General features: G+C 42.4%; 4 protein-coding genes and 1 pseudogene across 6 annotated transcripts; 3 read left to right on the top strand and 2 right to left on the bottom strand.

Annotated features, from left to right (window-relative positions):
• The first annotated feature begins 202 nt into the window (after window positions 1–202).
• LOC121578061 (hyaluronidase-2) lies at window positions 203–9,622 on the top strand. 2 transcript variants are annotated; one of them, XM_041892144.2, is made up of 4 exons: window positions 203–354; window positions 3,598–4,573; window positions 7,125–7,214; window positions 7,710–9,622. In XM_041892144.2, exons 2-4 carry the CDS (start codon window positions 3,614–3,616, stop codon window positions 8,100–8,102), a joined length of 1,443 nt encoding a protein of 480 aa, XP_041748078.1. In that variant the 5' UTR covers window positions 203–354; window positions 3,598–3,613; the 3' UTR covers window positions 8,103–9,622. The 2 variants fall into 2 exon arrangements, with proteins under 2 accessions (XP_041748078.1, XP_041748077.1); XM_041892143.2 differs by lacking the exon at window positions 203–354 and adding an exon at window positions 1,728–2,762.
• Window positions 9,623–11,698: 2,076 nt separating this feature from the next.
• On the bottom strand, window positions 11,699–15,849 carry LOC121578060 (zinc finger protein 493). 2 transcript variants are annotated; one of them, XM_041892141.2, is made up of 3 exons: window positions 15,717–15,849; window positions 15,026–15,241; window positions 11,699–14,919 (listed from the first exon to the last, which is right to left on the bottom strand). In XM_041892141.2, the coding sequence occupies exons 2-3, from the start codon at window positions 15,225–15,227 to the stop codon at window positions 12,425–12,427; spliced, it is 2,697 nt and encodes an 898-aa protein (XP_041748075.1). In that variant the 5' UTR covers window positions 15,228–15,241; window positions 15,717–15,849; the 3' UTR covers window positions 11,699–12,424. The 2 variants fall into 2 exon arrangements, with proteins under 2 accessions (XP_041748075.1, XP_041748076.1); XM_041892142.2 differs by lacking the exon at window positions 15,717–15,849 and having other exon boundaries at window positions 15,026–15,696.
• Window positions 15,850–16,240: 391 nt separating this feature from the next.
• abhd14a (abhydrolase domain containing 14A) lies at window positions 16,241–21,635 on the top strand. The gene is made up of 5 exons (XM_041892139.1): window positions 16,241–16,349; window positions 16,805–17,087; window positions 17,412–17,527; window positions 18,133–18,368; window positions 20,593–21,635. Exons 2-5 carry the CDS (start codon window positions 16,825–16,827, stop codon window positions 20,773–20,775), a joined length of 798 nt encoding a protein of 265 aa, XP_041748073.1. The 5' UTR covers window positions 16,241–16,349; window positions 16,805–16,824; the 3' UTR covers window positions 20,776–21,635.
• Window positions 21,636–24,539: 2,904 nt separating this feature from the next.
• On the bottom strand, window positions 24,540–29,222 carry LOC123492047. The gene is made up of 2 exons (XM_045223840.1): window positions 25,778–29,222; window positions 24,540–24,904 (listed from the first exon to the last, which is right to left on the bottom strand). Exons 1-2 carry the CDS (start codon window positions 29,114–29,116, stop codon window positions 24,875–24,877), a joined length of 3,369 nt encoding a protein of 1,122 aa, XP_045079775.1. The 5' UTR covers window positions 29,117–29,222; the 3' UTR covers window positions 24,540–24,874.
• Window positions 29,223–43,584: 14,362 nt separating this feature from the next.
• LOC121578639 lies at window positions 43,585–53,704 on the top strand (annotated as a pseudogene).
• The last annotated feature ends 7,244 nt before the right edge of the window (window positions 53,705–60,948 follow it).

Here is a 60,948-nt window from a genome sequence, read left to right as displayed (position 1 = left end):
AATTAACTCTTGTGAGCATGAGAGGGAAGGAAGTACCTTCTGGTTTGTTTGAGCCCTAAGCCTAACTGACCCTAACCTTGGTGAGAGTGGTGAGTTATATTGTATTGAGTTCATGAACCTGGTGTCTATTTGGCATGGTTGCGTGGGCAGGACAGAGGTGGGGTCTGTCAGAGGTTGAAATAAGATGTGAGGCTGGACCTCTGCATTTAACTACTGGCACACTCAAAGGACTGTCAATGCAGGAGGATCCAGGACACTTTAGCCAACACTATAGGGGGGAAAGAAACTGGTCTGTACTACACATCCAGTCCTCTTCGGTGGATTTGAAAGGAAAAGGACTCTAGCCTCTGTTGGGTAAGTGGGAAAAACTTTAGAGACCGATTCATTCAACAACTGATTATCACACATTTGTCTGCATTCCTATTTATTTATTTTACTCCATTTCTTACTATGCATGTATCCATCATCTAAAATTAATGTGCTCTACTCCTGAATCAATTACCCAGGGTTGATTACCAGCTGCATTTCAGACACAGTTTGTCATAGTCTGCTATGACAGGAGGCACATCACATTGATGCCTTTTGTAAAATGTCTAAACATATCACACATAGGCCTCAGTGTGTTAAGTAATTTTAATTTGATAATATTCCAAATTCCTCTAACATTTATTTTCAGCATTTTCATAGCTGTTTAGTGTGTGTGTAGTCTATGCATGGGAGATTCTTGTCTAAAAGTTGTGTTTTGTTAGCATGCTATCAGTTAGGGAGTGTAGCGTAAAACAAATCCATCCCTAAACTTCCCCTCTAGAGAGTTTCTTCCCTGGATAGCTGTAGCTACTTTAAACTACAAAACACATTCCCACAACATCTTTGTCATTCCGCCCCGCCCCGCCCCTCAAAAACACTCAGTCAAATCCTCTCTGGTTTGCTGAATGCTTTGTTCCTGTCTGGATTGGAGGCAGGCCATGGATTTCACAACAGTGGACCCCAGGCCAGACTTCAAAGCACCACACATCTGTGCCTGTAGCTGCCTAGCTGTGTGTGGGTGGCATACTAAGGCACTGATTGCATTGCGCTAAATGCACTCTACTGTGGTCAATCATTCAATCAAATGTATTTATAAAGCCCCTTTTACATCTGCAGTTGTCACAAAGTGGTTATACAGAAACCCAGCCTAAAATCCCAAAGACAATTAAGCAATGAAGAGGTAGAAGCACGGTGGCGTCATTACTACTGTATGTTACCTCCAGGTGTGTGTTAGTTAGTAGCAACTCCTGATTACTGCCTGCTCCACAGGTCTTAGAGAGGAGGAGAGGGCAAGGCTTTAAACCATGGACATTCAGTGGTGATAGACCAGACTACAGACAGATGCACCTGGCACTGATGTAAAGCAGGCAGGCCCCGTTTACATGATACGTTACTTTTACGTTACTTTTAGGTAACTCTTTTAGGTTACTCCCGAGTGGCGCAGTGGTCTAAGGCACTGCATCGCAGTGCTAGCTGTGCCACTAGAGATCCTGGTTCGAATCCAGGCTCTGCTGTAGCCGGCCGCAACCGGGAGACCAATGGGGCGGCGCACAATTGGCCCAGCGTCGTCCAGGGTAGGGGAGGGAATGGCCGGCAGGGAGGTAGCTCAGTTGGTAGAGCATGGCGTTTGCAACGCCAGGGTTGTGGGTTCGATCCCCACGGGGGTCCAGTATGAAAATAAAAAAAAAGAATAATGTATGCACTAACTGTAAATCGCTCTGGATAAGAGCGTCTGCTAAATGACGTAAATGTAAATGTAGGTATCCCAGGTGACTTAAAATGGTATGGTCTTCTGTGTTCCCTGTACTTAAATTACATCTGCGAACAAGCAAACAGAGTGAGAAAGAGAGCGATACATTCCTGCTGTAGGTCTTATCCTGCGTGGTCAGCAGTCATGAGAGACGCTTTCCCCTTCATAAGTTTGACCCCGCATGGAGTCAGTGGTCGCTCCCAACTTTCACAGGAACAGTAGCTATGTCCTCAGCGGACATCCTGCTTCCTAGGGGGTGAGCTGTGGATTTGTGGATGTAGTTAGACAGCTGTAAGCTTTATTTCAGTTTCCTGAAAGATTATGGTCACATAGCTTTTCAATTCCTGAAAAGTATCAGTAAGGACTACATTAAGATGACTGAATTATAACAAACACACAGTCTAAAAGTAATCTACTTCCAATAACGTTCATTTGCTCGTTTAAAGTGAAAATCCACACTCCTATAACACGTAGTATTTATAGACTAACTAGTCTTTCAGCTGTTCAACTCAAGCAGTGCCAGTGATATCCTACCCCTCAGCTAAATTTGAAGACATTTAAAAGGGGTGATCGTAAGCAAACATCAAACCAAAAACGCTACAAATACATTAGTATGTCTTTAACATACAACAATATATATATTGACGTTAATTAGTCCAATGAAATATATGTATTACTCCTTATCACGACGATGTGGCCTCAACATTGACGTCAATTTCTGAACGTATCCCCCCTTTCCCGTAGAATGGATCGAGCAGTGCCGAACTCTTAGCACATCGCATCGTTTCTCTACTTAGAACTGGGAGCGATGCGTTGTTGGCAAGATGGGATTTTTCACGAAAAATTGATTGATTATAATATGTTATTAGAAAGAAGGTTGGTGGAATATTTCCATCATGAGGGGATATGTATACCAGGATGTGGGCAGAGTCTTCTATTTCGTTTTTTGTTTGAAACCTCTGTCCTGATCTAGTCGTCTGCTACGGTAAGATTCCCTTGGTCAATTAGTGAAACTTGTGTTGCTACAGTAGCAAGTAGTGTAACATTATTGCACAGTTCGCAACTGTATCATTCACTTTTCCGTTCTATTGAGTTTGGCTACAATGTAACGAGGAAATGCAAGGACTGTGAAACTAGCTCGTGATAACTTTGTGCGCGTGTACAACTACAACGCGTGTTCGTACTAGTTTGTGGTGAATTTGGTATGCATATAATGACTTATTTACGAATTAGCGAGTAATGATAATCATTCACATTGTGTTAAACTGGTGAGTATTTTTGAGCGTATTATTAGTTTCGAGGCCAGCAGAAACGCAAAAAACAGGGTAAAATGCAGTCATCAGTATCTTTTTGTCTAGAATGACATGGACAGAAATAATATATTATCTCCCCATGCATTGGCAGCCAGTTTTGTGTCTGTGTCTTTTGTTTGTGTTATTTACTGTAGGCCTAAATGACCTTGCAACAATGTTACTATGAAGAGTAGTACCAAGATACTCTCTTACATTTCATAGATATCCTACAAGCTAGCCATGTCATAATGGTTGGCAATCTCCTACCATATGTGTGCCAATCAGTGTTATAAAAGGACATTAATGCTGATTTGCAGTTGAAAACACACACACTCTTGCTCAAGGCGTATTATTACATAACACAGTTAGAAATAGTTTGTGAGGGCGCCTGGAGACCATGTATATTAAGTAAACATGCCATTTCATTCAGCATATATAGTCTGTACAAAGAAACTGAGGAATTGGAGAAACTAATTTCCTAGGCTGTGATTTTTAAAGACCTACATTGACATTGTGGCTCTCTTCCAGGGCAGAGAAGGTGGCCATGGGGGTAGCGCCTCACTCTCTCCTGGCCCTGATTGGCCAGTTGCTCTGGCTGATACTGCTGCTCCTGGCTCTGCTCACTCCCTGGAATGTCCTCGGAGCTAAAGAGCTGAAGCCCACTAGATGGCCCCTGTTCTCCCAGAAGCCTTTGCTCCTCGCCTGGAATGCCCCGACAGAGGACTGCCGCCCCCGGCACGGTGTGCATTTCCCGCTGGAGCAGTTCCAGATTGTGGCGTCGCCCAACGAGGGCTTTGTCAGACAAAACCTCACCATCTTCTATAAGGACCGGTTAGGGCTGTACCCGTATTATGAGCGTGATGGCACCACGGTGAACGGTGGACTCCCACAGGCCGCCAGCCTCACGCAGCACCACGAGAAGATGCCCGAAGGTGTTCACAAGTACATAAGTGAACCAAACGCCAAAGGCCTCGCCGTCATCGACTGGGAGGAGTGGCGTCCGCTGTGGATCCGCAACTGGGACATCAAGGACGTATACCGGAACCGATCCCGGCAACTGGTGGCCAACAAAAACCCGGCGTGGCCCCTGGAGCGCGTGGGGAAAGTGGCCCAGCAGGAGTTTGAGCTGTCAGCCCAGAAGTTCATGCTGGAGACCTTGCGGCTGGCCAAGAGCCTGCGGCCCAACCAGCTGTGGGGGTTCTACCTGTTTCCAGACTGCTACAACCATGACTATCGGAGCGGCATGGAGAACTACACGGGCCGATGCCCTGACGTGGAGGTGGGCCGCAATGACCAGCTGACCTGGCTGTGGACTGAGAGCACGGCCCTGTTCCCATCTGTCTACATGAGCACGGTGCTGCGCTCCACCACGTTTGGGCGGCAGTTTGTCCGCAACCGGGTGAAGGAGGGGATGCGTCTGGCATCGACGGGCGACGGGCTGGCACGGCCTGTCTTCGTCTATACCCGGCCTACGTATTCCAACGAGCTGACTCCGCTGACTGAGGTGAGAGGGCCCATGTTATAGGCCTGATTCTGTCCCTATGGATATGATTAGCCTACTCATTGTGACCATAACTTGTGCTGTTCAGAGACCTGATATCTCTGTTACACAGTAGCTTTGAAATTCTCAGCTGCCTCTTACCACAACTGTTTTTGGTCGAGAAAGTGTGTGTGAGACTGAATTAATCCTGATGTATTTAGAATCACGTTTCAACATGTTAACCAAGAGTGCAGTCTGAGTGATATACTAGAGTCTGTCAGTCCCCTCTGGTCTTACAAGGCAAGTGTTACTCTAACCAGGGCCTAGAAATATAGGTCTGGTGGTTTCACAGACACAGATGAAGCCTAGTCCTGGACTAAAAAGCGTTCTCAATGGAGATTCTCTATTGACCATGTTATTTAGTTCAGGACTAAGTTTAAAGGGATACTTCGGGATTTTGGCAATAATCAAGAATCAGTTGCTGCTTGAGATACAGTATTTTGTGCACAATGGGTGTGTTCTCTCCCGCTTAGTTATTGGAAAGTTGGCCATGGGTAATGATATTTGGTGTAGAAACCGCAGAGAGACATATTTAGGTTTCAGGGAAAACACAGGCAGCCCTGTGTTGCTGGACATGCGAAGCTCGGTCATGTATGGGTGTGTGTGTGCGCATGCCAATGTTCTGTATTTAGCCTTGACATATTAGCATGGGTTTCTTTAACACTATACGATCCAGACAACAAAGCATTCAAATCATTATGGGCCGGTTTCCTGGACACAAATTAAAGGGATACTTCAGCATTTTGGCAATGAGACCCTTTATCTACTTCCCTAGAGTCTGATGAACTCATGGATACCATTTTTATGTCTCTGCGTGCAGTTTGAAAAAGGTTGCTAATTACTCATGCTAGTAGATACCCATAGACTTCCAGTCATTGCGCTAACACTAGTTAGCATTGGCTCACGAAACGACCTCTAACCTTCTTCATACTGGACACAGAGACATACAAATGGTATCCATGAGTTCAACAGACTCTGGGGGAGTAGATAAAGGGTCTCATTGCCAAAATGCTGAAACCGGCCCATAATGATTTGAATGCTTTGTTGTCTGGATCGTAGTGTTAAAGAAACCCATGCTAATATGTCAAGGCTAAATACAGAACATTGGCATGCGCACACACACACCCATACATGACCGAGCTTCGCATGTCCAGCAACACAGGGCTGCCTGTGTTTTCCCTGAAACCTAAATATGTCTCTCTGCGGTTTCTACACCAAATATCATTACCCATGGCCAACTTTCCAATAACTAAGCGGGAGAGAACACACCCATTGCGCACAAAATACTTTATCTCAAGCAGCAACTGATTCTTACCCACACCAGAGTCATGAATGAATTGATTAGGCCATAGTAGAGCCATTAACCTAGTCAAAATAATTCCCTTGGCTCCTTACTGTCCAGTTTTGCTCTGATTAGGACAAATGCAGGAAGGCAGACAGACTGTCCCCAAGTTCAAGTGAATTTCCATTGTTTGTGTGTGTGTGCATGCATGCATTGGTGTGTGTGTGTACATGTGGATGTACTGTTTAACCACTCTATTGAAAACCCTGTGGAAAAACTCCATTGCTCATCTGGAGAGTGACGTTTGTTTGCTGGTTTCCATTTCTGTCATCAGCTTTCATTAACTTTCCTGCAGCTGTTTCACCAAGGGATAGAAGAGGGGAGTTAGACTAATTCACTGTAGTAGTGAGTCAAGAGACAATTGAGACAGGATAGATGAAATGAGAGGTTGGTTGTGTGCGTGTGCTGAGGGGGTGCGGTTGGAGAGGTTGATACTAATGTGTGTGTGTGTGTGTGCAGGGAGGTTGGTTGTGTGTGTGGATGAATGAGGTGCTGTCAGGCAGCCAGGGCATCAGTGTTTACTTTCCCACTGGACCACTCTTCCCTCAGACACACTGGGTGGGAGAGGGAGAGACAGAATGTGTGTGTAAGATTATTCTGAATGAACGAGACATCATGGTTAGCCTATATGTTGTACCATGCTTCATTTCTTACTTTGTGTGTCTGAAGCCTCCATAAGGATGTGTTGGAGAGAAAGGATGTGCGTGGGAGAGTGACACATCTGGTGTCTGTGTCTAAACCAAGGAGTAAAGAGATATCTGTCAGTTCCTCTGACATTCCATTCTGAATCACCATCATCATCTTTTCCATATAATGTGACCTCATCATCTACATGAACTGTAAAGGGTGTGGGTCAGCTCAGCTGGTCAGTGTTAAATAAATGATTAAATGATGTGTGTGTGTTCCTGTTCATAGAGGGCAGGGCAGTGCGTGTGATTCGGATCGATTACATGCAATGTCATTGTAGTCAGCCACTGCAGACTGACTGAACTACAAATCACCTTGATACATGATGACTACTCATTATGATTTGACGGGTCGTCGCCGACTGAAATGAAGTCGATCTCAAACATGGCCAGTATGTTCATAATGGGCTGCTGACTGCCATACTGAACTTGTTTCTCTCTGTGTGTGTGTGTGTGTGTGTGTGTGTGTGAGATTGTGTGTGTGCAGACAGACTTGGTGTCCACCATTGGGGAGAGTGTAGCCCTGGGAGCATCTGGGGTCATCGTCTGGGGAGACCATACCTACGCCAGCAGCAACGTGAGTGTTCTCATCACTCAAGCTATTTAATCATTCATAGATTATGCATAGCCTAGTTTGAGTCCTCTGTCTGGTGTTCCCCTCTGTAACATACATACGGCTGCAGCAATGTGAGTGTTCTCCATGAAGATTCCCTACATGACTCAAACTATGCATAATCTATGAATGTTCGAATTGGGGTGTTTCCTAAATGGCACCATATTCCCTACATAGTGCACTACTTTTGACCAGGGCCCTGTAGAGAATAGGCTGCCATTTGGGACACATCCCCTATTTGATCATTCATAGACTATGCCTAGTTTGTCATCAGTCTGGTGTTCCCCTCTGTAGCTACTATGTAATTACTATTTCCTGTCTATCCACATTAAATGTTAACATGTGTTGGTGTCTCTGTTTGCCCAGTATCACACTTGACCTCCAATTCCCCACTTTGTTTCTCCTTTCCATTCCATTCTGAGTCTGCGCCTCTGTATGTTTGTGTCTCTCTCTCTCCAGGCCAGCTGCTCCAGTCTGAGTGAGTACCTCCGGGGTCCGCTGGGCCGGTACCTACTCAACGTCTCCACAGCAGCAGAACTGTGCAGTCAGAAGTTGTGCGGCTTACATGGCCGCTGCCTCCGCAAACACTCAGACACTGATGCTTACCTGCACCTCAGCCCCCTCACCCACATTATCAGCAGCCAGGGGGGGGGGCTGAAGGTGACGGGGCAACTAGGCCAGGGGGAGCTGGCTGAGTACCGGCAACACTTCCAGTGCCAGTGCTACAGTGGGTACAAGGGCGAGGGCTGTGCCCAGAGAGAGCTAGGGAAGAGTGGTGCTGCCCCTGTCTGGAGAGTCTGGTCTGTACTGACTCTGCTGCTCCCTCTGGGGCTTCTCACTGTGCTCCACTGAGGCTGGGAGGCGCAGGAGCTGACAACGTGCAATATGGGGGAAGCCACAACCACCACACCGTGGTCCTGGTTTTAGTCCTGGCCTCTACTGGGGCTCAGGGGGCTTCCTGGTCAGGGATGGGCACTAGCTGCTCTGTGGGACTGATCCATGGAGGAGAGGACATGGGAGTGCCTGCCTCTCAACAGGATGAAGGAAGGAGGGGACTGAAGATACCCTTCAGTTACCCACACAAGCTAAAGGGACAGCATCTGAAGTGGGGAAAACAATAAGCCTTCTATTTTGACTTTCTGTTTTTAGTGAGTGGGTGCGCTTCAGGTGTGGCAGAAATAAAGGTCTATACTGAAGTGATCTATCCCTCCCTTCACCGAGCTGGAAGACATCTGGAGCTAACAGCCAGAATTAGAACTAAGACCCTCCCCTAACCTAACCCGGACGACGCTGGGCCAATTGTGATACAGCCCGGGATCGAACCCGGGTCTGTAGTGACGCCTCTAGCACTGCGATGCAGTGCCTTAGAACCCTGCGCCACTCGGGAGGCCCGTTCCTCTCTCTTTTTACTGATGTTGAAACTTACTCATGAGGGAATTGAGAATTTTCAACAACAGAGAACCTAACGCATCACACAAGAATGCTACTTTTCTACAAAGAGACTGCTACTGTGAAGCTTCTGTCCAAAGAGACCTGTGCTTTGATAGTCCTACCTCTCGGCTAGACGGCTACACCCTCACCCAGTTCTGATCTGGCCGAACTGCAGATACGGCAAGGAAAAATGTGTTTTTTTTCCCCAGCATCTTTTTGTAATGGTCTCTTTTTCTACGGTCTTATTTTTTTTATGCCTCTAATGTTGCTGTGGAAAATAACTGGAATATTTGGAAAAGTCTGCTTCATTTGAATATTCACGAGCTTCAGTAAGGCTTAGCATTGTGGCAAGGAACTCATTTCATCTACATAGCTGTCTGTGTCACACACGGACTGCTTTTGCAAACTTGAAGCACCTCAGTCACATTAACAAGAAACGACTCGTCTAGGAATATGTAAGAAATGTTTGTAACCCACAACATGTTCTTCGACATTTTGTAAACACACGAGTCATCTGCACAGAAGACGGTATGCCAGTGTGAGGTGCCTGTCCAACGTGTGTTTGGCCTAGCGTGTCTGTGGTCATGTTCCTTATTCTAGTGCCTCTACTATTTCTCTGTGTAGATGTTTTCTGACTGTCTGTGAGGATTGTAAACCAAAGCTGAAAGCACTTTTGCTCATTTTGTCTTTACTCTATTCTTCCTTCTGTTGCCTGAAACCAAATTCCTTAGAAAATGGCTTTGTCCTCTCGTGGGCTTCTTCAGGGGACCACAGTCGGACCTCAGTGTGGGTCTGTCATTTTCACTGCTCTTATTTATGTCCCAAACATGCTTCTCATTTACTCTCTTACATGTTCATTGGATGTAATTGTAATTAGTAGTTTCTTTTTATTACATTAAACTTGAAATATGAGAAGGCTCTCAATGAATTTGTATCTTGGAGTTGTGCTGTTGTCCTGTCGTTATTAACATCATGGTGGGTCAGAGTTCACAATCACATACCACGTGTTGCAAACCATGTAAGACGTTTGACACACATTTTGGAAAAGTTTGTTTTAACTATTCATGATCAGTACAGTGACACAACATTTAGTTCTAGTTGGATTTAATGACATTAGAAAAATAAGGGAAAAGGGGATACCTAGTCAGTTGCACAACTGAACGCATTCAACCGAAATGTGTCTTCCGCATTTAACCCCAACCTTTCTGAATCAGAGAGGTGCGAAGGGCTGCCTTAATCGACGTCATCGCCTCATAGGCGCCCGGGGAGCAGGCTATAACGTGTCTGGTAAGGTTTTCACATGAAGGCCTTCGCACCTTGGTAACTGTTCCTTGTGCTCCTGAGTCACCTACCCCTCTGTCCTGCCAACATTTAACTTTTCCTCATTTTCCCCTCTCCATTTTTGGGGATCTCTTCCATTTATAAAGGGGGTAATCTCATGGTGCCAAAATCAATATTATTGGGCTGGGAGTACAGAGAAAGCCTTGTTTTATAACTAAAACCAGACTTCGAGCTCCCCCGATCTTCCAGTTCCGACCCCCCAGGAGCAAGGGTACTGCTGTTCACTCATTCAACAGCATCCCAATCGTTTGGCACGTGTAATACTATTGATGTGTGTACAATTGGACTATTAAAGGCAATGTGTGGACAAGATGTGAATTCCATAAATCAATAGACTGTGAATGCAAGACTGCTGTTACTGTAGTTGGTAGGTAAATAAAACAATAATGAACAAACATGTTAATAAAGCCCTATAACATCTTAGCCAATTCACAGGACCTTTATAACATTTTTAGATTGATAGGAAAATGTAAATCCCTACTTCTGCCCTTTTTCGGTGAAAGTTGCCTTCTTGTATGTGAGAGTAAACTGTATGGTATGAATTGTTTAGAAAGAGAAGCCGTTTTTAACAAATACGAGTTAGATGTAAGAGAAAAAAACCAAGCCATTGTGAAACGCCAGGTGTGGATGGTGAGGGATGAATACCATCCTCTAATCTTTCCTTATACAAGTCTGGGCCACAATGATGCTCTGTGATCCACTCCATGTGGACACTTTGGAACAAAAAGGATATAGTGTTTTTTTTATTACACCATCTCTTTGTTTTATTGGTCATCGACATCTGTTTCATTGTTCATTTCCAAAATGTTACAAAAGAGGTAAGAATATACTATATGCATGCAAGCTTCCTAATTGCTACAATAACAAAATGTTGAAGGATATTTGGAGATATATGCCTGGTCCTATACACATTCTTCAGTGGTTATTCGATACAGGAAACAAGATAACATTTATCGTTTGATTTTATAATTCTCATTGTTAAAATGCATGATACAATTTGACTTTTTTAAACACAATACAACCACAAGTTTGAAAACGTATTTCCATTGTGGTACCCTTGAAAATACATGAAAACAAAATATACACAAGATTATAAAACGGGTAGTTTGGGTCCTGGATGTTGATATGCTGAAAGCCGTGGTGTATATATAAGCAATAAGGCCAGAGGGGGGCTAAGGGCTGTTCATATGTACAGCGCAACGCAGAGTGCCTGGATACAGCCCTTAGCCATGGTAACAGACATTATAAACTGGGTGGTTTGAGCCCTGAATGCTGATTGGCTGACAGCCGTGGTATATCAGACCGTATACCATGGGTATGACAAAACATTTATTTATACTGCTCTAATTACGTTGGTAACCAGTTTATAATAGCAATAAGGCACCTCGGGGGTTTGTGGTATATGGCCAATATACCACCACTAAGGGCTGTATCCAGGCACTCCGCGTTGCGTCGTGCGTGAGAACAGCCCTTAGCTGTGGTATATTGGCCATATACCACACCCCCTCGGGCCTTATTGCTTAAATATACCACGGGTATGACGCATAATTACTTGTTTACTGTTCTAATTACGTTGGTAACCAGTTTATAATATCATTAAGGCACATCAGGAGTTTGTGGTATATGGCCAATATACCAGGGCTAAGGGCTGTATCCAGGCACGCTGCGTTGCGCCTAAGAACAGCCCTTAGCCGTGGTATATTGGCCATATACCACACCCCGTCGGGCTTTATTGCTTAATTATAACATCTCAAATACATCTCATCAATAGGGAGGAAACAGCAAAAGGAATAAAATAGATGACCAAGTAATGTTCATTGATACAATTATACTTTCTTTTAGCCTGTGCAGTTTTAAAGCATTTTGCCCATAAACCATTTATTTTCCCATCTTAAAACTCCCTAGTGTAGAGATGGATTTTATATGGTTTGGTACACCATTCCATTCTTCTGCACCAGTTTTAAGGAAATAGCTTTTTTCCAGCCATCCCACTGGGCAAAAACTGGTTGAATCAACATAGATTTTTTGTGTGGAAACAATGTGATGACGTTGAATCTACGTGGAAAACGTATCGTATTTTCAAAAAGTAATCAACGCACAGGAATTTCATGGTGAAATGTTTTGTTGATTTCATGTTGAATTCACGTTAGTTGACAAAAATCTAAAATAGATGTTTAACTGATGTCTGCGTCTAGTGGAATACTACTATAGCGCAACTGTCTAATATTGGCAACACTGGCTCTGGTGTGATGGCTATGAGGGTCTATAAAAACATTTAAATAACCAGACAATACAAGATACCAAGCCACAGCTCACTATATACAAAGACACACCAACAAGTTTTACAAAATTAAATTAAATTTCACTTCTAAATCTCTCAGATGATCAAACCCAAAAGGGAGTTATTGAACAGTTCCATATCGGAATGAATCCATAATTTTACTCCTTTGTCCAACACAGTTTAGTAGACGGTGCCTCTTCAGATAGTAAAGTCCTCTATAAGTATTTTTACAAACATAGCAGGTATGATGTTGCTGCTTGGAGTGGCTCTGGATGAGCTTTAGTAGGGCAGATGCTTCAGACCAGCCCAGTTTCCACTTGGAGCTCTCAGAAACATGGCTCTCCTGCTTGGGTGTGTTATCATGGTGGCGGGTGTTGAGGTATTCCAACCACTTGTTTCTGTGATTTCGTTCATGCTTCTTGAGGTTGTCTGCCCTGTGGAATACTTTGTAACACATTGAGCATGAGAAGGGCCTTTCAGTAGAATGCGTGTACTGGTGGCGCTTCAGATGATCCGCCCGGCTGAAGCTTAGGCCACATTCCTCACATTGGAACACCTTGCCAGCCTTAGTGTGAGTGTGATACCTATGTCTCCTGAGAGAGTTACGGTCCTTGAAAGTTGTCCCACAAGCCTTACAAAGATAATTTCTCAACATTGTGTGCATTTTACCGAGGTGGGTGTTTAGGTCCCCCTGTTGCCCAAATGTATCCCCACAACAACGACTAAGGCGAGGTTTCTCGTTGGTGTGCAGGTTCTTGTGCCGTCTCAAATGCCCTCGCCTCTTGAATTTCGCACCGCAATATGAACAAACATGGGGAGTTTCGTCCGAATGGATCATTCTGTGTTTTCCCAGCTTTTTCACTGTATTAAATGTCTTGCCACACTGGTGGCATGTATAACCGTCTGGTCCTGGATGATCAACTTCATGATGCAACATCAGTTCCTTTGGATGTTCAAATTGCTTCTCACACAGTTGGCAGATGTGGTTTCTCACCCGATGAGTCTTTTCATGCTTCCGCAACTCTCCTGGATCCCTGAATCCAATGCCACAATCAAAACAGATAAAGGAACTACCAGAATGAGAATAGCTGTGGCGCTTTAAGTGATCCTTTCGGCCAAAGCCTTGGCCACATTCTTCACAGTGGTACAGCTTGGAGGCTTTTACATTGCTCTCCCGATGTCTCCTAGAGTCTTTGCGATCCTTTAAACATTTTCCACAAAAATTAAATGAAACATGATATATGAAACATTCCCCACAATCCTTGCAAATAAATTGTCTCGATCCATCTTCCTCTGTCTCTCCTATTTCAGTTGCCTCCTGATTTGTTGACTGATTGTCATCCCTTTGTGTCGGCAAGACTTTCAAGGTGTCTTTAATGATACATGTCCTGGCACTGCCTACTGCTTTTAGGGTCTTGCGGTATTGGTCTGGGTGTACGTCCCTGGCATGATTCTCAAACTCCAGTCCACTGGCGAGCTTTAGGACACAGAGTTGACAATAGAAAATATCCCCCCGTTGGCTCACCCTACCTGCCTCTATGAACGCCTTTACATGCTTACGCAGGTGGAAGCACTTATGCTTTTGGAAAATATCTGCCTTTTCAAAATGGCGGTCACATTCACAGCACGTTAAAGCAAATGTGTTTTTATGCAAGTTATTTTCCCGATGATACATTTTCTCGTGTTTGGTGCAAGCTTTTAGCTTGTTGAATGCTCTACCACAAACCGGACATCTAATCTGTTCTTTCACTTCCGCTCCGTGCTCCTGTTTAAGAGGCACTATTTCACTTTTGCCCTGTGCCCAAGCATGTCTTTTCTGGTGTTTTTTGTAAGATTTGAAAAACTTAAAAACCCTCCCACAGTCCAGACAAGGAAACGGAGGAGAACGTTTAGAGTCAGAAGGAAACGGAGGAGAACGTTTAGAGTCAGGCGTTTGCTGCTCTGCAGTGGTGGCTAGTTCATCATCAGAAGATATTAGAATACATGCATCCTGATCCTCAGTATCTTCGCTGTTCTTCCTGTTTTTCTTGATGGCCCTTACACAAGTTTCTGTGGCATCTTTCCTATTGCCTTCAAGACATATAATAATCTCGGAACTTGAAGGGTTCCTCTGTTTTCTTCTGCTTTTTTTGGTTAACATGATCCTGTGAGTCTTCTCATGTTTTATGAAAGAAGTTAGGTATTTGAACTCCTTACCACAGTGCCTACAGGTGTGAAGGCCTTTCACTTTCTGATTGACACTTAGGCCTACTGCTATGATTGACTTTCCATTTCCTCTCGGTCTTGGTACAACGTGAGTGGTCTGGTGCTTTGTGAATGAAGTTAGGTATTTAAACTCCTTCCCACAAGTCTTGCAGGTGTACAGGGCTTTGATATGAGTTTCCTCATGTTTTCGAAATGAAGTTAGGTATTTGAACACCTTCCCACAAGTCATGCAGGTGTGCTGGGGTGAGACACCTTCTGTTTCCATTGACTTGGCTTTCGGTCTTCCTCTCTCACTCGCTACATCACATATTGAATGAGAGCATATGAAGTGCTGCTCCAGCTCTGGTTCGCTAGTGAAGGAGGCTTCGCAGGCATCACATGGAAAGAACTGGAGTTCCACATTCGCAAAACCTTTAAAAAAAGACAGAGGCAACAAGTACAACATTTAAATTATTTTGACCTCACAACCCAGTTAATCGCAAGTTAGCCTAACCCACAACCCTTGTTATTTTCTTACCATGCCCATCATCATTATGAAAGTCAGCATCCATCTCCAAGTCCAGGCTGCCATGGTTACTTTCAGGTAGGTTGTTGTCTTTTACCTCGAGAACAAGCAGGTCTGGAGAGACGTCTGTGATCTCCAGGGTCATTATCTCTCCATTGGCATATCCAGATAGTGAGCTAGGAGGGTCCTCCCTCTCCAAATCAATGGACTCCATGTTATCGTCTTATCCTGAGAGACGTATCACCAAAGCACACAAAAATCATAATTCTACAAACATCTATCTAAAGATGTTAGATAAAGAAGCCCTTCTCATTGTTGATAGGCACGCTCAAGATGTGCACTTTTCAATTGAGAAACAAAGCAGAATACAAATTCTCGGGTGATCTCAAAGTTGAATGCTATCATGGCCAAACTAACACAATTATTTGGTTTGAAGCTACTTAAAGACTATTTGGATTTTTTTAACATTACACGGTTGCTATCACTTCCATTGATTGTTAGTTAGCTAGCTGTGGCTAAAGTTAGCGGATGTTGGCTGTAAAACCCCCCCCCCCCCAAAAAAACCAACCATGGATTCGGTTTTCTACCATAGACTACTTTCAGGGCGAGGAACCATCTAATCATCAAAATACCAAACTTCCGCAGAAAACCAGAAAGCACGATAGCTATGCCTAATAAATGCACTAATTTACCAGATACAAACCTAAAACAACATCGAGTCACTCCGTTCTTTTTCTGCTGTGGTTACCCAGTCAAGGCTAGAAGAGATCCAGCTTTGGTCAAATTAACGTCAAAAGTTGATTTTTTTTGCATTTTAGCTAACCTTAACCGTAACTCTTGTCATAACCTTAACCTAATTATCCTAACCTGCTACGTTAATTCTCCTAACCTGCTGCGTAAATTCTCATAACCTGCTACGAAAAGTCAAATCTGATGTTAATTTGACAAAAGCTTGATCCATTCTAGCCATGACCTGGCTTTCACCCCGCCATATTGTTTTGCAACCCACAAATGTGTTCGATTAGAAACAACAGTTTAATTGCTAGATTTGATCTATATGAAAAACGTTTTCATTACTAGATCTTTTAGATGTAATTGTTAATTAGTAGTTGATTCTTCGATAACTGATGCTGAGTTACATTAATTGTATATATTTTTTACAAGTACCTTGATTTGTCTTGGAACGAAAACAACGCAGAGTAGTAGGTCTTTTCCGGAATTATTTATGTGAAACACACTTTATATCTGCCACTGCAAATAGCAGAGGATTTCACTACGCATCCATTCGCAACTGTCATGGACTAATAACAACTGCGATTACGCAGCTATTCATGAGGTATATTTTCATATAATTGTATGTTAGCTATGACATTTGTGTCACAGGACGAATGACTGTCGTGATAATCTGATGAAGGCTTATATCATGCATGCTAGCTAGGTAGGTAGCTAACGACGTTAGCTAATTAGCTTAATTTCTCATGGATGGGTGTATTGACATTGGAACTATTTCGTGTCCTACCTTAGCTGCAATTCAGTTCAGCACTAGCCACTGACGTTATCATAATAATGTTCAGTACTTTAAACATAATCATCATAAACATAATCAAAATCATACAAGTGTCATAGAGCAATGAATTATGGAGTACACAGACAAATACTCTCCTCTTTATTACATTTACATTTACATAATTTAGCAGACGCTCTTATCCATGGATAGTTTAGTATATTAGAAACTACCTATGGATATTTGGTTTGCTTCATACTAAAGCACCACTCTGTCATTCTCTCCAGATCAAACATATTTGGCTGAAATGAATTTTCTACGTAACCGTCTTGTTGTGCTGGGCCTGGTGTTGCTGGCCACTGTGCTGTTGTACCTGCTACTGCCGTCCATTCGTCAGGGCAGCATGGAGCCTTCCCTGGATGTCCAGAGGATGGGCTTGGTGGCTGTCTCTCCTCCTCCGCCTCCGGCCATCAATGTGTCCGTCCGCACGGGGCAGCTGCCCGGGGACCCTCCACTCTTCTTCAGGGAAGCTTTGCCGGTCGATGGATCTGGTAGGCAGATACTGCCCAGGTGAGGGTAGTCACCACCAGCAGCAGTAAAAACTAGCGTGACAACGGTCAGACATCCACACACTGAACTCTCTCCTCATACGACATAATCCTAGCCCAGCAACCTCTTATCTGGAAACTGCTTAAAGTAAGGATTGCAGAGAACACAAGCCCTTGTACGCAGATTTAACAAAAGACCTAAAGGATGTGTTGATGCATAAGCACTGTAGTTACTCAATAATTATGGTTACCCTGTGCAAATGTTAGTCACTGGTTTGCCATTACAGTAGTGAGGGAGTCTTGAGAGAAAGAGTGACTTAAACACCTGGTTGTCTTTCCTATACAGGCTGCAAGTGGTCCTTCTCCATGGCCAAGCTTTCTCTTCCAAAACCTGGGAGGAACTGGGCACCCTGGCCTTACTGGCCACAAACGGATACCAGGCCTTGGCTGTGGACCTACCAGGTTCGAGCTACAATAACATTCCAGCCTGAGAATGTTATGTTGTTTAACTGGCTGAAATGCAGTTAAAGCCCCATTAAAGCTGGAATCCTTAATGGTGAAACTGCCACATGTTTGCGATATTACAACAACAAAGAAGTTACTTCAAACAACGAATACAGTTTTTTCCCTCAGACATCATTGCACGTCATTGCACGTGCGATAGAACAGTATGTAATTATACTTTTTTTACCACGATGCTGGATGCTCTTTTCCTCTGTTTCAACAACAAAACAATAACAAATGTGCTGGGGCGAAAAGTGGCGCTCTTTCCCCTTATGCAGATTTCAGCTTTAACTGTGGTTTTAATGTGCTGCACAGTGCTGTTCACTGTGTAGCACAGCATCACCGACCCAACTGTTGGGAATTGCAGCGTGAAGGAATTGGAGTTGAAAGGGACAACTATAATGAATGCACTTAAATACATATCAAGTTAGGTTCCTGGATTCTCATTGAATTCCACAAATGCTTATTTTACACCCACACAAAATGCCAAAATGGGATGGAGAAGATATTTGTATAATGCTTTATCAGTTGTTTCTCTCTCTCGCTCTCTTTTCTCCTTCCAGGATTTGGGAACTCTCCAGACTCGGATGCTGTGAAGACAGACCAGCATCGGGTGGACCTTCTGGGCAGGTTTATGGAGGCGCTTGGTGTGAGGACAGCGGTGCTGCTCAGCCCCTCTATGAGCGGCCACTACTCCATCCCCTTCCTCATGAAACACAGTGCCCAGCTGCACGGCTTCATCCCCATAGCCCCAGTAGGAACCCGCAGCTACACCCCTCAGCAGTACCAGGGCATCCAGGTGAGAGCTTTAATGCTGGGTTTCTGGGTGGTTGGGAGTTCAGTCCGATACATAAGCCTAAAAAAGCAAAGAATTGGAGGACATTTTGCGTGGAACTAGATACTTTTTTGGGGTGTGACCCAGCTTCCAGTGGGATGCTTCTAGTAGTAGCAGCGGAAGCAGGTCGAAAATGCTATCGGAAAGATGGCAATGATTACTTAAAGGCATACAGTGCCTTCAGAAAGTATTCATACCCTTTGACTTATTCCACATTTTGTTGTGTTACAGCCTAAATTCAAAATGGATTTAATTGATTTTTCTCTCTCACCCATCTACACACAATAACCCATAATGACAAAGTGAAAACATGTTTTAGAAGTTTTTACTAATTTATTTAAAATTAAATACGGATATATGTAATTTACATAAGTATTCACACCCTTGAGTCAATACTTTGTTGAAGCACCTTTGGCAGCGATTACAGATGTGAGTTTTTCTGGGTAAGTCTCTAAGAGCTTTCCACACCTGGATTGTGCAAAACTTTCCCATTATTCTTTTAAAAAATCTTCAAGCTCTGTCAAATTGGTTGTTGATCATTGCTAGACATCCATTTTCAGGTCTTGCCATAGATTTTCAAGTAGATTTAAGTCAACTTGGCCACTCAGGAAAATCCACTGTCTTCCTGGTAAGCAACTCCAGTGTAGATTTGGCCTTGTGTTTTAGATTATTGTCCTGCTGAAAGGTGCATTCATCTCCCAGTGTCTGGTGGAAAGCAGACTGAACCAGGTTTTCCTCTAGGATTTTGCCTGTGCTTAGCTCCATTCCATGTATTTTCTATCCTGAAAAACTCCCCAGTCCTTAACGATTACAAGCATACCTATAACATGATGCAGCCACCACTCTGCTTGAAAATATGGAGAGTGGAACTCCGTAATGTGTTGTATTGGATTTGCCCCAAACATAACACTTTGTATTCAGGACAAAAAGTGAATTGCTTTTGCCACATTTTTTGCAGTATTACTTTATTGCCTTGTTGCAAACAGGATGTATGTCCCTCTGTCAATTAGGTTAGTATTGTGGAGTAACTACAATGTTGTTGATCCATCCTCAGTTTTCTCCTATCAAAGCCATTAAACTCTAACTGTTTTAAAGTCACCATTGGCCTCATGGTGAAATTTCTGAGCGGTTTCCTTCATCTCCGGCAACTGAGTTAGGAAGGATGCCTGTATCCTTGTAGTGACTGGGTGTATTGATGTACCATCCAAAGTGTAATTAATAACTTCACCATGTTCAAAGGGATATTCAATTTTTTTTAGTCATTCAAAAATCATGTTAAACACTGTTATTGCACACAGTGAGTCCATGCAACTTATTATGTGACTTGTTAAGCCAATTTTTACTCCTGAATTTATTTAGGCTTGCCATAACAAAGGGGTTGAATACTTTTTTATTTTTAATGAATTTGTTAATAAAAAAATAAAAACACTGACGTTATGGGGTATTGTGTGTAGACCAAGGGGTCTGAATACTTTCTGAAGGCACTGTACATTTTGTTGACTTTGTAAGGGTTACTGTATATAGTCACTCTTAAGCAGTTAGAATCTGACATAATGGTATTGGGCACAGCTAAACGGTTCTCTTGGCACAGAGAAATGCACTAATAACAACAGCAGGTCTTGTCGTCTTAGATCAGTGCAAGTCCTTGATCGGTTTAAGATTATCCCTGACTGGGCTCACACACAGTCATAGTTGGTGTGTTTGAACTCTATTCACAATTAAATTAAATTACTGAGAGCCTCTATCAGTAATAAATCAGTGATGTTTTTCTGCTAAGGATATTTGCAGGTTTTGTTTACATAAAAAATGTCCCTGACCTGTTTTGAATGTTCTACAGCCATGCAAAATAACCACCAGGTGGCAGAATGGAGCTATGGGTATCTGTAATGCTTTTGCACAAATGACAGTATCCATTTTTAGATGTTGAGAACAGCCTTAAACATTTATTTTTCTCTAATCTGAGTAGTACTACTGTCCATAAATGTACAGTAAAATACTAATGTAGGGTTGCAAAATTCTAGTAACTTTCCCAATTGGAGGATTCCTGGATTTCTTGTTTATTCCATCCTGATTCCAGGAATTATCCAACTGGGAGTTCTGGAAAATGTTGGGAAAGTGGCCAGAATTTTGCAGCCCTGCACAGATGTATTGTATCCTGATCCTTGCTTGCTCCTATGTCCCTGTCCAGACTCCTACTCTGATTGTGTTTGGAGCGCTGGACACCAACCTGGGGGCCCAGTCCCACAAGAACCTCATGCAGCTCCCTCACCACTCAGTCCTGAAGATGGAGGGGGCGCGCCATGCATGCTACATGGACAAACCTCGGGAGTTCCACCAAGCGCTGCTGGACTTTCTCAGCAAACTGGAGTGAGACGGGGAGGAGGAAGATAGAGGGAAGGAAAGAAGAGAGAAACAGGGTTGTGTTTGCGTGGAAGTGGAGGAGTGATACGCAAATAAGAAAAAGGGAAAGTAGTCCTCTTGGATAATAGGGCAAAGGCTGCTTTTGATATTACAAATTACCCCGGGCCCCCTAGTTACTCTGGTAGAGTGGCTTACCATGGCCCCTTACCCACCCTGGTAGAGTGGCTTACCCCAGGCCCCTAGCCACCCTGGTAGAGTGACTTCCATTACGATGCTTTTGTTGACATCCCATCAAATCGAGAGCAACTCTAAAAGAAGTTTACTCTTTGAGTTGAGCATGTAGTACAGAATATATGCAAATTCAAAGACTAGAAGCAAAGACTGTTGAGTTTTATTCTACAGGCATCATTATTGGTTCCATGATGAAGATCAACATCAGTGAGTTGAGATGAGATGAGGACAATGAGGTTAAAGAAGATCTAAGGCGATAGTACCAGGGTCGTATTCATTCGTGCACACTGTAGCAAAGTGTTTGGTAACAGAACACAAAAACAAGTGTTTTTTATTGGACTAGTTCAGGTAGTCCCTTCCTGTTTCATCCCTTTTGCTTCTGTTTGGTTAATAGTGCATACGAACGACCCTGTTTAGAGAAATGACCTGTGAAATTTGTGAGATCTGTTAAAAAAAATCAAATGTACGTTTTTTTGTTGAGATAGAATCAATGGTTGCCATTTCACAACTGGATCTCATTGTACAGAAACTTGGATAAAGACTAACAATAACATTAAGATATTTATTTATAGACTTCAGCTCCCTGTTGCAGCATGTTCATGTTCATTCTGAATTTCTTGCTGAAGTGTGTGTGTGTGGGGGGGGTCTGTGTGGGGTGTGTTTGTGTGTGTGTGTGTGTGTGTCCAACTATGATTAAGGTATTTACTAAATGAGAAAGCTGTTACAACCAGAAAAGTACACTCCGTTACATTTCTAGGTTATGAGGATGACCACTATTTTAAAATATGATGAATTTGTACATATTAGGTGATTTTGTTTAATCGGACAACAAATGAAAGCCTCAAGTTAAATGACTTAAACAATCATGAAATGTATTTTGAGTTGAGCTGTTATTGCGCTTAAGTTCCTTTAATAAAGACTACAGAAAATATGTTATGTATTTAGTTATTGTCTATTTACAACAAATACTCAGTGAAGCAAATATGCAAAGAAGGTACTTGTCGGAGAAAAATCGATGATTTGGAGATCGATGCACATCCTTTGTGCAGAATGGGAGAGGGAGAGGAAGAGGAGAAGCGAGAGGGGTAACTCGGCCCAAAATCTGTCTCCTCCAGCAACTGGTGTTTTTTTTTGTTTTTTCGCCCTCCAAGCAAGTGGTTTTTGTTAGAGGTCAATAAGAGTGTCGAATTTGTCAACAACAAAAAAATGGAGTGGCTTATTTGCTACGTGAGGCTTATTTGATCGAATAGACATTTCGTGATGTTTAGGTTGTTACAAATGTACTGATATAAATACACACACGTGGCATACCGGCAACTTTTGAGAAAAATGGTTTTATATCCGAGTTGTGGCTATTGGTCACACGATACCTGCCTTCTCATTGGATAGAATGGTCCCACGTGATCTCGGCTCCGCGCTCCTGCCGCTTCCTCTTTGGTGGTCAGCAAATTATGAGAAATTACTATCTCGGTCATTATTATACGGATCTCTGTTCCAAGTCAGCAGACCGTGACAGGCAGTGTTGACATGTTCGCGATTTTCCTGAAAATTGGGCTACTTTGAAAACGATGTCGCGGGTGAAAATGTATATGTCGCGGGTTTTTGGGCTATTTCTAAGTTGCACCGCGGCCGCCATGGCATTTCTCTTAAAAATATAGATATTTCACTGTGACCTGCTGCTGACTATAAGTCAGTTTGCGTGAACACCTTAAAAATATCAACATGACATCTACGTGTACATCATGCTTTCACGTCGTGTACACGTGACACTTACGTGTCATGTGTTAGTTTAAGTGTCTGTTTAGTTTATTATTAAAGATCTCACCATGAACGCCTTACAAACTTCTACATGTACATGATTTTGTAAAAAAATAAAAAAGTAATAATTGCCAGAGTAATCAAATCAATTCAATGTGTCGATTTAGCTACAATAGTCATATCACCTCAATACAACAATTATTAGGCTAGTTGATTTGCAGCCAGCCACCATTACTGTGCATATATGCCTATTTCTCAAATCAATACGGACGCAAGGGCTTCTTTGTTGGAGGTAGCCCTATTCAGAAATAAGAGGTAGCCTAGGTCTCTAGTGGCGCATTCAAAACAACTCGGAACTCGGCAATCTTTGACTTCCGACTTAAGTGAGTTCAGGACTACTGGGAACTCAGAAAAAAATGAGCTCAGACTAGGAAAAATAGTTTTGAACGGTGATCCAACTCGGAATTCCAATTCAGAAACTCGGGCATCTTTCTCTGACCTGAAAATCACTTATGTCATGATTTGACCTTGTTCTTTCACCAGAGTTCCCATTTTACTGGTTTAACAGACACAATCACTGTCACCATGCAATCCTTAGGCTATACATTTCTGTGGAGATGTCTTATGGTTAGAAGCAGGGCATGAATTGAGGGGGTATGTGAGGATATAGGCCTAATGCTTGTTATAGAGATGAGCAAAAAGTATATGCTACCCCTTGTTTGCTTAGCCTTAGAAAAACAACGGTCCAGATTATATAAAGAGATCTAGGCTATAACAATGATTAACTCCACGATTATTTCCGCAGTCTACTAGCCTACCAAAGGTCTTGCTCAGCCTCAACATGGTTTCTTGGTAGACCTATAGGCTTATGAAAACGTTAACTTTTAAATGAAAAGCAAGTGTCACTATCACAGGAAAATATGGTTATTGTTTTATTAAATGCGCCGCAATTTAGAATATTAGTGGTAGGCTATGCCTACAGCAAAATACAAAAAATATAGAATCGGTATGGGTTTATCCATAGACCAAACAACTTAACAGATACACTTTTTTATTCAGGAGAATGGCATTGAATCAGGCTATTCATTTCAGTGCAGTTGCGTTCTTACCCATAACCTTAGCCTAAACGGAATCGAAAACACCCCAACCTGTTTTGATCACAGATCACGATGAAGTCTGAACATTTTAGCTATATTTGTCAATGATTTAGCCCACAATCGCCTACAGATTTTGTAGCTCCTCCAGTGACAGGCATGAGGCAAGAGATCTTGATTTGAATACAGGGCTTTAATGCTGGTTAACCCGTGAGAACTGGTTTAAAGAAAGAAAAAATACATTAACAAAATAATGCCATAGGCATGTCTCACACATCTGGCGTTATAATCAAGCTCATACAGCTAGACACTTTATGTATATTTTACACCAAAAAATGACGCACGTAAACACAAACACCCTCATAGCAAAATAAATAGTCAACAAACCTCATTGCTGCTTATCACACAGAGGTGCTAAACATTCTTATAAATGTCCTTTATCTTCTTCTGTATACTTTCTTTGTAAGTATGCACTTAAACACGATAACAGTGGAAAACTAATTCGCTTTTTGCGGTAAAGTTTCTTCGGTGCGTCGCTAAAGGCGCTCGGGTGACAACACTCGGGCGGAACCAATAATTAGTTCCGTCTTGCTGTAAACGTACAATTCAGAAGAAATTAAATAATAAAAAGTGCAAATACATGAAATAAACTAAAGTGCTAACACATGAAATAAACTGGCGACAGAGGCAGTTACACTCCCACCAAATCACAAGTGATTTCTTAAACTTGGAGACAAACCTACTGCATGAATAAATTAAATTAAACTCTGTCCTAATAAACAACTAATAAACTGTGTGTGAGTGTATGATAGAACCATCAGTCTGCTTCTAGCAATGTAACTGTTTTCTGAATGGGTCTCTCCAGGTAAACAGGTTTGGCTGTACGCTTTCCTCTTCCATCCAGGGAGGTCACTGATGAGTAACTTGAGTCTCCTCACTCTTTCATCACTTCCAGGATACACCTCGATGACTCTTGCTAGCTTCCATTGGTTTCGTGGTGTGGCAGCATCTTGTAACAGAACAATGTCACCGACCTTTGCATTTCTGCGATCTTTGGTCCACTTCTGTCTGTGTTGGAGATTAAAGGAGATACTCCTTTTTCCATCGTACCCAAAAAGTTGTTGGTTAAGAGTTGAACTCTGCGCCATCTTTTGCGGAGGTAGAGATCCTCCTTGACAAACTTTCCAGGAGGAGGGAGAATGATTGTGGATTTCATGGTCAAGATGTGGTTTGGTGTCAAGGGCTCTGGACTGGTAGAATCGTTCAGATGATCAGTGGTTAGAGGTCTGCTATTCACAACCGCCATAACCTCATATAGAAATGTTCGTAGGGAAGAGGAGTCAAGTTGTCTGGACGACTGTTCTAGAATGGACGCCAGGACACTTCTGATAGTGCGGATTTGTCTTTCCCAGACTCCACCCATATGACTTGAGGCAGGGGTGTTCATGATGAACTCGCAGCCCAAATCTTTGAGCTCTTCTTGATCCATCTCTTTCAGTGCTTCAATGAACTCACGCCTTGCTCCGACAAAGTTTGTCCCTTGATCACACCTTATCTGCCTTACTGATCCACGAATGGCGATGAATGAACGCAGAGCATTGATAAAGGCATCTGAGGTCAAGTCATCAAGTGCTTCAATGTGAACTCCTCTTGAACACATGCAGGTGAGCAACAGCCCATAATGCTTTAGCTCCTTTCTTCCTTCCTTAATGTGAAATGGTCCGAAGCAGTCCATTCCACAGTAAGTGAATGGAGCAGTTGTTTCCATCCGCTCTTCTGGAAGGTCTGCCATCCTTTGTTGCTCTGTGCATCTTCGAACCTTCTGCAACTTGTGCACTTGTGAATATGGGATGAAACAAGCTTGCTGCAACCCAGGATCCATATGCCATTGGATCGGAGTTGATTTATAGTCATTCCTCGACCTTGATGGTACACTCTCTCATGATAGTGCTTGACGAGCAATGCAGAAACATGACTGTCTCTAGGAAGTACTGCTGGATGCCTCACATGTGGATGTAGGGCAGCATTAGCTAAGCGGCCTCCTACTCTGATTACACCTTGATCATCCAGGAACGGACATAGTTTGTGCAACTGGTTGGCTTTGTCTTTGACCTTTGTCTCCTTATGATGTCTAAGGCGTTGAATTTCTTGAGAGAGAGTTGCTTCCTGGACCATCTTGATTATGGTCAGCTCCGCCTCTTTCCTTTCCTCCAAGTTCGAGGCCTCACAGGACTTTGGTTTGAGACCTTTGATTTCCTTAGCACGGCGCTTGAGTCTGGCAACAGCCTTCACCATTCTTGCCCAGTCTGAGAACTTGTGTAGACGATCTAAAATTGTTTTTGCTTCTTCTGCCTGAGTGTCATGAACCTGAGCTTTCTTGACCTCTGGGTCACTGCTCTCGATCTCTCCCACCATGACAACTCCAGTTGGTAGCTCTTTTTGCCAAAGAAGGTCTGGACCTGTGAACCAGTTAGAAGCTGTGAGTTGTTCTGCTGTGACACCCCTTGAGGCGTGGTCAGCTGGCTTGTCTTCTGAAGCTCTTTCTACAAAATCAGATTCCAACACCTTGATGACGTCTGTTGGAAGGACTACTTCTTTGATCTGTGTTCTACAGACATAGTGCACTTCGTTTGGGAGATTTGGAAGAACTGATGTCACTTGCTTCACAATGACTTGATGGCTTATTCCAAAGGCATCTCCAAAGTCAAGACATGGGTTGCCATAGCCGACTACACTCCAACCCAAGTCTGTTCTCTGAGCAAAGGGCTCATTTTCTTCTCCAGCAACCACTTGTCTTGGTACAAGAGCTTGAGGACAGTTGTAGCCAATTAGTAGGCCGATGTCACAGCTCTGCAGAGGAGCAATTTCATCTGCGATGTGCTCAAGATGAGACCATGCCTTGGCAGTCTCTGGTGTGGGAATATGATCTCTGTTTGCAGGGATGAATTCTCTTGAGTAAGTTACTGGCAGGTAGATTATCTTATTGGAGTAGAATCCTCTTATTTGTAGATCAGTCAGCCTTCTGCTAGGCACCACTGTATTTCTTGAAGACATTGTGGAGAGCTTTAACTGGACTGGTTCATTTTTAGTGTGAAGAACCTTTGCTGTCTCTTCAAGGATGAAGGTCGTGTCACTCTGTGTATCGAGAAGAGCGTACACAAGAACTTCATGATTTGGCTTACTTGTAGTGGACAACCACACAGGAATGACTGAGGATGTATGGGTGCCTTTAACATTCTGGATAACTCTGTTAGATGTTACCTCGCGTGGTGGTTTTGTCACCCTCTCTTGTGAACGATCTGTCGTTCCTTCTCTTGACTTGTCACTCTCCCTTTCTCCACCAGTCCTTGTTGACATTCCTCTTTCTTTGCTGCGATTATCGTGTAGGCAGGTTGGATGTCCTTTCTCACAAGTATCACAGATCCTTCTATTTTCACACTCCTTTGAGCGATGGCCAGGCTTCAGACAGCCAAAGCACAACTTCATCCCTTGAACAAACTTGACTCGCTCAGAGATGGTTTTATTCATAAATTTCCAACACTTGTGTAGACTGTGACTTGACTTCTCACAAAAAACACAGCTTGTGGAGGAAGCTTTTTCATCTGAGTTAGTTGCTAGTACCTTTGCTCCGAGAGCTCTGTTCTTTAAAACCTTGATCTGCTCACCTTCAGCAGGTTTCAGAGCATGGAGAGATGTTATTGGGTTATTTGCAATCTTAGCTTCACGTGTGAGAAACTTTACAAACTGCTGGAAGCTTGGGAATGTGTGACTTTCTTCCTCCACTTCTATGACCTTTCTGTTCCATCTCGAGGTCAGCCAGTCTGGAAGCTTTGCAAGTAACTTCTGGTTCTCATTGCAGTCATTAAGTACTTCGAGGCCTCTGATCTGAGTCATAGCAGCCTCACAGCTCCGAAGAAAATCAGCAAACTCTTGAAGTTCGATACTGCCTTTGGAGCTTATCTTGGGCCATGCCTCCAGCTTATCTCTGAATGCTTTGGCTATGAGGAATGGATTTCCATATCTTTCCTCGAGAATCCTCCATGCTGCGTGATAGGCTGACTCTGAACCAAGCAGGAAGTAGCTCTCTATAGCCTTTTTAGCAGGTCCACCCACATACTTTCGCAAGTGATATATCTTTTCTTCGGCTGGAATGTTTTTCCGATCAATGAGTGTCTGAAATGAAACCTTCCAGTCATTGAATCTGAGTGGGTCGCCATTGAATATTGTTGGTTCAGGTATAGGAAGACGACCTGCACTGATGGACTCTGCAAGTGCTCTAACAAGAGCTGCTGTGCTGTCATCCTGCTTTGAATGTGCCCGGTCTTGTGGTGAAGAATGGTGCTGCAACAGATTATTTTCATGTTTAACTTCTTCCTTTTCCTTCATACAGACACTTTGATGGAGTAGACTGCTTATTTCTTTATCTGAGCACTCACTCTGATCATACACTCGCTGACGTGCCTTAGCAGCCTTTAACTTTTTAACTGTCTCTAGTCGCTCCAGTTGTCTCCGCTTTGCATCTAGCACCTTTTGTCTCTCTGCAGCTTCAGCTTCAAGCCTTTCCAATTCCTCAATGCAACACTCTTGTTCTAGTAGTACTTCTAGAGTAGCTTCATTGGCAGCAACTTCAGCAGCGGCATCTTGTCTGCTAACAGAAGTCCAACTTGAATGTCTGGAGCTGCTTTGAGCGTGAGAGGACTTAGTGCATTGGGATTTGATACTTATCTTGTCTGAGGCTACAGACTTGAATATAGACGATGTCGCCCTGTTGCCTCGTTGTTCATCTCCTCCACCGTTATCTGCTGTCTCCAAACGATCTTTTGCAGTTTGGATGATCTTCCTGGTTACTGCATCACAGTTGTCAATTCTGCGACGCGTGTCTTGGTCAGGGTTGTCTATGCTCCTTAACTCATCATAAGCAATGTTCAGATTCTCTGAGGCAGCACTTATTTCGCTTATGTGTTCATGTAGCAGGTTGTTTGAGCATTGTCCACTCAAAGCTTGCTTGGCGTCTTTAGCAATAGCCTTCCACTCCTCATAGCTCACAGTGAAACGGTGAGCAAATCTTCTTATTTGCTCATTGTACAGTTCTTGGCCCTTTTCTGTTAACTTTCGGTCTCTTTGGCTTCTTCGTGGTTCTTGTGAGGAAGTGTGGTCATTAGCTCTTGTGCCTTTAGTAGCCTGTGGTTGCATGTCTATGCACTGCTGCTCTATACTTTCACCTACATTAACCTGCTTTCTCCCAGAGGTAAGACTAGGCTCTGACATTGTTACTTGGTGTACTTAAATTTGGGTTAAATCTAATTTGGCCTGTAGCTAAGTGATTCAGCTCCCATTAGCTATTCACATTTATACTATTTTTACCACTAATATAATTTTTAGAACATATTCACATCTACTTCACACAAATCAATATCACGTTGTTCTATGAAATGCAAAATTCAGTCTCTTGGTTGTAGCTTAGTTAACACTTAAACATATAGTTAACACTTAAACATACACACAACTATACCGTATGAATATGAAGGCAAAAATGTGTCAGTCTCTTGTGGGAAATAGTTTAAGCTTCTTTGCATCAGCTGGATTCATGGTAAGGCGCCTGGATTCTTCTGTGGATGTAGAGATGTCCCTTCTTGTCCATGGATCACGGCTCTTTGGTATTGTCTTCCTCGTCTACTCATGCAGAGCAGATGAGTTCTCACTGTAGCTCCTCCAGTGACAGGCATGAGGCAAGAGATCTTGATTTGAATACAGGGCTTTAATGCTGGTTAACCCGTGAGAACTGGTTTAAAGAAAGAAAAAATACATTAACAAAATAATGCCATAGGCATGTCTCACACATCTGGCGTTATAATCAAGCTCATACAGCTAGACACTTTATGTATATTTTACACCAAAAATGACGCACGTAAACACAAACACCCTCATAGCAAAATAAATAGTCAACAAACCTCATTGCTGCTTATCACACAGAGGTGCTAAACATTCTTATAAATGTCCTTTATCTTCTTCTGTATACTTTCTTTGTAAGTATGCACTTAAACACGATAACAGTGGAAAACTAATTCGCTTTTTGCGGTAAAGTTTCTTCGGTGCGTCGCTAAAGGCGCTCGGGTGACAACACTCGGGCGGAACCAATAATTAGTTCCGTCTTGCTGTAAACGTACAATTCAGAAGAAATTAAATAATAAAAAGTGCAAATACATGAAATAAACTAAAGTGCTAACACATGAAATAAACTGGCGACAGAGGCAGTTACATCCATTAATAATTGCATAATAACACAAGGCTACAACAACAATAAACTGAAGTTATAGGCTATTTATTAAATTGATTTGTCAGCTCCAGGTAGGCTACACAAGTGGCACAAATTGATTTGCAATGACTCCCGTGATATCGTCATTTCAACATATGTATTGTATCAAATGGTAGACTACAATGGCATATACATTACAGTTTTTTTCGATTGCTAACAAGCATTGTTCAATATTGCGGATACATGTGCAAAACTCTAAATACAGTAATCACAACAACACTATGTGGCAACCTGTGGATCATTTGTCATTGCTTTGACACACAATGCATTCAATGACAACATATTTCAAATTACATAAATAATTGTCTCACAAAAACACATTTACCAACAAAACTCTATGTATCTACAGACCATTTTGCAAATGTCAAGATACCCGTATCAAAACTGTTAAACTCAAGTTCAAAAGCTACTGAAAATTGAATTAGACTGCAATTTTTTACATTGCTACAGTAGAAGCAAAATAGAAATTCTAAAATAAAAATTAAATAATAATAATAACTCTTAATTATTCACAGCTGATTTTCATTCTACATTACGTAACTGAAGACCTACCCAGGTGTTTTCCATTTTTATGTAATTACCATCTCTACAAAGGGGGACATCTTTGGAATATATTTTACATAAACATGGACCCAGCCAGAGATCGTGTAGTGGTCTACAGAGGTGGAAGAGTTGCGGGGAGAGGCAGAGGATTACGTATCCGTGGTGGAAGACGACTGAGGGGAAGTGTCAGATGAGATTAGGGCTACAATCATTGATCATGTTGTCAATCATGGTCTATCAATGAGAGATGCTGGTCTCAGAATGCAGCCAAATTTGCAACGCTCAACTGTGTCATCTATTATAAGAACCTTCCAGCAAACTAACAGGTAAGATATGCATTCTGCATGGGCATCTATCTGTACTGAATATTACTGTAGAGTAGTAAATCGAGCAAAAGCTCTCGGAACCACTTGTGTGTCATTTTATTTCTGTTTTAGGACCCAACGGTTACCAAATGGAGGGGGGAGAGGTAGGATTTTCTCTGCTCAGCAGGAAGCAGTAATTGTTGACATGGTCATTAGCAACAATGACATAAAACTCAGAGAAATTCAAGAGAGTGTTGGCAGACAATAATACATTTCAAAATGTTGAAAGTGTAAGCACGACAACCATTGCTAGAGTCTTGACAAAGTATCATATCAGCATGAAGCCGGTGTACACTGTTCCCTTTGAGAGGAACTCATTGGTACCGGAGTTCCTTGACACGATCAATGTCCAGGTAAGATGTCTATATCCTGTAATACAGTACTGTTTTTACTGTAAACAAAACCCACCAGAGCACTGCACACTCAGCAGTGATTTCAGTTACAGTATACTGTAATGTAAACTACTGTTATAGAATAACTGTTATGTTGCCCTGTGGATTTACAATATTTTAGAGTGTCATGGAGCTTGAAGCCAGGCCAACACCCCACATGTTCGTCTTTGTGGATGAGGCTGATTTTAACATGGCCAAAACACGCCGACGTGGAAGGAATGTGATTGGGAAAAGGGCAACCGTGAATGTTGCGGGCCAGAGGGGTGACAACATCACAATGTGTGTGGCAATATCCTCTGAAGGATTGCTGTTACATAAACCACTAATTGGCCCATACAACACAGAGCGCCTCATTTCATTCATGGATGACCTCTATGGAAGGCTTTTGCCAGGTGAAGAAAGAGGGCAAGTCAGAAGAAATATGGAAACCTGGGTTATTGTAGGGGACAATGTGGCATTTCACCACTCCCATGCAGTCACAGAGTGGTTTGCAGCCCATCCCGGGATGGTGTCACTTTTCCTCCCCCCTTACTCTCCCTTCCTCAACCCCATATAATAATTATTTTCCTCATGGAGGTGGAAAGTTTATGACCACCATCCACATGATCAAATGTCACTCTTGGATGCAATGAATGCAGGATGCCTGGATATCTTTGCAGAAGATTGCCAGGGATGGATCAGGCATGCAAAGAGATTCTTTCCCAGGTGGATTGTGCGAGAGGCCATACGGTGTGATGTGGATGAGAACTTGTGGCCCAATGCAGCAGACAGGGTTGACTAGCATTGTTATAGATCTGTTTCATTTGGACAATATGCTATGCATATTCATAGTGTGTATACACTTTTTGTTTGTTTAACAGTACTATAATTATTTATTTTTGTGTATTTTGGAATGACTCTGCAAAATACAGTAATTTGCAAATATACAGTAAATTGTATTGAAGCATATTGCAGCCTTTCTGCTTTATTTCTTTACATATCTTGCAGGACATTCTATACAGTACAGGTTTGCCACTTCTTTTGTAAAAATGACTGTTGGTTCATCTAAGAAAAATATGATATTAAAGACAAAATTGACACATTTTCAAGTGGTTTTTAGACTTTTGTAGGTCATGAATGACAATGTGTGCATGTCGTGAGAGACTGTTAGCTTTCATTTGGTAGAAATATTTGCTTTTGAGACATGTAGGATGTGCATTGCCAAGTTGCATGTTGTTTTGATAATTGTATTTATAGTTTTGCACATGAATACGCAGTATTGACCAATGCTTGTTAGCAATCCCAAAAAACGGTAATAGGCTACTTGATGGCCAACAAAGGAAAATGTATTATTCTCCACATTTAGCCTAATGTTAGTTTCATTGAGGACTTTTCCCCATAAAAAGAACCACACGAGGGAGTTCCATAACTTCCATTTCAAATGTCCACTCGGGCAGCCACAGACACCCAAGAACTGAGCATGCATAAAGCACTTCGCTTGATACCATTTTCTTTAAGCAGTCAACATTAGAATGCAGCTTAAACCACCTCCGAGCGAATTTATGTAACGCACTCTACTGCACCCAAAGTCATTTTCCAGTGCTTTGTCTCCATTATTTCTTGATGTGCATCAGTTCTAGTGTATTAATATGTTTTATGGAAAATGGGTTGGAAATAGGTGTCTCCATAATGACAATCTAAATAGCCAACCTACAAGTCTCGCTCACGTGACTCAGCCAATAGCTGTAGTGCTCTCTCAACACACACACATATGGGGGTTGATAAAGACCTACATTTAGCCTACAAAACAGTACCACCGTGTGGCTGTCGCCTACCATTGAATGTCTGACTGACGTGACACCTGCGTGTTAATAAACCTAGGCAACAGTACCACTGTGTGGCTGTCGCCTACCATTGAACGTGTAACTAACATGTCATCATACCAACGCCTTACTAACGTCTGCGCGACGCCTGCATGTTAATGAAAGTCATAAGGTTTATAGTTTATATTTGTATTAATTAAATCTCACCTATAAATGTTAGAAACTTAATGTTTTTCCCCCGCAAGCCGACATTCCGATGTAGCCACCTTGACCGTAGCCTACGGCTTGTATATTTCCTGTTATCGCTAATGGCCTAGAAAATATTATGTCCAATCTATAGGTAATCTGTTTTTCCCTCAACACCTCGTGGGATGGAATGTTATCTTATCTCACTGTATACAGATCAAAATGTTTTTAGCCAATCACAGACTGTGTTAACAGTTCCCAGTAGCCTACATCAGACAACCAATAAGAGTTGTCAATGGCTTTCAGTTAAATAGAGGAGTTCAAAGGCTTTCCCAGAGGGTCCGTGCTATTCACTATCCTTGGGATGTCCCTACCTCAATCAAGTATAAATGTAAAATGGTTAAGGTAAAGGTTAAGTTTAGGGTTCAGGGTAGGGGCGTCCCAAGGAATCCGGATAGCAGTGACCGTTCATAGAGTGAGAGACGGGCACAGTATTTGAGAGCTTGGTGGCGACACAGACATTCATTTGTTTGTTATTTCACAAGAGGCAGATGGATTTTCGAGAGCGTCTGTCCCAGATAGTTTCCTTAGAGACGATGAAAATAATGACCAAGATGTCCTTGATCCGATTGAGGAGTAAGTAGGGTATAATTAAGTTGTGATGTCGTTAGGAAATATTTAGGCCTAGTGTGTTGATAAGGCAAATTTGGTTTATTTGAAAATAATTACTTTTTGTTGATAACGAGTTGATAACGTATTGTCGAAAGCACGTAGGCAATATTATTTACTGTGTTTTCGATAGGGAAGTAGGCTAGTGTACAATAATACCGTAATTTGATGTGCTAGTATGATTTTATTTATTTCATGAATGAATTAAATTGTAAATTAAAATATACACACGTGGTGCTATAGTATATATAATTACATATTTTACATTTTAATACACTACCCCTACATGCCATTGTACTATAGGATATATACATATTTTACATTTTAATACACTACCCCTACATGCCATTGTACTATAGGATATATACATATTTTACATTTTAATACACTACCCCTACATGCCATTGTGTGCTGGAGCTATGGGTTTAATTTTCCACTGTCACTAGGCCTACACGTTCACACTCGAACTGAATTGATGCATAACTACTTTTCACTGAAGAAGGGAAACGAGGTACAACTTTGATCTAAGACCTAAAATAATGCCCTGACAAGACCAATGAAATCATAACGGTATCCTAATATAGTGTAGATACAGGAGTAGCCTATGCAACATCGAACTCATTTCTAAATCTATCTTTCTTTTAGTCAAGAAGTGATGAGCCAGAGCAACCAATCAGCGTCACGGCAGCTGTTCTACCAACCACCCCCACTGCTCTCCCTCCACAAACAACCACATCCTCTTCTCCTGTTCAACTAATTTGCCACCACACTGAAAAGGACTGTACATACCCCTGTGCCCATCTCACTGCAACATGATCCATCCAAGGCCTCAGCTGGATGCCTAAAATGTGAGAAATGTAAATAAGATGATACAGTAGTGTGTGTGTGTGAGTGCGATTTGTCCCTCTGTGTCAATGTTGCAATGCCATAAATGGAAGATGGCAAAGGAGATAGTGATGTGAGTGTGAGCATATGAAAATAAAGACCCCTTGGGATCTAAAATGAGTGTGGCGTGCCCTCTTGTGTCTGTTTGAGGATGCTACAGTCACCCCTGGTGGAGGTTCTTGGAACAATGCTATTTAAGTCTGAGCAGAGGTTGACGAAAACCTTCAAAGGTGGTGGTGCTATGTTGCGGGTTATCTTGAAGATGTTTGTGTACAGAATGAAATGGTGTAAACTTAACAGGTTGAACTTGTTGAGTACACCCTTCGAAAAAGGGGTTCCAACAGGGTTCTTTGGCTGTCACCAAAGGAGAACCATTTTTGGTTCCATGTAGAACCCACTGTGGAATGGAGCCCAAAAGGGTTCTACCTAGGCACAGAAGGGGTTCTACCTGGAGACAGCAGAATAATCCTTTTAGGTTGTAGATAGCAAAAAAAAATCTGAGCGTAAGCCTATATTGCTGTGGTGGTTCCATGCTTTTCTGTAAAAAAAAAATTGTTTCATTGGTGGTGGGGAGTTAAGATAATCATAAATACTATGAAACATCCCCACTTTTAGCACACATTTGCAAGCAGGCAAAGTAACCTTCTATGCATGCTAAGGCATGTGTGATCACTCAACATTGACAGGACTGACAAAAAAAGACATGCTCACATGCAAACAAAAGATAACGTCTCTAACTTGCACCGTTATGCAATTATTAAGAGACTAGATACAAATAGCTAATCCTGGCTACCAATGTTCTAGCATTAATTTATTGAGGCAAGCATATCAGAGATGTCAAGGTGGTACCCAAGCATATGCCATGTGTATATGTTACACTCACAAATAAAGTGCCTTGCAAAAGTATTCATCCCCCTTGGCATTTTTCCTATTTTATTGCATTACAACCTGTAATTTAAATTGATTTTTTTGGGATTTCATGTAATGGACATACACGAAATAGTCCAAATTGGTGAAGTGAAATGAAAAAAAATTACTTGTTTCAAAAAATTCAAATAAATTAATTACGGAAAACTGGTGGGTGCATATGTATTCACCCCCTTTGCTATGAAGCCCGTAAATAAGATCTGGTGCAACCAATTACCTTCAGAAGTCACATAATTAGTTAAATAAAGTCCACCTGTGTGCAATCTAAGTGTCACATGATCTGTCACATGATCTCAGTATATATACACCTGTTCTGAAAGGCCCCAGAGTCTGCAACACCACTAAGCAAGGGGCACCACCAAGCAAGCGGCACCATGAAGACCAAGGAGCTCTCCAGACAGGTCAGGGACAAAGTTGTGGAGAAGTACACATCAGGGTTGGGTTATAAAAAAATATCCAAAACGTTGAACATCCCACGAAGCACCATTAAATCCATTATTAAAAAATTGAAAGAATATGGCACCACAACAAACCTGCCAAGAGAGGGCCGCCCACCAAAACTCACGGACCAGGCAAGGAGGGCATTAATCAGAGAGGCAACAAAGAGACCAAAGATAACCCTGAAGGAGCTGCAGAGCTCCACAGTGGAGATTGGAGTATCTGTCCATAGGACCACTTTAAGCCGTACACTCCACAGAGCTGGGCTTTCCGGAAGAGTGGCCAGAAAAAAGCCATTGCTTAAAGAAAAAAATAAGCAAACACGTTTGGTGTTCGCCAAATAAGCAAACACGTTTGGTCAGTCTCCCTCTTCGAGTCCCCCTTCCGAGACTGACTACCTGTTGAGAACAAGTGACAGGCAGAACCTCCCACCCACACAGCACCCACCTCTTCTCTATTCCACACACCAGAATTCAGTATTGCAGTCTATGATTACCATATGAGTGTACAAAAAATCTGTGAAATTAAATTGTCATACGTACCAAAAAAAATATCAATGTTTATATATTTAAATCTTAAATATTGCCAGGTGGGTTTTCACAGTTGTTTCGCAAGGTGTTCATTATTGTAAATTGTAACGTATCCCTTGATGGTATTTGTTAGTTCAACATTATTCATTGTATCCTAGGACCTACCATAGACATATATTCAACCACAAGGGTGTACTAATGACCTATGATTTTTAAAATCATTATAGAGGACTACTGAAATAATATTATTTCAGTGTAGATAAGGGAAGGCCAGCTTAAAATGAAAACATGCCAGCCAGACAAGTCAGTGTATGAATAAAATGTATTTGCATATGAATGGAAAATAGCTGACTTTGTGATCTGTAAGGTAAGTAACATTAATGTGTGTGGGGGGGGACATCGAAACAATTATTATTTTATTTTACCACGATGCCTGTTTATTCATAAAAACAGAAGATAGTAAATATCATTAATAGCAATGGTTAGCCTATGCAAATGAATAGGAAAACAGTGGTGTAAAGCACTGCATCGCAGTGCTAGCTGTGCCACTAGGTGGTCCTCTGTAGCTCAGCTGGTAGAGCACGGCACTTGTAACGCCAAGGTAGTGGGTTCGATCCCCGGGACCACCCATACACAAAAATGTATGCACGCATGACTGTAAGTCGCTTTGGATAAAAGCGTCTGCTAAATGGCATATTATTATTATTACTAGAGATCCTGGTTCGTGTCCAGGCTCTGTCGCAGTCGGCCACGACCGGGAGACCCATGGGCGGCGCACAATTGGTCCAGCGTCATCCAAGGTAGGGGAGGGTTTGGCCGGCAGGGATGTGGGTTCGTTTCCCTCGGGGGGCCAGTATGAAGAGAAAAAAAAAGGAAAAAAAAAATACTCACTAACTGTAAGTCGCTCTGGATAAGAGCGTCTGCTAAATGACTAAAATGTAAAATGTAAATGTAATAGGACTACATTTAGCCTAATTGGGAACAAATATAACGTGGGGAAAAGTCAAATGATCCTAGTCAGGCTATTGTTTGTCAACTCCTGATTAAATATAGGTCTTCATGTGTATCAAATCTGTAACTGCCTCTGTCGCCAGTTTATTTCATGTGTTAGCACTTTAGTTTATTTCATGTATTTGCACTTTTTATTATTTAATTTCTTCTGAATTGTACGTTTACAGCAAGACGGAACTAATTATTGGTTCCGCCCGAGTGTTGTCACCCGAGCGCCTTTAGCGACGCACCGAAGAAACTTTACCGCAAAAAGCGAATTAGTTTTCCACTGTTATCGTGTTTAAGTGCATACTTACAAAGAAAGTATACAGAAGAAGATAAAGGACATTTATAAGAATGTTTAGCACCTCTGTGTGATAAGCAGCAATGAGGTTTGTTGACTATTTATTTTGCTATGAGGGTGTTTGTGTTTACGTGCGTCATTTTTTGGTGTAAAATATACATAAAGTGTCTAGCTGTATGAGCTTGATTATAACGCCAGATGTGTGAGACATGCCTATGGCATTATTTTGTTAATGTATTTTTTCTTTCTTTAAACCAGTTCTCACGGGTTAACCAGCATTAAAGCCCTGTATTCAAATCAAGATCTCTTGCCTCATGCCTGTCACTGGAGGAGCTACAATGGACATTAATTAAGTTTAGTTAATTAAATTGGAAATGATCAAAGCTCTATCGCAATTGCCGATCAGTCGTTAGAACGCATTAGATTGACAGTAACAGTTGTCAGATTAGGCTACAGGTAAAACAAATTCTAAAAAAGAAACACTGGCTGTTGTTGACAAGCATATTCAGTTCATATACATATTATTAATATTTAATTCAGTGATTGAAATTATGACCCCATCCTCAGTAGCCTATTCCAGCAGGCTATTGGGAAACACAAGCACTTCTAACCTCTTAATCGCCTCGCAATTCATGTTGAATAAATGAGTCTGAGCTAAGCAAGCTGATAAATCGTTCAGTTTACATCTTGCATACATCTTGTCTAGGCTACTGTAGACTATCTGAAATTAGATGTAGGCCTATCAAGGGCTATAGACTACCTGCCTTTAGCTAAGCAAACCATGGCAAAATGTAATTACAATCATAAACACAGATTTTAGTGTGTAGCCTATGCCTATTGAAATGATAAATCAATCTCGAAAATGGGCCATTTGTAGTCTTAACATTTGGCACATAATAACAGCACAATTGCCAGAAAATAGCCTAACATTAGTTTTTTCAATGTTCATCCAAGTGTTTCTTGTAGTCTTAACACTTGGCACATAATAACAGCACAATTGCCGGAAAATAGCCTAACATGTTCATCCAAGTTTTTCTTGCTCAGAGATTTCGAGATCCTCTGTCCAACTTTCATAATTCAAACTCTCCTGTTGGATGTATCTATAGTTATGCACATGCGCATAGGGGATTTATTTACAATTATAAACCTGGTTCGAGCTGTGAATGCTGATTTGCTGAAAGGTATGACGAAACATGACTTTTTACTGTTGTAATTACGTTGGTAACCAGTTTATAATAGTAATAAGGCACCCCTGCTATATGGCCAATATACCACCATATACCATACTCCCTTGTGCAAATGATCTGGTTAGTTTAATAAGGGCGAATGATCTTTTCTCTTGCCACATAATCAAATTCCTTTATTCGGTCATGTCATAGCTTGCAATTATTATTATTTTGAGGAAACCCGAATTTTGCTTCTAAGGTCGTTACAAGTTACTATGATATTCCTTCTTAATTGGCTCGGTAACGTTATGGGAAAAGTTTGATTGTATAAATATGGCAACTCCTCTCTTCCTGTGAAAAAAACAAATTGGGATAGTTTTCAGGACTTTTGTTCAGGTTTTGAGTCGTCATTGCGCAAGAAGAAAACTTGACCTGGCAACCCTGTTGACAGGTTGCTTCTGGCAATGTACTTGTTGCCTAGGGTCGGGTTTCCGAGATTAGCCAGTGAACAGTGACAGTTAATTTTTATTCAGTAGGGGGTAGGCAGTCAGTCGTGAGGGATCTATTAATGTAAGTAACTCATGAAATCGTCTGTTCATCTGTGATGTTTACATGTGGTGGCGATTTTGTTTACAATAGCTAGCTAGATAATACATTTAGCTAGCTTATACTAGCTAGCAGGTTTGCACTGTTAGACATGTGGATGTGCTGTACATACAGTGTTGTACATGCGAAACAATGTCCCCATGCTAAAGTTGACTCAAATACACTGTGTGTACAAAACATTAACAAAACATTCCTAATATTGAGTTGCTCTCAGAACAGCCTCAATTCGTCGGGGCATTGACTCTACAAGGTGTCGAAAGCGTTCCACAGGAATGCTGGCCCATGTTGACTCCAATGCTTCCCACACAGTGGCGGCTCCTGAAAAAATTCTCAGGGGGGGCAATTTTTCTGATGATTTAGGTGACCTACACACATTTTAAAAAAGATATGTCCAGCAACAACATGAAGACAGGGGCAGCATATAAGTCAATACCAGAAGCATTTATTGACTGATCTCAAAAGTGTTGGCTTACCAGGGTTGGTGGAGCCCTCAGTTTCATCTTTGCCTCGCAAAGCTAACTCAAACACTCCGCAAAACTTCACACACTGGATTAGCCGGCTGAGGATGTGGCGGTTCTTGCTAATGTCGTAGTAAATATATTTGTTATAGTGAATATGGAATATGATATGTTGAGTAAAATGTTGTGCTAAGATCTATTTAGGTCAGGAGCTGGTTATAAGTTCTGTTCCTATCCAATAACAATGGACAAAAGGGTCCTATCTTGTCAGCCTTGTCAGCAGGTGGCCAAGGACAACACCCACGCCATAGGCCTCTCAGTTCTTCCAACTCACGAGTTCTTGCTCTGAGGACACACACACACACACACACAAACACACACACACACACATCATCACTGTTAAACACACACACACACACACACACACACACACACACACACACACACACACACACACACACACACACACACACACACACACACACACACACATCATCACTGTTAAACACACACACACACACACACACACAAAAATCCCCTCTCTTAGGCTGAACATTTGAAGACAGAGAACCCGACTCAGAGCCAATGCAACAGTGACAGTAGCCTGGAGGGGACCTCGCCCAACTCATCAGGACCAATCAGAAGATCAGAACTACTAGATTCAACCTACTTCATTTATTGCATAAAATGTCTGCACACAATGTTTCGGGGCTCTCTTCAGATAATAATAATAATATTGCCATTTAGCAGACGCTTTTATCCAAAGCGACTTACAGTCATGCGTGCATACATTTTTGTGTATGGGTGGTCCCGGGATCGAACCCACTACCTTGGCGTTACAAGCGCCGTGCTCTACCAGCTGAGCTACAGAAAGTGGATACTCATGGATGCGCATCGCAATTGTAAAATGTCAACACAATTGGAGACACCACGTCATTTTTGGAGACATGTTATTGACAGTAAACTATTGTAGATGCGACTGCTAACTAAATAAAACATTTTAGCTGGCTAGCTAATCATCTTAGCTAAATGTGGGGCAAACAATTCAGTTATTTACCGTTAATTTGAGGGATTGGGGTGAAAGAAATCGAGTTACATAGTGATACTTTACGATATACTGTATTGACAATATCGCAATATTTTAGCGCTAGTTGGCTGTACCTGCACCAAAACACCATTATTGTTCCTTCATAGCTTGTTCTCAATCTTTTCACATTGGGAGCCAATTTGTTTTCAGCACTTTTATTTCCATGACTGATCAAAACTCGTTCTCATGGCTTTCTGATCCCTCTGCAACAGACATATGGTGCGCAATAAAATCACAGTATCGAATCGCAATACGTATAGAATCATGAGACTGCGCAATGCATATATCTTATCGTGAGGTTCCTGGCAATTCCCAGCCCAAGTTCATTTGCCACAACAAATCTCTTCGCTAGCAAACGCGATGTCTTCTCCAAAACGGCAATGTGTCTCCAGCAATGTTTACTTTTTTGACGTTCTATGGCATCTCCACTTTCCAAGCATATATGACCACATGTAATATTTTGGTAAGTGATGCAAATAGTGAACTATGTAGGGCCAGGATGTAAAATATATGTAGCTGCAGCAATTTCTCTTATCTGATATGGTAAGTAATGGGGCTTAATGTATAGCTCCCTAAGAGTTTGACGAACGGGTCCGTGCACGCGATTCCAGATATCTTTACCTCTGAATAAACTGCCTTTATTATACCATATCCACCCTGTCCAAAGTCTCTACTTGGTCTCAGTTCTCCAGTAAACTTGTGATTATCAACACTAACCTCATCGTTGTGGCGGCGGACAGCTAGCCTGTATCCCTCATCCAGTTGAGTGGCAATGTCTTTTTTCGTTCGTACCAATTTTTGGAAAATCCTCGGGTGTAGGACTTTCCGCCTTTAGTAGAAACCTGTTGAATTATTAAATTTGGTCTGGGGAGGTCCTAATTGTTTCGTTGCCAATTTATCTTCATTTGTTCGCCGACAAAAGGAACTTCTTTCAAAGACACAATCGAGTTGTTACGTTCATGGTTACGTTACGTATGACGACAAGCGCGTAAGTGCAAGCCCTCAGACACCCATAGAGATTGTATTGAAAGCTCTGAAATTTGAAAAAAATAGATTTTACATGGGAGTCTATGACAGACTTCTGGGCGATTTTCAACCTGACTGAAATCGCCCCAAAAGGGGGGGTGGCCATTTGAAGCAATTGGACATTTAGTGGCAGTGTGGCACTGTGGCAGATCAGACGTCTAGATTACAACACTGATAACTACTGTTGCCGTGATATAATTGATTAGAAAAAAAATCCCTTCCTTTTCCCGTTTGGCAGTGCGTCGCCCATATCGCCCTATTGAACAGGCCGCCCCTGTTCCCACAGTTGTGTCAAGTTGGCTGGATATCCTTTGGGTAGTGGACTATTCTTGATACACATGGGAAACTGTTGAGCGTGAAAAACCCAGTAGCGTTGCAGTTATTGCAGTTCAAACCGGTGCGCCTGGCACCAACTACCATACCCCCTTCAAAGGCACTTACATCTATTGTCTTGCCCATTCACCCTCTAAAAGGCACACATATATAATCTTTGTCTCAATTGTCTCAAGGCTTAAACATCCTTCTTTAACCTGTCTCCTTCCCTTCATCTACACTGGTTGAAGTGGATTTAACAAGTGACATCATTCTCTTGAAGGAATACCTGGGATAGGATAAAGTAATCCTTCTACCCCCCCTTACCCCACCCCAAAGAAAGAAAAAAAAAACATATTGTAAAGTGGTTATCCCACTGGCTATAAGGTGAATGCACCAATTTGTAAGTCGCTCTGGATAAGAGCGTCTGCTAAATGACGTAAATGTAAATGTAAATGTAATAAGGGACCATAGCTTTCACCTGGATTCACCTGGTCAGTCTGTCATGGAAAGAGCAGGTGTTCATAATGTTTTGTACACTCAAATTGGTTGATTTGCAAAATGGCTAGTTGAAAAAGTAATAGCTAGCAAGCTACATAGACTAGTGTCTATCTCTGTCACTCAGTCAGTCAGTGTCTCTCTCTCTCGCACACACACACACAGTTGTGTACCTGTAGCCTACATATCACTCAGGTGCTGTGTTCTTCTCTCCCTGGCAGTTGAAGAGCGTGCTAAGATGTTGCCTGACAAGGATGGACCAGGTGGTGGTGGTGTCCAGGCCACCTCGGGAGAAGACTCCTCAGTAGGCCTGTTCAGAGAGTACCTCCGCCTCAGGACTGTCCACCCAGAGCCCGACTATGGTATATTATGGATCTGCTGAGATTAGGAGCACTCCCTTTAAGAGTGTGCTCCTAATCTCAGCTCGTTACCTGTATAAAAGACACCTGGGAGCTAGAAATCTTTCTGATTGAGAGGGGGTCAAATACTTATTTCCCTCATTAAAATGCAAATCAATTTCTAACATTTTTGACATGTGTTTTTCTGGATTTTTTTGTTGTTATTCTGTCTCTCACTGTTCAAATAAACCTACCATTAAAATTATAGACTGATCATTTCTTTGTCAGTGGGCAAACGTACAAAATCAGCAGGGGATCAAATACTTTTTTCCCTCACTGTATGATATTGTTTGGTGGTGGTACACAAAACCTTTTCCACACACAAAGTGTGACATTGTCTATGTCCCAAATGGCACAATGTTCCCTACTTTCTGGTGAAAAGTAGTGCACTACATAGGGAACAGGGTCCCATTTGGGGTGGAGACATTATCATAGAAGATTTACATCTGCGTTATATATCTAACCAATAAAGCTACCATACAGTGGGGAAAAAAAGTATTTAGTCAGCCACCAATTGTGCAAGTTCTCCCACTTAAAAAGATGAGAGAGGCCTGTGATTTTCATCATAGGTACACGTCAACTATGACAGACAAAATGAGAAAAGAAAATCCAGAAAATCACATTGTAGGATTTCTAATGAATTTATTTGCAAATTATGGTGGAAAATAAGTATTTGGTCAATAACAAAAGTTTCTCAATACTTTGTTATATACCCTTTGTTGGCAATGACACAGGTCAAACGTTTTCTGTAAGTCTTCACAAGGTTTTCACACACTGTTGCTGGTATTTTGGCCCATTCCTCCATGCAGATCTCCTCTAGAGCAGTGATGTTTTGGGGCTGTCGCTGGGCAACACGGACTTTCAACTCCCCTCCAAAGATTTTCTATGGGGTTGAGATCTGGAGACTGACTAGGCCACTCCAGGACCTTGAAATGCTTCTTACGAAGCCACTCCTTCGTTGCCCGGGCGGTGTGTTTGGGATCATTGTCATGCTGAAAGACCCAGCCACGTTTCATCTTCAATGCCCTTGCTGATGGAAGGAGGTTTTCACTCAAAATCTCACGATACATGGCCCCATTCATTCTTTCCTTTACACGGATCAGTCGTCCTGGTCCCTTTGCAGAAAAAACAGCCCCAAAGCATGATGTTTCCACCCCCCCATGCTTCATAGTAGGTATGGTGTTCTTTGGATGCAACTCAGCATTCTTTGTCCTCCAAACACGACGAGTTGAGTTTTTACCAAAAAGTTATATTTTGGTTTCATCTGACCATATGACATTCTCCCAATCCTCTTCTGGATCATCCAAATGCACTCTAGCAAACTTCAGACGGGCCTGGACATGTACTGGCTTAAGCAGGGGGACATGTCTGGCACTGCAGGATTTGAGTCCCTGGCGGCGTAGTGTGTTACTGATGGTAGGCTTTGTTACTTTGGTCCCAGCTCTCTGCAGGTCATTCACTAGGTCCCCCCGTGTGGTTCTGGGATTTTTGCTCACCGTTCTTGTGATCATTTTGACCCCACGGGGTGAGATCTTGCGTGGAGCCCCAGATCGAGGGAGATTATCAGTGGTCTTGTATGTCTTCCATTTCCTAATAATTGCTCCCACAGTTGATTTCTTCAAACCAAGCTGCTTACCTATTGCAGATTCAGTCTTCCCAGCCTGGTGCAGGTCTACAATTTTTGTTTCTGGTGTCCTTTGACAGCTCTTTGGTCTTGGCCATAGTGGAGTTTGGAGTGTGACTGTTTTAGGTTGTGGACAGGTGTCTTTTATACTGATAACAAGTTCAAACAGGTGCCATTAATACAGGTAACGAGTGGAGGACAGAGGAGCCTCTTAAAGAAGAAGTTACAGGTCTGTGAGAGCCAGAAATCTTGCTTGTTTGTAGGTGACCAAATACTTATTTTCCACCATAATTTGCAAATAAATTAATTAAAAATCCTACAATGTGATTTTCTGGATTTTTTTTTCTCAATTTGTCTGTCATAGTTGACGTGTACCTATGATGAAAATTACACAATTGGTGGCTGACTAAATACTTTTTTTCCCCACTGTACATTAGTGATCTACAATCCTTACTTCAACCGCTACCACTTAAAACTGGCCCCTGGCCAGCACTTGGCAAACTTTCACCTGCCATGGTGTAAGGTCCACTTCTTATCGGTGGAATACATTTTAATCTATAGCTGATACTCTTCTCCTCTCATCATAGCAAGAGCCTTTTGGAAGTCAATCCCGTAAAGAATGTTGGATGAAATGCCACACGTATAAGACATTTATTAGCACTATGCACCTCTTTAACCTTTGTCTGAGTTTCAAATGACACCCTAATCCCAATATAATGCACTACTTTTGACCAGGGCCCAGTAGTGCACTATATAGGGAATAGAGTGCCATTTGGGACTCAACCTTAGTGTGTCAGGGAGGGTCTCTGTGTCTTTTCTCACACTTCCTGTCAGTGTTGTACTCCTCTGTCTCCACATTATGCGGTTGTTGTTGTACTAAATGTTTAGGGCCTAAATGTCCTATGAGTTTGTTATAGTGGTAGGCTTTATGTAATCTCTGTGTCTGTGTGTTTTCTGTGACTATTAGCCAAACTCAAGTCTTTACCATTTTAAATATATGGAACTCAGAGTACCCTTGATTGAACTCAAACTTGGAAGGTAATGGTTACATATTGTCAGTCTCAGTGGTTAGAAAACAGTATCTAAGTAATTTTTAAATAGGAGAGAGAGAGAGAGACTGCATTTTATAACTATAGAAGTCAATTTAAAACAGTTTATATGATATGATTCAGGCCAACAAATATTTTATTAATTACTGTACCTATGTATTAATGGTTTTTTGTTTGAGACTACTATAACCCTTGTCATAGTGTAACTGTCTTGGCCCTTGGGTTGTGTTTATCTTTTTACAGATGCTGCTCTGAGGTTCCTGGATAGAATAGCAGAGGAGCTTGGGCTGCCCATGAAGAAAATTGAGGTGTGTGTGTGGTTAGGTGTTCCCCTCTTCGACATTAAACGCTTCACACATTAGAGCTCACATGTCAACTCCTCTCTCTGTCCCTGCCCTCTTCACACCTGTCCATAGGTCTGCCCCGGCAGAGTTGTGTCTATCATGACCTGGGAGGGGACCAACCCTGCTCTGAAGACCATCCTGCTCAACTCACACACTGACGTTGTGCCTGTTTACCAGGTAAAGACCCGGTCAACGTTCAGTAGCTCAGACGTTGTTGAACATTGAAAATAGAAATGTAATGAATAGAATAGGACCGACATGATTCCTTTTTCTACACGTCAGAGAGGCATGTTTGTTCTACTTGACATATTTCTATCTGAACGTTCCACATGTTGTGCCATGCTGACCATGCCCCTGTAGTCCTCTTCAGAGGTCTGGAAACCCTCTTAACATCTTTATGACCAGTGAAAGGGGAAACATGGGGAAAGAAACTCATCCTGTCAATGTGTCTCATTCTAGGAACACTGGAAGTATGATGCGTTTGCTGTTGTGAAAGACACAGAGGGCAACATTTAGGCACGAGGGACGCAGGACATGAAGAGTGTCACCATACAGTGAGTGTGACATCACCACCACCCTGTTGGGATATTCTAGCTTAAGACAGCAGGTCAAAACTCCCATTTAGGGCTGCAAAATTCTGGTAACGTTTCCAAAATTCCTTGACTTTCCAGAAATCCAATGGGAATATTCTTGGAATAAGGAGGGATCTGGAATCCTCCAACCAGGATTTCTGGAAAACCTGGGAATTTTAGGAAAGTTACCAGAATTGTACTCTCATTTCTATGTTACCAGAGTACTTCACATCTCCCAGTTTTTGAATGCCTCATAACCAATAAGGCTACTGCTCGATGTCTCCCATAGGTATATCCAGGCCATCAGAAGACTTAAAGCAGAGGGAAGGAAGTTTACGCGCACAATCCACCTAATGTTTGTGCCAGGTAGGATGATCGGTCATTGGCTAAGACAGGCTTCTCAGAATGTAATACTGTGGTGACACTGTAATAATGTGGGATACATCCCAAATGACACCCTATTCCATCTAGTGCACTACTTTTGACCAGGGCCCATAGGGCTCTGGTTAAAATTAGTGCAATACAGTGCATCCGGAAAGTATTCAGACCACCTGACTTTTTCCACATTACAGCCTTATTCGAAAAAGGCGAAAACAGGTTTTTAGAAATGTTTGCAAATGTATTAAAAATAAAAAACTGAAATACCTTATTTACAGAAGTATTCAAACCCTTTGCTATGAGACTCGAAATTGAGCAGAGGTGCATCCTGTTTCCATTGATCATTCTTGAGATGTTTCTACAACTTGATTGGAGTCCACCTGTGGTCAATTCAATTGATTGGACATGATTTGGAAAGGCACACACCTGTCTATATAAGGTCCCACAGTTGATAGTGCATGTCAGAGCAAAAACCAAGCCATGAGGTCAAAGTAATTGTCCGTAGAGCTCAGAGACAGGATTGTGTCGAGGCACAGATCTGGGGAAGGGACCAAAACATTTCTGCAACATTGAAGGTCCCCAAGAACACAGTGGCCTCCATCATTCTTAAATGGAAGAAGTTTGAAACTACCAAGACTCTTACTAGAGTGGCCGCCCGGCCAAACTGAGCAATTGGGCAAGAAGGGCATTGGTCAGGGAGGTGACCAAGAACCCGATGGTCACTCTGACAGAGCTATAGAGTTCCTCTGTGGAGATGGGAGAACCTTCCAGAAGGACAACCATCTCTGCAGCACTCCACCAATCAGGCCTTTATGGTAGAGTGGCCAGACGGAAGCCACTCCTCAGTAAAAGGCACATGACAGCCCGCTTGGAGTTTGCCAAAAGGCACCTAAAGACTCTCAGACCATGAGAAACAAGATTCTCTGGTCTGATGAAACCAAGATTGAACTCTTTGGCCTGAATGCCAAGCGTCACGTCTGTAAGAAACCTGGCACTATCCCTACAGTGAATCATGGTGGTGGCAGCGTCATGCTGTGGGGATGTTTTTCAGCGGCAGGGACTGAGAGACTAGTCAAGATCGAGGGAAAGATGAACGGAGCGAAGTACAGAGAGATCCTTGATGAAAACCTGCTCCAGAGCGCTCAGGACCTCAGACTGGGTCGACGGTTCACCTTCCAACAGGACAACGACCCTAAGCACACAGCCAAGACAACGCAGGAGTGGCTTCGGGACAAGTCTCTGAATGTCCTTGAGTGGCCCAACCAGAGCCCGGACTTTAACCCGATCAAAATCTCTGGAGAGACCTGAAAATAGCTGTGCAGCGACGCTCCCCATCCAACCTGACAGAGAGGATCTGCAGAGAAGAATGGGAGAAACTCCCCAAATACAGGTGTGCCAAGCCTGTAGCGTCATACCCAAGAAGACTCGAGGCTGTAATCGCTACCAAAGGTGCTTCAGCAAAGTACTGAGTAAAGGGTCTGAATACTTATGTAAATGTCTTATTTCATTTATTTGAGTTTTTATAAGTTTGCAAACATTTCTAGAAACCTGTTTTTTCTTTGTCATTATGGGGTATTGTGTGTAGATTGATGAGGAAATAATTCATGGGGTCTGAATACTTTCCGAATGCACTGTATGTAGGGAATAGGATGCCATTTATGACGCAACCATAGTAATAACCATGTCATTTGGCACAGGTGTGTATAATGCAAAAGCACTCTGTGACAACTGCTGATGTAAAAATGGATTTTTAAATACATTTGATTGATTGAGACAATCTTTATTTCTCTTTGCTCTGGATTGGACACTGAATGTCTTAGATGAGGAGGTCGGAGGTCACAAAGGAATGGAGACGTTTGTGAAGCTCCCAGAGTTCCAGAAATTGAACATTGGCTTTGCACTTGATGAAGGTAAATAAACAACCTTGCCAAGGTGTTATGTTGGGTGAATGATTACACGTCTGACTCCACTGAATCAAACTAGTTATGTAATAACTTTAAAAAACATCTCTCTCTGCCACTCACTCTAAACGTCATCTTTGCCCCTTATTAACACTCAACTACAAACAGAGGTTTACATCACAAATTGCACCCTATTCCTTATATAGTGCACTACTTTTGACCAGACCCCATAGGGCTCTGGTGGAAAGTAGTGCAGTATATAGGGAATAGGGTGCTATTTGAGATGTAATCAGACTATCCCGCACTGTAATTCACACTTCCTTAGGCCCCATAACCCAGTGTTTTACCCAAAAGGCTCAGACTTTTCTGTTTCCATCTACGCGGGCTGGCACCCGTGTCTCACTGGTCCATGGTTCCGGCGGACCTGCTTTCACTTGGGGCCAAAGCCAGGCCACTGGTCGTTTTCTGCTGGCATTGACATAAAAATGGTGAACTGTACACCTACTGTCACATGCTGTCTGTATGTTTTCTAGGTCTTGCCAACCCTGGGGAAGCCTTCACTGTCTTCTATGGTGAGAGGAATCCCTGGTGTGAGTATAGAGTGTAGTATGTCAAAGATTCTTGCCCTAGCCGTAACACTGAACAATAATCAAACACACACACACACACACACCCAGCAGTACACAATAAATGTCTCCTCCTCTCACCCTGGCCTTAGTCTGTCTGTGGTCCTATCTCAATTAGTCTTTCCTCGATTCCTCGCATCCTATCTCCTTGCTTCCTTCTCAAACATATTGGAAAAGAAGGTCTAAGGTCCCTCCCCTCAGACATTCACCGATGTGTTTTGAGGAGGAGAGAGGTAGCGAGGAATCAAGGAAAGGTGAATTGAGAAAGAGCCTGTTTGTCTGTCTGCTTCCCTCAGGGATAACGGTCCACTGCCCAGGCAGTCCTGGCCATGGCTCCAGGTTTGTGGAGAACACGGCTGCAGACAAACTGGTAAGACTTCCTTTATTCACAGCTAGAGGGACTTTGTGGGTGTCCCAAATGGCACCCTATTCCCTCCAAATGGCACCCTATTCCCTATGAGCCCTGGTGAAAAGTAGTGCACTATTTAGAGAATAGGGTACCATTTGGAACATAACCCATTTTTGCACACAGTACAGTTCACATGGCCAACCTGGCCAAAGACAGAAAAGGGAGCTGATTGTGATCACTTGGATGATGATGATGATGATGATGACATTGACCTCACCTGCTTGTGTCTGTTTCCCTTCTCTCAGCGAAGTGTTATCAACTCCTTCCTGGACTTCAGAGAGAAGGAGAAAGTAAGGTTAGTAAGACAGGCAGGAAGAGAGATGAGTTAACCCAGCCCCTAGAGGGAGCCATAACAATTTAACAGGAAGCCGGTTTTAGTATTGACGTGTTTGTGTGTGTGTGTGTGTGTGTGTGTGTGTGTGTGTGTGTGTGTGTGTGTGTGTGTGTGTGTGTGTGTGTGTTGCAGGTTGAACACCAGTGAGTGTTTCACTCTTGGTGATGTCACCACTGTCAACATGACCATGGTGAAAGGAGGCATGACCTACAACGTCATCCCTGCCGAGATGGATGTCAGCTTCGACTTGAGAATACCGCCCACTGTCAATCTTCAGGTGTGTGCTTGTGCTTGGGTTATTATTATTATTATAATAACACAGTTCAGCTCAATGTTGTCTTCACCATGTCTTTATTCCATGGCCAGGAGTTTGAGGAGCAGATTAACAAGTGGTGTAAAGAGGCGGGGGAGGGCACAGGTCAGTAGTACTCAGTGCAGTAAACGGCATCACTCCATACACACACTTGTGTATGAGCATGGAGACACCTGATCACAGAACAGTAGAGGATGCTTAAAGGTGTTCTCATCAGTTGTAAAATGTTCTGTTTCATCCTCCAGAAACACATGAACCAAAATGTGACGTCCACAGATGAGAGTGACCCCTGGTGGAACACCTTCAGCACAACATGCAAAGCAATGTGAGGACACACACACACACACACACACACACACACACACACACACTAAAGTTAAGCTTAATCTGAATTTCTCTCTCCTCAGGAACATGACTTTGGAAAAGGAGATCTTTCCTGGAGCCACGGACAGTCGCTTCATCAGAGCGGTGAGTTAGATCAGTGGCACAAGGGAAATGTCTGCACCCTAACAACGTCTCACTTTCGAACACTTTAAGAAATGCATGAGAAAAATATGTTATGTTCTAGAAGCTTGCACTTCAAAGTTATTTGCGTGTTCCTTTTACCAGCTCATTTGAGAAGAAATGCTTCATAGATGCCATAGGACAGAAATCTCCCTAGAGACCAGTGGAGGCTGCTGAGGGGAGGATGGCTTATAATAATGGCCAGAACGGAGCCAATGAAATGGCATCAAACACATAGAAACCATGTGTTTGATGTATTTGATACCATTCCACTGATCCCGCTCCAGCCATTACCACGAGCCCGTCCTCCCCAATTAAGGTGGCACCAACCTCCTGTGCTAAAGACAAACCACTGTGCTGTGAATGAGCTAAATGTGGTGCTCCCTATAAATGCATCTGTCCTGAGATTTATAAAATATTTACAATAGTAGATGGTCCACACTCCAAAAAAGGAAATTGTCAGTTATTTTATGCTGTTGTATTCATTTAAATACAAAATACATGTTTTGCCTGTTAGGTCATCGTCATTAGCTAGGTTTCCATCCAATTGGCGACAGATTTTCATACAAATATTCTAAAATCCTCATAAAAACAATATGCGCATTTTCCCACCAGAGATGTTTTCATCAAATTGACTTGTTGTGGATAAAAAGCTGTGTGTGATGACGTAGTGCACATAAAAATAACTGGAATATCTGGAATGTGCGCTCTAGCCAACAGCTCGCAGATACATTGCAGGTATAGCCTACATGATGAGATTATTATGGACAAAAGAGCGAGATTATTTTTTATTTGTCAAACGGCAGCCAAGCATCGATCATCATGTCACCAGAATAAGACCCTCAATATTTATTAGAAAGGAGCATCAAGCTCATCACTTGGCACTTTCACCACCCTGTGAAGTTCATTATAACTTATTTCATCTGTAGCCTAATAAACTGCATGCTTTCTGAGTCATAGTGGGAGGACCACACAACATGTCATCGCGAGACTCCAAGTATACTTCGATATGATGGTTATTATATCAATATTTGCGCATAAAAGCATTTCCACAGCCATTTCTAACATACTACATTTTACAGACACAAAAAGATCCCACCTTGTTCAGCGTATTTTTACATCTGGATTGCGTTTTGCGGATTGCGGATTGCGTTTTGTCAACATTTTGAATGTTTACCGACAAATTTGCTTGTTTCTATCAGGCCTGTCGTGACATGTTTTATCCGACATGTACTTTACTCGCATAAAAAGGTTGGATGGAAACCTGGTTTCTGTGTCAGATATTTGGTGGCAATGCTTTCTTTCCAATAAGGTGGATATCTAAAAATCATGTTTGTGTTACTCTAGGTGGGCCTCCCTGCCATCGGCTTCTCCCCAATGAACCGGACCCCCATCCTGCTGCACGACCACAAAAAGTATCTAAGTGAGCAGGTCTTCCTTAAAGGCATTCAGGTGTACGAGAAACTGGTGCCAGCTTTGGCCAACTTTCCCACTCTGCCTTGTGACGCCTAGAGCAGCGATTCTTAACTGGTGGGTGACCCAAATATGATTGCATTTTTATTTTTATTTGAATATTGGGTCACGGCTGAGGCAACCCAGTTAAATTTGGGTCCCTAACAAAACCAGTTTAGAAAGCACAGGCTTAGAGGACAACAATTCGGCTTCATCACTTCCTGTTTCCCTGAACCTCCCTTTGGCACGTGTGTCAATCTGATCTCACACCTCTCACACAGATCTAATCTTGAATAATCACAAACTAATCTTGAATAATCCAGATGGTTTTGAATAATCCAAAAAGCAGCAAAGAATGAGATGAGATTACTCCATCCATATATAGTTTAGGATAGTCACTATGCCTTCTGTATGCATAAAATCTCTTTATTTTCTCTGACAGTACATAGAAACTCAGGACAGTTATACCATTGCATTACACAACATTGTGGTAATGAGAATAATGTGTTTCATGTGTCTGTGTAAACAGTCTTGACAAAAGTGTATGCTGATTCAGTATCCTAATCAATGTATGACTTTTCCAAAGTCTTAAAATAAATGATAGAGGATTATCAAAGATGTATTGGAGATAAGCATCACGGTTATATCAGAAGATGCTCTTTGAAGTTGGTCATTAAAATGCTGTTTCATCCAAACCTTGCACAGCATCAGCACTTCAGATTTCCTTCCACAATACTACTCATCCACCTAACCTTAGAATCAACTATCCCCTCACTAAATCAGGTTTATCTGCCAGTTTCTCTTTGAACAACTCCTGGTGATACTGAGAACAGTTGGTGAACCTGAGCTACAGCTGAAATACAATACAGAACCCAATTGCTCAAGAGAGGTTCTGTCATGAAATTAGTTCATGAGTATTCCAACGGGGACTAATTCCATTATTAGATTACGTCTTTAAAGAGTCTTTACACCAAATCCTTACTGAACAGCCCCCAACCACACCATATCCTTACTGAACAGCTCATAACCACACCATATCCTTACTGAACAGCCCCCAACCACACCATATCCTTACTGAACAGCCCCCAACCACACCATATCCTTACTGAATAGCCCCTAACCACACCATATCCTTACTGAACAGGCCCTAACCACACTATCCTTACTGAACAGGCCCTAACCACACCATATCCTTACTGAACAGCCCCTAACCACACCATATCCTTACTGAACAGGCCCCAACCACACCATATCCTTACTGAACACCCCCTAACCACACCATATCCTTACTGAACAGGCCCCAACCACACCGAATCCTTACTGAACAGGCCCCAACCACACCGTATCCTTACTGAACACCCCACAACCACACCGTATCCTTACTGAACAGGCCCCAACCACACCATATCCTTACTGAACAGCCCCCAACCACACCGTATCCTTACTGAACAGGCACCAACCACACCATATCCTTACTGAACAGGCACCAACCACACCATATCCTTACTGAACAGGCCCTAACCACACCATATCCTTACTGAACAGGCACCAACCACACCGTATCCTTACTGTACAGGCACCAACCACACCGTATCCTTACTAAACAGGCACCAACCACACCGTATCCTTACTGTACAGGCACCAACCACACTGTATCCTTACTGAACAGGCACCAACCACACCGTATCCTTACTGTACAGGCACCAACCACACCGTATCCTTACTGAACAGGCACCAACCACACCGTATCCTTCCTGAACAGGCACCAACCACACAAGACTGAAGTGATGCCATGTTAATGTTAATACATACATTTCATAAACTACTTGAAACCACAGATTCACATAATGATTTATTTTATTTGATAGAACTGATCTGAATAAAGATCTTACTTTATTAAACTGTTGTGTTATGTGAGATTTATTGCATGGTGACAAATAAATAGACAAAATAAAAATGAAGCTTGTTGATGAACTTGATAGATGGATTGCATTATGCATACCACACAGCTAAACACACTGATATGACAAAATATCAAGATCTTTCATCAAAAGCATACGATTCTTTCAGCAGAATCTCTCAAACAGAAAACAATGAGCAGAGAAACTGAGGCATGAAGCAATACTGCATTGTAGAAAAAAAATCCTAAATAACGTCGTCTGAGACCGTAGTATTGTCATAGTGAGAGACGTATTATTCTCAATATGCTGGAGTGGATCTCCATGATACATGTGTGATTAACGTTGAGACTGAGGGAACATCACCAGAGGTCATAGGAAGGTTAAGGTATGGTTGGTATTACCGACATTACACTGTGTATTCACGGTCCTGCCGACTTGACAATGTTCCCTGCGTCAGTGTGCAAAACCAAAGTACTTATTAATGTGGGGCTATTATTACTTGGATTTGGCTACATACACACACACACACACACACACACACACACACACACACACACACACAACACACGCATGTAGTGGTGAACTGCTGTTCAATTCCCTTTGGAGATCCATTCCAATTAACAGAGTAGGGCCCTCCTAGGGGGATCATCAGGAAGAGAAGAGGCGGTGGTGGGTCAGTAATTAGAATGCTCTCCCCAGGACATGACAGCAGGATTAAAGACTGCAGGGCTGTCAGGGAGAGTCCTCAAAGCTATACCCTTCAGGAACCCAGCCTGCACCCCCTGCTGCACCCCCTGCTGCACCCCCTCACCCCTGCCTGGAGATTGGAGAAACAGTAATAGATTCTGCCACTGCCACAGCTGGGATTTTCAGTAGAAGTAATAGTAGTTCTCAATAAATCACAACTCCCTCCATATGTGTTTGCCTGCCCAAATATCCTGCAACTCCACCTTATAATTACAGTACAAAAGTTGTTGACTTTAGACCTTGTATTTTTCAAAATAACTTGCATTTTGCACTTCGTGTAGCTCAGTTGGTAGAGCATGGCGCTTGCAACGTCAGGGTTGTGGGTTCGATTCCCACGGGGGGCCAGTATGAAAATGTATGCACTCACTAACTGTAAGTCGCTCTGCATAAGAGCGTCTGCTAAATGACTAAGATGGAAATGTATCGTACTTGCACTTATCCTACGTCTTTTTATGCTCCACTCAAATTGACCTTCAGGGACAATAAAGATTTACTGAGCTGAACTGAACAAATAACACCATATTGTACACATTTTCAAAAGGCGTTTTTAGAACAGTATGGTACTGACATCTGACATGACTATGAGATATGTCTCTTTGATTGGCTTCGATTCAGGAGAGCACAGATATGTGTTTTATTTGATTGTTTTAGTGTATACAGTATAAAGGCCATGGCCCTATTATCTCTTTCTGCCCCCTGGTCATTAGCTGTCTGCCTAACCTGCAATTCACAGCTGCATTCCAACACTCCCATACTCTGTGATATTGTCCTCAGTAACACCTTTGCTTTTCAGTATTCTACTACACATCTCCTGCTCTGTGTTTCATCCTTTGTCTTTTCTTTGATCTACTTATTGATCCTCTTTGTTGTTTCCCCTTCAGACAGTCCTGAGGGAATATGGTGGAGGTCTATTGTTGGACATGCTACTAATAAACCATGATCCACTTTTTCTAATACTGAAAAATGTTTAGCTTTTGTTCAGGATTGATCATATTGAATCAGGATAACACAACAACCACTCACATTTATTTGGACATGCTTTGATTTGGGATTTAAGCCTTCTTACTGTATGTAGCCTATGATGTGGGTTTTTGTCTTTGGTACTTTGTGCAGAATTACATAAATATTGATGGGTTGCTGACAACATGATAGGATTGCATTTTCTATAGGAGCCGCCACTGGTGATGGCTTCGTGTGCAGGGATTCAGAAAGCTGTTGTTCAATACGCTTTTGGAGTGTTATTGGCACTTACCACATCACAACATACATTCTTAGAAAAAAAGGTGCTATCAAGAACCTAAAAGGGTTATTCGGCTGCCCCCATAGGATAACCCTTTGAAGAACCCTTTTCGGTTCCAGGTAGAACTCTTGGGTTCCATGTAGAACCCAAAAGGGTTCTCCTATGGGGACAGCTAAAGAACCCTTTTGGAAACCTTTTTTCTAAGAGTGTACGTTCAACTGTACAGTTTCAACAGAGTCACTGACTCCAGTCCACTCTTTGGAAACCTTACGCGAGTAAGGCAAGATAACCTTTGTCCTGAATCTGAACTGAGAGGAGAGCTTTGTTTGATGATTTCTGGGGCCGTATGTATCAAGGGTCTCGGAGTATGAGCGCTGATCTAAGATCAGGTTCCCCCTATCCATGTTATCTTATTCTTTATGATCTAAAAGTCCAAATGAATGCTAGATCAGCACTCCTACTCTGAGATGCTTGATACATATGGCCTCTGGTTTTTAATGGATGGTGGGACCATATCTGGAATGTAATCTGGGGCTAAAGCATGTCTTGCTTTAAAATGGATCAATAGAATTAATCAATAAAAACCTCTGTAGCCATTAGGCCGTGTTCACATGTCAAAATTGACAATCTCTGTGCCCTAATTGGTCTGTGAGAGGAGCTTAAACACTAGCCGGAAACAAGACAGGTAACAGTGACTTAAAGGAAGTAAGTAGTCTACGGTTGTAAGGCATGGCTTACTTTGGCAGTTACAGTTAGTTCCACAGTAATAATACCATTCTAGTTACTGTTGGCTTGAAGCTGATTTTAATAAGCTTGGGTTAAAAACTCAGGTTCAAAATGAAGTTAACCCAGAGAAGGCTCAATCTATCCACTGTGAAATAATCATCACTGCGTTGGTCAGGGTGTGTTGCGCCTGTTATCCTCGTTAGTCAGAAGGCGTTTCACCTGTGCTAACACAGCTGATATTTAAGGGCTGCTGGCCCAGTGCTTCAGTGGAAAAAGAGAAGGGCTTGGAAGAGCTACACCTCTGTGTAGGTTGTTGAACAGAGCCTTTACCTTTTTGGTTTTCACTCCCTGTCCTAAGTTGGTGTGTTTTTTAAAATGTTAGTTTGTCTGATATCAGGCAAATCCAATGGATGTCCATGATGGAGATATTTTAAGACCCAACTGGAGTTGCTTGGTCAGTACTCAGTAGACCCCCCATGGATGCCTTTCAGAACCCATTTCAATCTGTTTCGTTTTGGTTGTCAGTTGCTCATTTGTTAGTTCCCTTTTTCTATTGAGCAAAGATTTTTGGTTTCTTATTGGGGAAGGTAACACTACTTTTAATCATCCTCTTCCCAGCTCATCCTTTCCAACCTTTAACCCTTTCACTTGTAAGCACAGCTGCCACTTAATTTGAGAGCACAGCTCTCCGGGCCTTTCTCCAGGCTCTGCATACAGGCAAGCAGGCAGTCAGGCACTCACCAGATGGGACTGGGGTCTTTGGGACAGTGGAAGGAAACTCTGGGCCAATCACAGCTGGAGTTACTGGGAGTGGTTTGTGTAACCAATGAGAGCAAGGGTCTTTGGGAGCAGCAGGGAGGTGTGTGCGAATGCGTGTGTGGGTGTGAGCATGAGAGTGCACAAGCGTATGGTGTGTGTGCGTGTGTGGCTTTGATGAATTGAGTTATTGTGTGAGAGGGTACGTAAGGCAGCCCTCTCCTCCTTCCCTCTGGTTTTCTGCTGAGTGAGTGCATTGAAACAGCACCACTTCCCTCTGCCCTGGGTCTCTTCATGTAAGCTAAATAAAGCAGAATCGCTACACTGAAGAACAGCAGCTCCCTCTAATTAAGAATGTATACTGCAGCAATCAGGATTGATCTGTTCTCTCCATCCCTTACAGCTAACATCCCTCCCTCCCTTCCCCCTCTCTCTCACTCCTCCCTTTCTCATTTGCCCCACCCCTCTCTGTATATCTCATCCACTCCATCTTTCTCTCCTTTCCTCTCTCCCCCTCTCTCTTTGGAAGTGAATATGGGTCACAGCGTGCTGTGTAGTTCTCTCTCTCTCTCTCACTCTCTTTCTCACTCTCTTTCACTCTCTTTCACTTTCACTTTCTCTCTCTCTCTCTCTCTCTCGCTCTCTCTCTCTCTCTCTCTCTTTTTCTCTCTCTCTCTCACTCTCTTTCTCACTCTCTTTCACTCTCTTTCACTCTCTTTCACTCTCTTTCACTCTCTCTCTCTCTCTTTTTCTCTCTCTCTTTTTCTCTCTCTCTTTTTCTCTCTCTCACTCTCTTTCTCACTCTCTTTCACTCTCTTTCACTCTCTTTCACTTTCACTCTCTTTCACTTTCACTCTCTTTCACTTTCACTCTCTCTCTCTCTCTCTCTCTTTTTCTCTCTCTCTTTTTCTCTCTCTCTTTTTCTCTCTCTCACTCTCTTTCTTACTCTCTTTCACTCTCTTTCACTCTCTTTCACTTTCACTCTCTTTCACTTTCACTCTCTCTCTCTCTCTTTTTTTCTCTCTCTCTCACTCTCTTTCTCACTCTCTTTCACTCTCTTTCACTTTCACTCTGTTTCACTTTCTCTCTCTCTCTCTCTCTCTCTCTCTCTCTCTCTCTCTCTCTCTCTCTCTCTCTCTCTCTCTCTCTCTCAGGTCCCTGGGTGTGTATGTATGGCAGGTAACAGAGGAGAGACAGGAGCATGGCAGGCAGGAGCTACCTCTGCAACACACAGTTCTCTCATGTCACAGGGGGGCCTGGGAGGAGAGGATCGCAATCAGAAAAGCCAGGATCGGGCTTCAGCTGCTCTGAGTCAAACAGGCTGCAGCATCCCAAATAGTTCCCTATTTAGTGCACTAGTTTTTGACCAGAGTCAAAAGTACTGCACTATAATGGGCCATGGTCAAAAGTATTGCACTAGAAAGGGAATAAGGTGTTATTTGGGATGCAACCACAGTCGGAGAGAGGGCTGCTGCACTGCTCTGCAGTTCTGTGGCCAGTAGTCATGTAACCAAGCCTGTTTAGTCATGCAATATCATAGACTAAAGGTGTTTCTTCTTTTAAAAAATGCCATCTTTGGTCATATCATATCATGTCCATTTGTGTCCGTCAACAGGAATGCTCTGTAGTTCTGAGGGCAGCAATCATGTAACATTTTGGTGGTCTTTCTAGACATCTGGGTCACCTCCCACAATTTTCTAATTGTAACACATCTGTACATAACAGAACGTCAGTTTGGCATAGAGGAACTACGTCACTGCCTACGTCACCACCTTATCCGCTTGAATAAAATAGAAAATAGTAGCTAGCAAGATGGAGATCACAGAGGTTATTTTTAATTAGTGCATTTTGGAAGTGGCTAGTTTGCATCAACTACCTTCACTAAAACCACTGCAAAGGTTATGCCTGCAAACTTTGGTTTTGAATTGCAAAGTTCTGGCATTACTGCCTCGTGATTTGTTGGGAGAGTTGTCCGTCTGAAGAGGACCCTCCCCTGAAATTGTATTTTTCCCTTTTCGAAGTTGTCATTGAAACCAGACTTGCCTTGTGTCGGGTTTACGAAACTACCTGTTTAGTCACACACACACTCTTTTACTGCCACCTCTCTTTTATCTTTGGTCATATCATGTCCCTCTTTCTGTGTCCTCCTGCATCTCTTGCATAATCATCACACAGTAACCTAATTTGCATTCACCCATCAGACAGGACTAGGGCTACTTTTAAATCATGAATGAGTCTGTTAGTGATTGATAGCATTTCAGTGTGTCGTCCAGCAGACAACGTCTGGTAGTGGAATTTATTGTCTTTCTACGGTATCTGTCTGCTG

Source organism: Coregonus clupeaformis, chromosome 12 (genome assembly GCF_020615455.1).
Source record: "Coregonus clupeaformis isolate EN_2021a chromosome 12, ASM2061545v1, whole genome shotgun sequence".
Classification (NCBI taxonomy): domain Eukaryota; kingdom Metazoa; phylum Chordata; class Actinopteri; order Salmoniformes; family Salmonidae; genus Coregonus; species Coregonus clupeaformis.
This window is presented reverse-complemented; position numbering and strand designations above follow the sequence as displayed.

Excerpts from the sequence above, each read along its gene's own strand:
- LOC121578061 (XM_041892144.2), top strand. The coding sequence starts at position 3,614 with ATGGGGGTAGCGCCTCACTCTCTCCTGGCCCTGATTGGCCAGTTGCTC. Across the intron at positions 4,574-7,124 it reads AGCTGACTCCGCTGACTGAG|ACAGACTTGGTGTCCACCAT; the intron begins GTGAGAGGGCCC and ends GTGTGTGTGCAG. Across the intron at positions 7,215-7,709 it reads ATACCTACGCCAGCAGCAAC|GCCAGCTGCTCCAGTCTGAG; the intron begins GTGAGTGTTCTC and ends CTCTCTCTCCAG.
- LOC121578060 (XM_041892141.2), bottom strand. The coding sequence starts at position 15,227 with ATGGAGTCCATTGATTTGGAGAGGGAGGACCCTCCTAGCTCACTATCT. Across the intron at positions 14,920-15,025 it reads TCATAATGATGATGGGCATG|GTTTTGCGAATGTGGAACTC; the intron begins GTAAGAAAATAA and ends CTTTTTTTAAAG.
- abhd14a (XM_041892139.1), top strand. The coding sequence starts at position 16,825 with ATGAATTTTCTACGTAACCGTCTTGTTGTGCTGGGCCTGGTGTTGCTG. Across the intron at positions 17,088-17,411 it reads GGTAGGCAGATACTGCCCAG|GCTGCAAGTGGTCCTTCTCC; the intron begins GTGAGGGTAGTC and ends TTTCCTATACAG. Across the intron at positions 17,528-18,132 it reads CTTGGCTGTGGACCTACCAG|GATTTGGGAACTCTCCAGAC; the intron begins GTTCGAGCTACA and ends TTCTCCTTCCAG.
- LOC123492047 (XM_045223840.1), bottom strand. The coding sequence starts at position 29,116 with ATGTCAGAGCCTAGTCTTACCTCTGGGAGAAAGCAGGTTAATGTAGGT. Across the intron at positions 24,905-25,777 it reads ACTATCATGAGAGAGTGTAC|CAAAGATCGCAGAAATGCAA; the intron begins CATCAAGGTCGA and ends ACAGAAGTGGAC.